The 72,089-nt window shown below is 33.6% G+C and overlaps 4 protein-coding genes and 1 pseudogene across 4 annotated transcripts in view; 3 read left to right on the top strand and 2 right to left on the bottom strand.

Moving 5' to 3' along the window:
• LOC123894810 (ER membrane protein complex subunit 6-like) overlaps positions 1–4,028 on the bottom strand; it is a 5,654-nt gene extending 1,626 nt beyond the window's left edge. Inside the window, exons 1-3 of the mRNA XM_045944885.1 lie at positions 3,785–4,028; positions 955–1,099; positions 493–688 (exon numbers count right to left, since the gene is read on the bottom strand). Coding sequence (XP_045800841.1) covers positions 493–688; positions 955–1,070 — 312 coding nt within the window. The 5' untranslated portion in view covers positions 1,071–1,099; positions 3,785–4,028. The remainder of the gene's footprint in view (positions 1–492; positions 689–954; positions 1,100–3,784) is intronic.
• Positions 4,029–23,808: 19,780 nt separating this feature from the next.
• Positions 23,809–25,874, bottom strand: LOC123895801 (annotated as a pseudogene).
• A 15,656-nt stretch (positions 25,875–41,530) lies between these two features.
• Positions 41,531–44,791, top strand: LOC123894809 (eukaryotic translation initiation factor 2 subunit alpha homolog). The gene is made up of 6 exons (XM_045944884.1): positions 41,531–42,044; positions 42,138–42,194; positions 42,555–42,788; positions 42,882–42,986; positions 44,072–44,170; positions 44,336–44,791. The coding sequence occupies exons 1-6, from the start codon at positions 41,670–41,672 to the stop codon at positions 44,486–44,488; spliced, it is 1,023 nt and encodes a 340-aa protein (XP_045800840.1). The 5' UTR covers positions 41,531–41,669; the 3' UTR covers positions 44,489–44,791.
• An 817-nt stretch (positions 44,792–45,608) lies between these two features.
• LOC123894808 (probable methyltransferase PMT23) lies at positions 45,609–49,410 on the top strand. The gene is made up of 8 exons (XM_045944883.1): positions 45,609–46,341; positions 46,817–46,966; positions 47,047–47,317; positions 47,589–47,699; positions 47,848–48,019; positions 48,152–48,394; positions 48,494–48,688; positions 49,032–49,410. Exons 1-8 carry the CDS (start codon positions 45,790–45,792, stop codon positions 49,219–49,221), a joined length of 1,884 nt encoding a protein of 627 aa, XP_045800839.1. The 5' UTR covers positions 45,609–45,789; the 3' UTR covers positions 49,222–49,410.
• Positions 49,411–63,809: 14,399 nt separating this feature from the next.
• Positions 63,810–64,647, top strand: LOC123894807 (uncharacterized protein At5g39865-like). The gene has a single exon (XM_045944882.1). The coding sequence runs from the start codon at positions 63,829–63,831 to the stop codon at positions 64,564–64,566; it is 738 nt and encodes a 245-aa protein (XP_045800838.1). The 5' UTR covers positions 63,810–63,828; the 3' UTR covers positions 64,567–64,647.
• Positions 64,648–72,089: the final 7,442 nt, after the last annotated feature.

Below are 72,089 nucleotides of genomic sequence, written 5' to 3'. Positions count from 1 at the left end.
GGGAATCTTTTAATCCTCTTAAGTAATCATTACCGGGTTAGATACTTGGATTCTAGGTAAGTCTTAGGTTGGGGCCCAGAAGGAATTTAATATTTATGGAGGCTTTTCCTTTATCATTTTGCCTTTCTCCCAACATCAGTCTCTCATGATCTCATCTTAAATTGTGTCAAAAAAAATGATCTCATCTTAAATTTTCATAATACTAGATGTTAAATATTATAACTTTAATTTCTCTAGAGAATATTTTCAATTGGATTTTCTTCTATATTTGCTTGACTCTGTTCATTTGTCATGTAACCTAGAAAAAATGATTTGGAATCTTGGTTATTTTAATATACTTATTTATAAATTGTTCTTTGGCTTAACCATTTTCCAAGTCCAAACAGAGAATATTCTCTGCCAGAGAAGGCCACTGATAACTTTCAAAAGTATAGAAGTTTTTCATACATAAACCATGACAAAAGAAAGATGAAGTAAACATAAACAACCTACCATTAGACCACCGAGAAAGCCATCAATTAGCACACGGTTCCAGGAATCAAAGTATGTGTGGATTGAAAACTTTGCTTTGGCTATGAGCCCAAGTGAAGTAAATGCCATGAGAAGCGAGTAAAAGACAAATCCTTTCAAGCCTGTAAATCCCAAAATACCAGCAACAACTCCGCCAATTATAGATAAAAATGTTCGGCTGCAAAAGAGACAGAAAATTCAATTGCAAACCTTAAACAACAATAAACAGCTGTTTCTTTTCATTGGCCCAACCAAATCACACATCCCTGTTTCCCCTTTCTGTATGAGTGTTATATATTCACACATCAAGCACTTGTGTGACTGTTTCATATACATGGAAACAGAATCATACAATTCCATACATACTAAAACTACTACCCCAGACAGCTTCGCCTCTCATTCTGTTCCATAATCTAGTAATTAGAATGTGCGGTCAAACCAAACCTGTAATAGATGATTTTCATGTTGCTTTGCATATTCTCAGCATTAAAAGTCAGCAACTCATTCTCTCCATTGCTTGATTTCTTCTCTGATGAAGCTGGCCCAGATTGTACAGCCATAATATCCTGTCTAATTTGATGATATATTCCTGCAAACAGAAAGATAATTGAATGGTTTTTGCTGAAAGAAACTAAATCACAATGTTGAATTCTAAAAAAAAATTATAGGCAAATGTTAGTAGTTATTTTGTTAGGGGGAGGGGAAAATGTTAGTAGCAGGGATTAATCCCCGGACTTCCTGCATATAGCATTATAACTCCTAGCGGAAAGACAAACACTAAAGTGCCTGTCTGCTTGTGCTTTGTTGTGTATTTTATTGTTGTTACAAAGCAATTTACTTTTAGAGTTCCCTTTATATTAGTGTTACAAAGAAATTTCAAATTGCACAGTGGTTAACAAACAGGTAATTCTAAAGAACACATCATACCATAAATCAGGAACTCATCAGGTAAAGAGTCATTAACAAGTACCATATTTGACACACCCACATGCAAAAACAGTGAATAGTAAACGTAGATTAACCTAGTGCAACACAAATCCGTTCAAAATTTTCCCAAATTTAATTTAATAGCCTCAAGTTCTGCATACAATTGATGTTGCCTGTGTAGCTGTCAATCTAACCCACTCCTCTCCCTGAAACCTAACCCATATGGTCAAAAATGCTCACTCATAGAAAAGCACAAAGGGGCATGAAACCCACAAAGCCCTGTGGGGCTAGGCCCAAACTAGGGGCTTTATAGTTTATATTTTTAAGAAAACATACTCATATGAAATACGTTGTCCTAGCCCATTGAATGGAGAAGCCCACTCCAAAAGCAACAAAACACACAAAAAGTTGATCCAAACTTTTGAAAAGTTGTAGTTCAAGAAACTATAAGAATTTAGTTTGAAACAGCACTCATGAAAATTCATGAAAGAATGCACACAACATAAGCATTATATGCCAACAGTTACCAGTATCACGCTCTAAACTACAAGCAGAATCAACAAGCATTATATGATGTTGCTTTCAACATCTCAAAAGCAAGCTAGACACGCTATTCAAGAAAAATCAATATAATGTAGCAATTAATCCTGGTAAAACTCAACAAGCAGATGCTGAAGCTACTTTTGAAGTGCTAAGAAATATGGTATCATCTACATAGCAAGCAAGACTATGTTGAGTCAAGGACAAGTACATACATACATACTATTGGTCCCCTCGAGCCTTCTTCGTTCTATTATTTTGTTCAAATAAAAATGGAGTGAGGTGATAAATGAGTCATACCTAAAGTTCAAATTCTAAAAATGCTCTGCCACCATGTGAAGTATCATAGGGTGTGACGGGCCGTAGATGTCATACTCAATTGCAAGGAAGTGAGCATAAATATAGAGAGTAACACATGGATGAAAAAACGTAAATAAGAAGACAATAAATATAGTGAGCATATTTATAGGAAAACCAACAAAGGGCATGTTTGGACTGGTTAAAAGATGTAAATGAAGGATGCAAGAGCAGTATTTATAGGAAAACAAACAAAAGGCATGTTTGAATTAACTTATTTGAGCTTATCTACTGACATAAACACTTGTGAGACTGTTTGCGAGAACATATGAAAACAACTTATGACATGTCCATAACTTGTTTTTTCAGCTTATAAAAACTGTTTACAGCTTATATGAAAATATTTCGACTTTATTTTATCTTTTGTTATATATATAGATAAGGGCCTGTTTGGATATGAAAACTTATTTGCAGCTTATAGCATAAGCACTTATTGGGCCGGTTTGGATTGGTTTGTTTTTCATGCTTATGCAAATAAATAAATTTTTTGTGTAAGCTAATCAAAGTAGTTTATGAAAATACAACTTCTGAAGATACAATTTTCGTTAGTGAGAACTTATGAATTAATATAAAAAATTGTTGATTTGCATAAGCCAATCCATACGGATCCGATCATGTATAAGCTTACATACGCTATTTTTATAGCAGAAGATAAAATTAAGATAAATTGTTTTTATATATGCTACTGGCTATTTTCAGAAGCCATATTGGAGAACTTATGAAAATAAGCATAAATTTATTTTTTTTTGAAAATTGACAAGCTATTTTCATAAGTTTTCCCAGACAGTCTCAGAAAACTTATGCGAGTATATAAGCTCAAATAAGCCAATCCAAACATGCCCTATATGCAGGAGCAGATCTAGATATTTTATAATGGTGTGGCTAAACCTCAAAAGAAACTTAGTAGCTATAAGGGATGTGTTTACACGAACACAATATTCGGCATTCATTTGCCTACTTTGATTAACAAGGGCATCCTTAATACTTGGTTTGGGTTCATGAAAGCATAATCCATACACACACAATCAATTGAATTCCAGTCACAAAAACCGCCTCCCACAAAGTGATCCCCGTATTTAGAAACATTTTTAAACAAATAAATTTGACAATACATGGACGATATAAATTGAATTGAAATACATTATATTTTGAACACATTGGATTAAACTGACATGACATTATATTGACAATATCTCTTTCTCCTGTATGACATGACAGTGGACACAATCTAGCCACCTCTTTCATATTAAACTCTCAAACTTGTACCACTTTTAAGTTTTACACCACCACTACCATCATCACACAAGTTCCAAAACTTACAATCACAAATCACTGGCAAACTCAAACCCTAAACTAATTGGGGAAAATTTAATTTAAAGAAGAAAAGAATTGACAAACATAAGTTAGTTAATCACAAAGAAAAGAAAGGGAAAGGGTTCTGAATCCGAACCAGGGAAGAAGGAGTGGAGGGGCGGTGACGAAGGAGGAAGAAATGAAGCTTGCGTGATGGAACGGACGGCGTACGGCGGACGACAGTTTCTTGATCTTCAAACGGGAAGGTGTGTCACAGTAGTATAGAAAGATTCGTCGTTTCTTTATTTCTGGTTCTCAAAATTGTTTCTATTTTTTATTTTTTCTTTTAGTGCCGTCTCGGTGGATATATAAAATAAATATTCTTTATTTCTCAGTGAATAAATTGGGTTTTATTGATAATGTATGAAAAATGAGAGGAAGAAAATGAAGAAATGAAAAAGAAAAAGAAAAAGAAAAAAAAAATTTAATCATTTTAGTCCATGGTCACCTCATCAATCGATTTGTCTCATAAATATGTCAATTTTGTCTCTGCACGCCACGTGTCCAAACAAAGTGACACATCAGTTTTTTTTAAAGTTAACTGTCAAAATGATTGTATATTAAACAATATTCATTTCTATGATGTGTCGACGATATTCATTTTGTATTTTACCAAATTAATACAAAATTAATATGAATCTTACCAAAAGTATAAATTCAGGCTAGAAGAGTTGGAATTAGTGGGTTTTCAAATATTTTGTATTTTTTCTTGAGTCAAAAGATCTGAATGACGGCGAAAATGTAATTTTTTCTTAATATATGTATATGGGTATAAATTAAGGTAGAGGCATAGGCGATTATGCCGCCAGGTATGCCTGGCACATGCCTGGGCTGCCCTTTTTTTTTTTGTTTTTGTAATAATAAGAAATAGGAAAAATAAAATAAAAGAAAGAAACGCATCTTGTAAATATACCGTACGAGACATATTTAGTCTCTTACGTTTATTTTAGGTTTTAATTTAGTCTCTTATCTTTTAAAAGTTTCAAGTTGGTTCCTTATGTTATTGATCTCAACATAAGTTTGTCGTTTTCGTTAAATTTTGAGTTAATTTTTTCTAACTTTTTGTTAATTTTTGAGTTAATTTTTCTAAAACATTCACATTGTACTCTCCTAAGTAGTCTACGTACACACATTCATTAGAAAAGTCGACGATTTAAACTAAAATTTGAGAAAAAGGACCAACTTGAAACTTTTAAAAGATAAGGGACCAAATTGAAACCTAAAATAAACATAAGAGACCAAATATGCAATTAATTCTAATTTTTAACAACCTAAAACCTTCTCAATCTAGAATCTTTGTTTGATGACTTGTTGTTTTGAATTTTAAAATTTGTTAAGCTGTTTTGATTGTTAAGTGATTATATAAATAAACTGTTTTGATTGTATAAATAAGTAGTTTAATATAATTATATACGTCGATGTGGATTCAGTTTTCATTGTAGCCTCTTATTTAGTTGAGCCTTAATTATATTGAAAACATGGCTATACTTTTTTTTTTTTATAATGAACATGGCTATACTCTTGCTTGTTGTTTCTTGTTTAAAAATTCCTTCCAAAATTAAATATTGAAAAAACAGAGTTTAAATATTTCTATATTCGAAATTTGGGTTGATAAAATTCCCTTCAAAAATTTGCCCAGACTCCCTAACAATCCTGGAGTCGCCATCGGGTAGAGGTATGTACCCGATATCGTGCGGGTACGTGCCACTCTCAAATAGAATACCCATGCATCATAGGGCATAAGCAATACTTTCTTCAGGCAGAGAACCAATTTTACATCGATTTCGCGCTGCTAATATAAGAATATCTTTGGTATCTCAAGCTTTGTGCTTGAGCCGTCCTCATATGTAGCTTATAACACGATGGAAAGTATAGTTCTAAATATCATTTTCGTTGTTTCCTTAACAATCCTCACAGTTCTCAACTAATTCCACAGATGATGTAGGTTGGTGACACATTTGCCATTTCATTTGTGGATCCAAATTTTTTGTGTGTTGAAATGATTATGCGACAACTTTGGACAAATGATGATATTATGATCTAAGTAAAAAGATTACTGCCATGTTAAGAAGAATCAAACATGCATTACAGTATCACTAACTATGCAAAGCAAGGATAATCCAACGTTTGAACACTACTGGTTTTGTAAGCAAACCAACAATAAAAGTTTGAATGTCATGTTTGGATCTAAAAACACCACTGGACAAATGTCATTTTTTAGCCTGAATTTATGCTTTTGGTAAGATGCATATCTATGATGTGTGTCATTTATAAAATTGGAAAATGTTAAGAAGCAAAAGTAGAAATATTATATTGAAATATGTGCATTTAACTTCTTAAACATAAATTTTTTTCAAATATTAAATGCAATTTTCTATATTTAGAACTTTAACATATGTCTTTGGTGTATTGGTATTGGCTTGGGACCTGGGAGTGTGCTCCTCTTGAGTTCTGAGGTTCGATTCTCTCTGGCGCCAATTTGGGTGGGCTAATTTAGCTTCTTCAAAAAAAACATATGTCTTTGGTGCACATGTTAACATGACCCTATAAAATTAAGCAATATTCTTTGAAAACCAACTAATTCCAACTCTTCTATTTTTTGATAGCAAACATCTGATTCATTTCATAACAGGATTCAGTACAAATGATAGATGCCATGAGCAGCCATGTGTTACTTCTTTTGACAGCAATTACATTAACATTAAACAAGTTAGTAGAAGAGTTGTATCCTATGAAGCAGGGACACTCCTTAGATTTGATGTGTCCCGTGTCGGACACCGACACTTATGATTACACTTAACTATGTCATTTTATTAAATTATTATCGGTGTCGACATGTCAATGTCCGTATTGTGTCCGTTGTTTCATAGGTTGTATCAGCAGGGAACTGTTAAATTGACAGCAGCACCTCTTACATTGTTTCAAACTATCAATAACCAAATTCCTAATCACTCGGATATAGTATGAAACAGAGTTCCTTATATATACTGGCAGTATTAATTCATGGGAAAACTAACATCTCAATCCTTAAAAAAGTTTAGCAGCATCACTTTACTACAAAAACAGGAACAATAGCAGCAGATTGGTTATTTCATTGTCTTCAAATGCACAAATTACCATAGCCTCAACATTTCTTTCTTGTATGCATCACCCTCCTTCAGACACATACATACACTAGTAGAGCAAACTTTTTTCCTCCAATTGAAGTGCAAACAAAGCATAGCCAATCATGTTCTTATTTCCATCAAAACAAATTCTCATTACAGCATTACAACATTATGAATCGTTAGATCTTTTGCAAAAAAAAAAATTTAAATCTTCACACATAGATAACATGTTATGTAATAGGAAGAAATACACTTTAAGGTACCTAACAATTTGTATTTGTTTACCATGAATTGATCACAGGAAGAAAAAAAATGGAGAAAGGTGCATTGAGTGCATCCCTTGCTATCCCATTTTCTTCAAAATTTATTGTTTAAAATGGGAGGATACAAAAAAGAATAAGTACCAACCAAATTTCTTTTATAACATTTCAAGTGCCACATCATCATCATCATCATCATCATCATCATCATCATCATCATCATCATCATCATCATGTGCCAAACAACATTGGTGAAATTAAGCATTTTACTTAGTTAAATGATGATATTATCATCTAATAAGAAAGTTAACTACCAAATTATTGTATCAGTAACATAAGCAAATTGAATATAACCTTTTTAAGACCACAATAGATATGAATTCCAGATTACAAACTAAAAACAAAAAAGAAAAACTAAAACTTTCTAACAATTGAACTTGTGAAAACACAAAGAAATAAAATAATGCCATATGCAAAGCCTCCACAAATTCGGATGGATTTGAAATTGATATTTCTCTTCAGTTTTTCGATTTTTCTTCTAAATTTTCTTCCACTCACGTGGCATGCTTCCGACGCCAGAGAATCGAGGAAATGGAGGAGATAGAAGCTCCAAGTCAAAAACCTCTTCCAAATTTCCTATTGGAATATGTTTAACTAGTGCCATGAAGGCACAGTTTAGTATTCTACTTATCAAAGAGTATTTTCAATACAATGAAGTAATCAAAGAATATTTCCAATATAATGAATACACATTTTTAAAGTTCACACAAAATTAAAATAAATAAATATGCCAGCTAAATAAATGGAAATAGATAAATAGATGGAAATAAGTTGTTATTGCATCCACACTTTTGCCATTTTTTTTTAACGGCGAGTCAAAATTGATATTCCCTTATCTCGGATCGGAGATGCTGGGGCAGGAATCAAAGCGTGGACTTATCTACATGCTCCCCACCCACCCGGTACTATATAAGGTATCAATATATTGTTGGAAAATATTTAGTTTCCTAGTTTGTTATTTCTAGGAGATTCTAAGTTTATCTATTATTTCCTTTTATGTTTGTACTCTTCCTATTTAAACCAGCCTTGAGCTGAGGAATAACATATAACAGTATTCACTTAATATTTTCTACATGGTATCGAGAGCTCCCGATTTTGGGGGTCTCGCTTCCGCAAAACCCTAGCCGCCGTCGTGTGTACAATCTGACCACGACAACTGATTTTGTGTGCGGCACTGTTCATTCACTGGCACTGTGCATACGAACTGTTCATTCAGTGGTACTGTTCATACGTACTGTTCACCCGTGGTACTGTTCATGAACATTGTTCATTCGTTGGTACTGTTCACACGTACTGTTCACGTGGTTACTGTTCACGAGTACTGTTCGCCGGTTTTACTTTTCCTTTGCTGCTTCCGGTACTACTTGGCTAAGATTATTAATTATGACGTTTTTTTATTCTCGACGACGATCATCCACTTTCAAATATCGTCGTGAATGCAAATATTGTCATCGTTTGGGACATACTATTTTTCAATGTTGGAAATTACAAGGTCTTCCGCGACCTTCAAATCAGAAGAACAAAGGTGGAGGTGAGGGTCATACATTCCAAGCCAGTAATTCTGATCAAGAGCATCAGTCTTCTTCAATTCAGCTTTCATTCACGATGGAACAACTAGACAGACTGTACAAAATTCTTGAATCTAACACTCTTTCTGGCTCTGTTGCTCCCAAAGGTACTTCTGCCCTTTTTAGTGTCAGTCCCAGTCGTGCTTGGATAGTAGATTTGGGTGCAAGTGATCACATGACAGGTGATTCTACTCTGTTTTCTTCTTATAGTCCATGTGCAGGTAACCATAAAATAAAAATTGCGGATGGATCCTTTTCAGCCATTGCGGGTAAAGGTTCGGTTGTGTTGTCTCCAAGTCTAACCCTTAAAGATGTTCTTCATGTCCCAAATCTATCTTGTAGTCTCATGTCTGTCAGTAAATTAGCCCAAGATAGAAATTGTCAAACTAATTTTTTTCGTACTCATTGTGTTTTTCAGGATTTGAACTCGGGGAAGATGATTGGTAGTGCTAAGGAGAGTGGAGGACTCTACTACTTCGACATTGAACCTGAATCACAACTACCTTCCAAACCAATAAGTTCATGCTTTGAATCTTTTTTAGTTCTGAATAATAATAATAATGATGATGTTATGTTATGGCATTCACGATTAGGTCATCCTAGTTTTCCTTATTTAAAACACTTATTTCCCGAGTTATTTCGTAATAAGGATTTATCTTTGTTTAAATGTGAAGCATGTGAATTTGCAAAACATCATCGTTCTCATTTTCCATTACAGCCCTACAAACCATCAAAACCTTTTTCTGTTATTCACAGTGATGTTTGGGGCCCTAACCGAACGAGTACACTTTCTCATAAAAAATGGTTTATCACATTTATAGATGATCACTCAAGAGTTTGTTGGGTGTACTTGTTAAAGGGGAAATCCGACGTTTGTCAGGCCGTAAAAGATTTTGTTAAAATGGTGCAAAATCAATTTCAAACAAATATTCAAGTATTTAGAAGTGATAACGGCAAAGAATATTTTAACACAATGTTGAGTGATTTTTTTTGTGAAAATGGAATTGTGCATCAAAGTTCATGTCCTAACACTCCCCAACAAAATGGGGTTGCAGAAAGAAAAAATAGGCACTTGTTGGAGGTGGCTAGAGCTTTACTTTTCGCAAGTAAAGTACCAAATTATTTGTGGGGTGAAGCAGTTTTAACTGATGCATACTTAATTAACAGAGTGCCCTCCAAAGTTCTTAATTTTAAAACTCCAATTCATATTTTCAAAGAATGTTTTCCTAATGATCGTGTTTCAAACGATTTGACCTTAAAAATCTTTGGTTGCACTGCATTTGTTCATGAACATAAGAATATTAGCAAACTTGAACCGCGTGCTATAAAATGTGTTTTTGTTGGGTATTCTCCAACCCAGAAGGGATATAAATGTTTTGATCCAAAAAATCAGAAAATGTTTGTCACCATGGATGTTACATTCTTTGAAAACAAACCTTTTTTTGACACGCATCTTCAGGGGGGAAATTTAAATGAAGATTCGTCTCAAACTGAGGACATGAGTTTTTTTAACTCGTTTCAAACTGAGGACATGAGTTTTTTTAATAATTTATCTTTGCCGGTATCACAAAGTTCTAAGACTTATACTTCTGCACCAACGAAAAATGGCCATGATTCTTTATCTAATCCTACTCCTGTTATGAGTAGTGAGCTTGGTGAATCCGAGCCTACATTTTCTCATGAAGAAAACAATGAGAATCTTGAAAACAATGATAATGATGATCTAATTGAAATGCCACAAAATAATGAGTCATATAAAGATAATAGGTTTGAAGCAGGAAACAAGACTTGGAAAGGAAAGGCTTTTGTGAGAAAGAATCACAAAGAAAGTGATGAGTCCACATCTCAACACTGTCATGAATCTGAACCAGGGGATGATCAACTTCCTAAAAAAAGAAAAGGTAAGTCTATCTCTGTTTCTGAGAGTCGTATTTTGTATCCCGATATCGATGATCCTGTGGCTGTTAGAAAACCTATTAGATCTTGCACTAAATACCCATTGTCCAATTTTATATCATATTCAAATTTGTCTTCGTCTTTTTCTGCCTTTACCTCAAAATTGTCTAGTGTAGAGATTCCAAAAAATGTACAGGTTGCTCTAGAAGTTCCAAAGTGGAGGGAAGTTGTACTTGAGGAGATGAAAGCTCTTGAAAAGAACAAAACTTGGAGTGTTATGACACTACCGGATGGCAAGAAGACGGTTGGATGCAAATGGGTGTTTACTGTGAAGTATAATTCAGATGGGTCAATCGAAAGGTACAAGGCTCGATTGGTGGCTAAGGGTTTTACTCAAACTTATGGTATAGACTACTCAGAGACTTTTGCTCCTGTTGCAAAATTGAACACTGTCAGAATTCTCCTGTCTCTTGCTGCTAACTTAGATTGGCCCCTACATCAGTTGGATGTTAAGAATGCTTTTCTCAATGGTGATTTAGAAGAAGAAGTATATATGGACATTCCTCCTGGCTTTGAAGACAAGTTTGGATCAAATGTATGCAAACTAAATAAGTCTTTGTATGGATTAAAGCAGTCTCCTAGAGCTTGGTTTGAAAAGTTCACTTATTCCATGAAGAAACAAGGGTACATTCAAGGACAAGCTGACCACACCTTGTTCACAAAGTTCTCCCAAGATGGAAAAATTGCTGTCCTAATTGTTTATGTTGATGATATCGTCCTTACTGGAGATGATATAGTTGAAATGGCAAGAGTAAAAGAGAAATTAGCATTAGACTTTGAAATCAAGGACTTGGGATCCATGAGATATTTTCTTGGTATGGAGGTTGCTCGATCAAAAGATGGTATTCTAGTTTCCCAGCAAAAATACATTCTAGATTTATTGAAAGAAACAGGAATGAGTGGATGTCGACCAGCAGATACTCCCATGGATCCTAATGCAAAACTTTGGGAAGAAGGTAGTGTTCCTGTTGATACTGGAAGGTACCCGAGATTGGTTGGGAAACTGATTTATTTGTCACACACTAGACCTGACATTGCTTTCTCGGTTAGTGTAGTAAGTCAGTTTATGCATTCTCCTTTTGAGGAACATCTTGAGGCAGTCTATAGGATACTGCGATATTTGAAAGCAAATCCTGGAAAGGGATTATTTTTTAAGAAGACTAATGAAAGAAATGTGTCTATCTTTATCGATGCTGATTGGGCAGGTTCAGTCACTGACAGAAGATCAACCTCCGGATATTGTACCTATGTTTGGGGTAATTTTGTGACATGGAGGAGCAAGAAACAAGGAGTTGTAGCAAGAAGTGGTGCAGAAGCTGAGTTTAGAGCTATGGCTCAAGGTATTTGTGAAGGATTATGGATCCACAGAGTCCTAGAAGAGCTTAAGATGAAAATTGAGCTTCCGTTGAAATTATACTCTGACAGTAAAGCCGCTATTAGCATAGCTCATAACCCAGTTCAACATGACAGAACCAAGCATATTGAGATCGATCGACATTTCATAAAAGAGAAGTTAGATGCCGGAATCATATGTCTACCTTTTGTAACTTCGAGTCAGCAAACTGCAGATATCTTGACCAAAAGCTTAGCAAGACCCACCTTTGAGCATTTGATCGGCAAGTTGGGCATGATAGATATCTATGCACCAACTTGAGGGGGGGTGTTGGAAAATATTTAGTTTCCTAGTTTGTTATTTCTAGGAGATTCTAAGCTTATCTATTATTTCCTTTTATGTTTGTACTCTTCCTATTTAAACCAGTCTTGAGCTGAGGAATAACACATAACAGTATTCACTTATTATTTTCTACATATATATTGTTCCCTTATGGGTTCTCCGAATCGAATGGATGGAGTAGGTGGAAAGAGAATATTTATTTACCAATTCCGCCCATGCCCAGTACATGCTTGAAAGACACTTCACCTCCTGGTTGAAGCTGTGTGTTCTCCACCTTGTCAAGAGTCTCTGATAGGATCCAATTTAGTAATCTAACCAAAATCAGTAAGGAAACAATAGAAATAGGGAAATTAACTGAATATTATTTATGTAAAACCAATTAGAGTTCAAATGGGATCTAATTGTGAAGTACAATGGAATAGTAAGAAAAATAACAATGAATGAAAAACATAAACTGAGTAATTCGAGCTACTCAGGGTCTCCACATGCATATAAGCATCTAAAATTCAGACATGATTAACTACAATGATGAGTCCATTATAAATAGTGCTCAGATCTCCATTCTCTCTCTGCCATCTGTATCATTAATAGTATTAATAGTAGTCAACTATGTTTTCTCTCTCTGCCATCTGCATCATTATTAGTGAGAAATCAACTCTATTTTCTCTCTCTGCTATTTGTCCTCCTCATCCCTTATTCACCGCAACAGAATTATTCTCCTACATTATTCTTGCCACGTCTCCTAGTAAAAACTCTATCGAAACTATCAATTCCTCCCCCTTCAAAACTCTCCTTGACCTCAAGGAGAAATCCTGGATACTCTTTCCTCAACTTATCTGCTAATTCCCAAGAATTTTCAAAGTCTGGTAGACCCTTCCACTTCACCAACACTTCTACTTCTCTTGCTTCATTCCTTCAGGTATCCATAGCGTCTTCAGGTTCTGGTGCTAACTGCCAGTCCTCGTTCATACAGCTAGGCAGGGGTTGAGGTTCAACATTTGGAGCTACAACTTTCTTTAGTAATGAAACATGGAAAACTGGGTGGACTTTACTATCTTCTGGTAGCTTTAACTTATAAGCTACTGCCCCTATCTTCTGCAGAATCTCGTAAGGACCATAATATATAGGACTTAGTTTCTGATTAAACCTCTTAGCCAATTTCTGCAACTTGTAAGGTTGAATTTTTAGATACACCATATCACCAATTTGAAATTCAACCTCTCTTCTATGCTTATTGGCTTGGCTTCTCATCATATCTTGAGCCTTAAGCAACTGCTCCTGCATCTCTTTCAAAGCTACATTCCTCTCAGCAGTTAACCTGTTAACCTCCTCTACTGCAGATAGTTGCACATCACCTTTCACCAACATTGGTGGACTTCTGCCATAAAGAGCCTCAAAAGGAGTGGATTTAAGTGAAGCATGATAATTGGTGTTATACCAATATTCGGGCCACGATAACCACTTAGGCCATTGTTTTGGTTGTCTACCAGTTAAGCATCTCAAATATGTCTCTACACATCTATTTACCACCTCAGTTTGGCCATCTGACTATGGATGGTAAGCACTGCTGTACTTCAATTTTGTACCAGCCTGTTTAAATAGTTCTGCCCAGAATGTGCTCAAAAAAAATCTGTCTCTATCTGACACTATGGATTTTGGGAATCCATGCAATTTCACTACTTCTTTAATAAAGATCTCAGCTATGTCCTTAGCAGTATAAGGATGACTCACTGGGATGAAGTGAGCATATTTAGTCAATCTGTCTACCACTACCATTATTGTATCAATGCCATGTACCTTAGGTAGTCCTCCAATGAAGTCCATGGAGATATCAGACCAAACCTGTGTAGGAATTGGCAATGGTTGTAACAGACCTCCTGGGCTCAAAGTTTGATACTTGTTCCTTTGACAGGTCTCACAAGCTTGTACATACTCTTGAATTCTTCTTCTCATCCCTTCCCAATAAACAATACTAGCCAATTCCTTATAAGTCCTCAGATATCCAGAATGTCCACTAGGGGATGTATCATGAAATTCATGTAGTAACCAAGGAATTCTAGGAGACTGCTTTGGAATAACCACCCTTCCTTCATGATATAATCTACCACCCTTCAACTGGTAACCAGGATGACTAAGGGGATCTCCCACCAAAGCTTGAATCAGTCCCCTAAGTTTCTCATCTTGCTGCACTTCTTCTTCTAAACCATCCCAAGCCTCACACTGCACAGTTGTGATAGTGTTGTACTGCATCTGCCTGGACAATGCATCAGCCACTTGTTAACCTCCTCTACTGCAGATAGTTGCACATCACCTTTCACCAACATTGGTGGACTTCTGCCATAAAGAGCCTCAAAAGGAGTGGATTTAAGTGAAGCATGATAATTGGTGTTATACCAATATTCGGGCCACGATAACCACTTAGGCCATTGTTTTGGTTGTCTACCAGTTAAGCATCTCAAATATGTCTCTACACATCTATTTACCACCTCAGTTTGGCCATCTGACTGTGGATGGTAAGCACTGCTGTACTTCAATTTTGTACCAGCCTGTTTAAATAGTTCTGCCCAGAATGTGCTCAAAAAAAATCTGTCTCTATCTGACACTATGGATTTTGGGAATCCATGCAATTTCACTACTTCTTTAATAAAGATCTCAGCTATGTCCTTAGCAGTATAAGGATGACTCACTGGGATGAAGTGAGCATATTTAGTCAATCTGTCTACCACTACCATTATTGTATCAATGCCATGTACCTTAGGTAGTCCTCCAATGAAGTCCATGGAGATATCAGACCAAACCTGTGTAGGAATTGGCAATGGTTGTAACAGACCTCCTGGGCTCAAAGTTTGATACTTGTTCCTTTGACAGGTCTCACAAGCTTGTACATACTCTTGAATTCTTCTTCTCATCCCTTCCCAATAAACAATACTAGCCAATTCCTTATAAGTCCTCAGATATCCAGAATGTCCACTAGGGGATGTATCATGAAATTCATGTAGTAACCAAGGAATTCTAGGAGACTGCTTTGGAATAACCACCCTTCCTTCATGATATAATCTACCACCCTTCAACTGGTAACCAGGATGACTAAGGGGATCTCCCACCAAAGCTTGAATCAGTCCCCTAAGTTTCTCATCTTGCTGCACTTCTTCTTCTAAACCATCCCAAGCCTCACACTGCACAGTTGTGATAGTGTTGTACTGCATCTGCCTGGACAATGCATCAGCCACCTGTTAACCTCCTCTACTGCAGATAGTTGCACATCACCTTTCACCAACATTGGTGGACTTCTGCCATAAAGAGCCTCAAAAGGAGTGGATTTAAGTGAAGCATGATAATTGGTGTTATACCAATATTCGGGCCACGATAACCACTTAGGCCATTGTTTTGGTTGTCTACCAGTTAAGCATCTCAAATATGTCTCTACACATCTATTTACCACCTCAGTTTGGCCATCTGATTGTGGATGGTAAGCACTGTTGTACTTCAATTTTGTACCAGCCTGTTTAAATAGTTCTGCCCAGAATGTGCTCAAAAAAACTCTGTCTCTATTTGACACTATGGATTTTGGGAATCCATGCAATTTCACTACTTCTTTAATAAAGATCTCAGCTATGTCCTTAGCAGTATAAGGATGACTCACTGGGATGAAGTGAGCATATTTAGTCAATCTGTCTACCACTACCATTATTGTATCAATGCCATGTACCTTAGGTAGTCCTCCAATGAAGTCCATGGAGATATCAGATCAAACCTGTGTAGGAATTGGCAATGGTTGTAACAGACCTCCTGGGCTCAAAGTTTGATACTTGTTCCTTTGACAGGTCTCACAAGCTTGTACATACTCTTGAATTCTTCTTCTCATCCCTTCCCAATAAACAATACTAGCCAATTCCTTATAAGTCCTCAGATATCCAGAATGTCCACTAGGGGATGTATCATGAAATTCATGTAGTAACCAAGGAATTCTAGGAGACTGCTTTGGAATAACCACCCTTCCTTTATGATATAATCTACCACCCTTCAACTGGTAACCAGGATGACTAAGGGGATCTCTCACCAAGGCATGAATCAGTCCCCTAAGTTTCTCATCTTGCTGCACTTCTTCTTCTAAACCATCCCAAGCCTCACACTGCACAGTTGTGATAGTGTTGTACTGCATCTGCCTGGACAATGCATCAGCCACATTGTTCTCTTTTCCTGGTTTATATTTAATGTCAAAATCAAAGCCTAATAGCTTTGCAATCCACTTCTGTTGGTCTTCCCCCATGCTCTTTTGTTCAGTAATGTATTTCAGACTCTTCTGATCAGTGTGAATTTGAAAATGTCTCCCCAACAGATAGGGCCTCCACTTCTGCATTGCCGCCACTATAGCTATCAGCTCCCTCTCATAGACTGACTTCTGTTGTGCTTTGTCAGATAAAGTCTGACTCATATAAGCTATTGGCCTTCCTTCTTGCATCAACACTGCCCCAATACCTTTACCCGATGCATCTGTCTCTACGATAAATTCTTTGTTGAAATCTGGCATTGCTAATACTGGTATAGTAGTCATTGCCTGCTTGAGTTGATCAAATGCTAATTGAGCTTCTTCATTCCATTTAAAATTATCTTTCTTCAATAACTGGGTCAAGGGCCAGGCTATCTTGCTGTAACTCTTCACAAATTTTCTATAATAACCAGTCAAACCTAAGAATCCCCTCAAACTCTTAAGTTCCTTGGGAATAGGCCATTTCAACATATCTTCAATTTTTTTAGGGTCAGCAGACACCCCTCTGCCTGAGATTAAGTGACCTAAGTACTCGATCTCGTCTTGGCCAAATGAACATTTCTTCTTATTAGCAAATAACTTGTGGGTTTTTAGAACTTGCAGAATTTCTTTTAAATGCTTCACATGCTCATTCTGATTGGTACTATAGATCAAAATATCATCAAAAAACACCAAAACAAATTTTCTCAAATAAGGCCTCAACACTTCATTCATCAAAGCTTGGAAGGTTGAAGGAGCATTGGTAAGGCCAAAAGGCATAACCAAATACTCATAATGACCTTCATGAGTCCTAAAAGCTGTTTTGGCAATGTCATCCTCCCTCATCCTAATTTGATGGTACCCAAACTTGAGGTCTAACTTGGAAAATATAACTGCACCACCTAATTCATCCAAGAGTTCATCTATAACTGGAATTGGAAATTTATTTGGGACAATTACCTTGTTTAGGGCTCTGTAATTGGTACAAAATCTCCACCCTCCATCTTTCTTTTTCACCAGTAAAATTGGGCTTGAAAATGGACTTGTACTATGCCTTATGATCCCAGCTTGCATCATCTCCTTCACAATCTTTTCTATCTCATTCTTCTGGTAGTATGGGTACCTATATGGCCTCAAATTAGGAATATTAGCATCTGGTTTGAGCAGAATAACATGGTCATGCTCCCTTATTGGTGGTAAACCAGAGGGCATATTAAACACTTCAACAAATTCCTCAATTATCTTCTCTCATTCATACACATCTTCGTTTGCTGAGGGTACTGTTTTGACCTCCATTAAAGTATGGATATAGAATCCTATACCCTCATTTGACAGAGCCTTAATCATTGCCTTCCAAGTAGCTTGGCTGTTACACATAGCTGGATCCCCTTGAATGGTGTACTTCTGCCCATCTACTTCACATTTCAAGCGCAAGTCTCCAAAATTAGCTTATATGTTTCCCAAACTAGCCACCCAATCCATTCCCAGTACCATTTCTGAACCACTTAGCTCCATTAGGAAAAAAATGTTGTTTGAAATTTACCCCTTGAATCTGGAATTGCAGCTCTTCACACACACCTTGATTCTTCACCTTCTCACCATTGCCTACTTCAACAACATAAATAGGTGTGTTCTTCAGATTCAGTCCTAACTCCTCCACCAATCTGGTTGCTATGAAGTTGCTAGTAGCACCAGAATCAATCAATGTGAGGACCCTTCTGTTACCAATCATCACCCAGACTTTGAAAGACTTGTTTGAAGTAAGTCCTTCCTTGCTATGTAATGATAGCTTCAGAGTCTTTAATTCCACCTCTACTTCATTATGCTTCTCTTCCTCCTCTACCGCAGGTACTTCTTCATCACTACTCCAATCACACAACCTCAAATTCATATGTTTGAATTTGCACATGTGATCTCTACCCCATTTCTCACCACATTTGAAACACAACCCTCTCTTGTGTTTGTCTTCAAGCTCAGCCGAACTCAAGCTCTTTCCTTTCCATTTATAACCACTACTAGTTCCACTCCTCTCCACCTCCTTCATAGTTCCACCAAAATCCCCAGGATCTCTAAACCTGGTGGTGTTGCTTCTATCCTTCCCTTCAGCCTTTTCTCTACCTCCAATACCTCTCTTCAACAATGCTTCATTCTTTTCCTCCAATAATAAAGCACGATCCATGAGTTCAGCTATGTCCTGACACTCAAATAGTTTCAATTCAGCTTGTATCTCTTCCTTCAATCCATTCAGAAAAATGCTATCCAACATCACCCTTTCTTCCCTTCTAATGGGTGCAACCAACATCTCAAATTTTTCTCTATATTCCATAACTGTCCCTCTCTGTTTCAGATTCAACAAGGGTCCTAACGGATTTTGCAAAATCCCTGGTTGAAATCGTCGTATCAGGGCTATTTTGAACTCATCCCACGCTCGCGATGGAGTTTGCTCCTCCCACGATTGAAACCAGTTAAGAGCTTTCTCCTCCAAGGCAATCACTGCAGCATCTAATTTCTCGTGCACCCTTACTCCATTCAGACGAAAATACCTCTCAATACGTACTAGCCACCCATACGCATCATCACCTTTGAAAATTGGAATCTCCAACTTCCTCCGATTACCCTGATACCGATGCGTGTGGCTAACACCACCTCGCGACGCCGTACTCCGGTCGCTATCATCGTCCTCTGTCCGTGGTGACCCCCGACGTTGAGGTCATCCTCGCCGGTGTCGTGGACGTGTTTGTTGATCCACCAACATCGCACGAATATGTTCCATGGTCGCTTCCAACGATCCAAGTCTCTGCTCGACTGAATCTGATCTAACGCCTTCCATTTCGCAAATGGATCAACCAGCTCTTGATACCAAATTGATAGGATCCAATTTAGTAATCTAACCAAAATCAGTAAGGAAACAATAGAAATAGGGAAATTGACTGAATACTATTTCTGTAAAACCAATTAGAGTTCAAATGGGATCTAATTGTGAAGTACAATGGAATAGTAAGAAAAATAACAATGAATGAAAAACATAAACTGAGTAATTCGAGCTACTCAGGGTCTCCACATGCATATAAGCATCTAAAATTCAGACATGATTAACTACAATGATGAGTCCATTATAAATAGTGCTCAGATCTTCATTCTCTCTCTGCCATCTGTATCATTAATAGTATTAATAGTAGTCAACTATGTTTTCTCTCTCTGCCATCTGCATCATTATTAGTGAGAAATCAACTCTATTTTCTCTCTCTGCTATCTGTCCCCCACATCCCTTATTCACTGCAACAGAATTATTCTCCTACATTATTCTTGCCACGTCTCCTAGTAAAAACTCTATCGAAACTATCAGTCTCTCCATACTTAGGGTGTTGTTTGGCTCTTACTACGCGTGAGAGGGAACCAGAGACAGGGACAGCTGCGCTGGATCTGCAATGGAGAGGTGGCCTGCGGTGGTTGTTGGTCGGACTTGTGATGTGACCGGCTACCGGGGCTAGTGGCAGTACCGGCACTGTTGCTTTCCTCTCGTTCTTCACTCATCAGATCTTCCTTTTTTTATTTTTTATGATTTGTTGAAGATGAGTCTACATTTTTTTCTCTCCTCTCTGTTTTCAGTTTTGCCTTCCCATGGTCTCTTTACTCTCATTTGTTACTCTTATTTATAATAAAAAATTAGGGTTAAGGTGGTGTGAGATTATGACATAGGAACCGTCCGATCAATATTAGACGGTTCAGATTTTAATTCAGTTATAATATTTTAAAATATAATTTTTTTTACCTTAAATTAAGAAACTATAGTATTCGATTTTATTCGGACTCTTATGATTCCCACTGACTTAATGCAACCATGGGAAATTTGTTTAAATAATAATAGTATGCAAGGGTCATTAAAGCACAACAAATATCCATTGGCATGAATTATTATGCATAAGGAATAAACTTATGCATGGTGCATAAACAAATCTCCACCATCAAATTAAATCTAACAAATCTCCAAACGCACTATTTCCCACCCCCAAATCAACAACAACAACCCATGAACGTCATCAGATTGCTTCGTAGTTAGTTTTAAACTAAAATCATGCCAAAACCATTTTTGTTGTGGAATGGTTTCACATTAGATGTACTTAATCATGCCAAAACCATTTTTACTGTGAAATGGTTTCAGAGGGTTGTAATCCAAAACCATTTTAGTATGGAATGGTTTTGTGTGTTATTTATGCATGGTGCATAAGGAATTCGTTTATGCACCATAATCACTCTCATATCCATTCATGCATTATGAATAAAGATTCATATATATATTTTTTGACAAAAAAGAGGAAACTGAAAGAGACAATTGCTTGAGTGGCAATTAAGGCAACAACTAGCTTTCACATTTAGTGAATAGGATCATTATGTTCATCCAACGTTCTACTCTATGGTTATTGAGGCATTTATGATCCATCATTTACAAAATTTATAAAACAACATATATTCTTTGATTCCAACCGTCAAATTTGGGGCTACTATTACTTGGGAAATATACTCCACCCTTTTTTCAGATAATGGAAAAAGATTCCATATTATACACAATCTTATAGGTTTTAATACCCTTTAAATTTTGATTTACTAAATTGAAGGTTCACTTTTTTTTTTCTAGTGTTCTTGAATAATCAAGAATGAGAATAATGGGTAAGGTTCTACTGTTTTTCAAGCAGAAAGTTTAATGTACTTGAATAATTATAAATAAAAAATGGGTATCCGAACAAGTATGAATGCAAATATATTGAAATGAAAGTTCCAAAATTACCGCATAGCAAATAAAAAAGTTAATCTTTCAAAACATTGGTATCGAACAAGATCTTGGGACAGAACACCGTTTTCTCAACTAAGGTTTTTTTTTTTTTCGGAAGCAGAAGATTGAATGTTTTTGAATAATCAAGAATGAGAATGGGTAGGGCTATACGTTTTTTCTCAAGTAGAAGATTGAATGTTCTTGGCTAAATAAAAAATTTAAAAAAATGAGTATCTCAACATGTACTACCAATGCAAATATATTGCAATCAAAGTTCCAGAATTACCTAGGCAAACAAAAAGAGTAAAGTTAATCTTTAAACAAATCGGTAGCAAACAGGGGTCTTGGTTGCTTAATTATTAAGTTTCTTTTATTTTAATAAAGATGAAGATTAGATATTTTCAATAATCAAGGATGAGAAAGTTCCAAAAATTACCATAGCAAACGAAAGAGTTAGTTCAGACTCCAAAGAGTTAGTTTCTTTGTCCTTTCCTTTAGTAGATTCTTATCTTCCTTAGAGAATTCTTTGAAACCCTTATCAATAGGCTAATCCAACACAAGCATGCACTCCATTTTGCATTTGCAAAATCACTTCATATTGTAGTTGCAAAATTACATTTATGGACCAGGTCATCAAAGCACAAATGCCCTTATACATCATCTTAGTGACAGTTTCACGATTAGGGTCAGTAAGTTCATAACATCAAATCACTTCTAGTTGCAGTTGCAAATTGAATTTAGGGACTAAGGGTCATCAAATCAAAATAGATATCTATTTATGCATTATGAATAAAGTTCATAATTTATTTTTGACAGAAAAGAGGTCATCGATAGAGACAATTGCTTGAGTCCCAATTAAGTAATTTATCCAGCATTGTTTGGGAATCAAGAAATCATATCCCTTACAAAATTTTAAGGTTCACTTTTTATCGGAGAAGTAGGTTAAAGGTTATTGAATAATCAAGAATGATAAAATCGGCAGCCCATCATCGTTCCCAACATGTATCGATTATAAACCAGAAGGGGCAAATATGATGGAATGAAATTTCCAATAAGCAGAAGATTGAAGATTCTAGGGACAGAACATGTTTCCTCAATTAAGGTTTCTTGTTTTCAAGCAGAAGATTTGAATGTTCTTGAATTATCTAGATTTAAGAAATCGGTATCACAAGAGGTATCAATCATAAACCAATATGTTGAAATGAAAATCCCATAATTACCATAGCAAACAAAAAAAGTTAACTTCCAAAATATTCTTGGGACAAAGCGCATTTGCTCAATTAAAGTTTGATTGAATGTTCTTGAATAATCAAGAATGAGAAAAATAGGTTCTACCTTTATTCAAGCAGAAGATTAAATTTTCTTGACTAATTAAAAATGAAAAAGTTGGGTATCCCAACAAGTATCAATGCAAATGTATTGGAATGGAAGTTCCAAAATTATATTATAGCAAACGAAAAAGTTAATCTTTCAAAATATTGGTACCAAGGCTCAATTAACAAGGTTCTTTTATTTTTTCTCCAGCAGAAGATTGAATTTCTTGAATAATCAAGAATGAGAAAAATGGGCAAGGCTGTACCTTTTTTCAAGCAAAAGATTGCATTTTTTTGACTAAATCAAAAATGGGTATAACAACATCTATCAATGCAAATATATTGGCTTGAAAGTTCCAAAATTACCGTAGCAAGCAAAAAAGTTCTACCTTTAAAAATATTGGTACCAAATAGGGTCTTAGGACAGAACACCTTTTGCTCAATTAGTATCGTTATTTACTTTTTATCAAGCAGAAGATTGAATGTTGTTGAATAATCAAGAATGAGAAAGTGAGTATCTGAATATGCATCAATGCAAATATGTGGAATGAAAATAAAAAATTACCATAGCAAAGCAAACAAATTTTATCTTTCAGCCTGAGGGTCTCAGCACATAGCATATCAGTTTTTCTTGAAAAAAATGTTCATTAATTTTACAAAGGCAGTTCTGATTCAGTATCAAGAAACTGATTCGGTAGAGCTACCGAATCAAGAACAAAGTTTGAATGTGAAATCAAGAAAAGTATCAAGAAATCAGAACATCCATGGTCGGAAAAACGAGCCCACGGAAGAGAACACTAATAAAGAAGGAGGCGGCAAGTTTGCTGGTGGAGGGAAAGAGTCAGTGGTTGAGAAGAAAAAAAGAATTTCTTGCATGTTTACTATAACCAGTGACCTTTTCTAAGACTCTTCTATATAAAATCTATTACAGGATTCATTTCTACTGCTGAAACTGCCAGACATGGGTGTTGTTGTCTGTGGCACAAAGACGACAAAGAGATTCCCCACATTCACCAATCTGCAGGGGAAGGCCAACAAATGTCACTGCAATAATTTCAAAATGTTTGGTGATTTGTCCCCTCATCCGTGGGACCCAGGGAGTTAAATTGGGCTGCAAGATTGAGAAAACACGTTGGTTTTTATGACAACTAGTGGGGGAGCATTCTTTTGGATATGGACTTGTAATTGTTTTTTTATTTTATTTTAATCACCTTGAGGACAAAGTGATAGTTTAGGGGGGAGTATTGTTAGATATGGGCCTTAATTAAGATATCAATAATAATGGGCCTTGTTAGTAATTATTAGTAAGTAGTTTTAATCATTAGTTAGCAGTTTTTATAGAAAATAACTGTCATAAACAGTAATTAGATAAGAATAGACAGTTTTTATAGAAAATAACTGTCACATAAGTGTTGCATATAAATAGAAGGGATGATTGGGAAAGAGGCCATTTTGGCATTGGGAGGTGCAGACCCTCGAAGTTCTGCGATATCATTCTTGTAATCTAATTGATTTTCCTTATTTCTTTCTTATATATCAGTTGGTTTCTATCATAAATGAAGAGAAGATGAAAGAAAATTTGGGAATTGAAATAGTAAATGAAGTATTAGATCACTTAAAGGGTTAGAAAGGACAACTATACCTTTTAAAAAAAAGACAACGTTTTAAAAATAAGGTTTGAAACTTGGCCCTGAAAACTTAATAGCAGACACAATATGCAACTGTGCAAGGCACCTCACAGGCCGAAGGCGTCACAGTGGCCACCGGCTCCGCTATGTGCTTCCGCCATGGCACGCTATAGACAACGTAGATGGTGAAATAAATTTATTATTGCTTTTATCATTAACTTAACAGAGGGAAAATAAAGGTTTTTGAAAAGAACAGGTCTACTCTACCGATTCAACATTAGACAAAATATAGAGAAAATAATACATGCTCATCTAGTATCTAGGCTGGGACATTTTTCACCAACAATCCAGCTTATCCTTACTTCAACTTTAATTTGTTCCTAGCCAAATTAAAAACACACACACACACACACAAACGCAATAGCAGCCAAGTGAGTCAGTCACAAATTTGTAAGCTTGCCCCTGTGTTGTGTTTGTCATATTCAACAGATAATAGAGAAAAAAAACCTCAACAATGGCAATCTCAAAGAGGCTTATGCTATAAAAAAACCTATGTCCAAGATCCTAGTTTGATCAGGAAATTGCGTATAATATATAATATGTATCTCTACAGTAATTGCAACTAAATATGAGGGGAGAATTTCCATTTTCTGGTTTGCAACACCAAGCAACCCAACTAATCAGAAATGTCGTGCGAAAAAATTATCCATGCAAGAAAACAACAAAAATACTAATTGACATACCTTGGCACATTTTTAAGAACTTCGAATTCTTCTTCAGTTGGTAGAGCAGGGCCAAAAACATCTTTTGGCCTTGGTTTTTTCTTCTCTCCATGTGGCGGCCTAGGAATTAAGTAATTCACAAACACATTCAATGACACGAGAAATGAAAGAAAAAAAAAATCACAGAGAAACTATAGATTGCATGGGGAAAGAAAACAAGGCAAAGTGAGGAAGAAGTACAATGAAGAGGAAGGTCCATCGTGATTGGTTTGTGTAGGCTCCTTATTCACCATATCTTCTTTTTTCTTCTCGTCATTCATCTCTGCAGCCTTAGCACTTTTAGGATCGTACCAGGTGGACGAACATACATAAAGCTAACAGCTTGCATAAGCTCCACCTAAACACACACAAAACACAAATATGAAAAACCATATTGCAGCCAACAAAAGAGAAACAAAGTAACAAGAAAAAGTGTAGGGTGCAAAATAAAACCATTTCCTTATGCTTCTTGGAGATAAGAGCTGTCTGGCGATAAAACTCTTGCTCCTGAGCATACTGCAAAACACAATAAGAGGGTTATGTAATATTGTAATTGACATCAGAATTGAATTGAGCGAAATGGAAAGGGAATAATAAGCAGGAAAGCTACTTGCCCCACCAGCAACCTCTTCAGTTTTCCGTTCGTGCTGAGCATGAGTTTGTTCAGCAATCCACTTACGCCGTTGATTAGGATACGACAAAGGATGCCACCGTTTTTGGTTAAGAAGATTATGGCTCCAAGTGGTACCCGATTTAGTCTTATAATCAACCTCTCCTCCACATTTGTCATCGTTGAATCTCTTGCTCAACCTCACACAACCTCCTTCTTCACCCTCCATCTTCTCTTCCTCCACACCACAATTTCAAACAAACACAAACACACTTCTCAACCATTAACCTTCAAATTAAACCCATCAAGAGATTCCTTATATTTACATTGGTGCATTGGAAATTAACCATCAAACTTCCCTTCATCCACCAGCATACTTTCAACTTCAGTTACAGTCCTCCACTAATAGTTCCGTGAGATTTCAGTTTCGAAATCACCGTTGAACCTTGGAAATTAACCACCTTATTAGCATGTTGAACCTGAACATCACTATGTTCGCCAATAAAAGGTTTCATATTTATCAACCAGAAGATTGAATCGTATTGAATGATAAAAATGGGTAAGGTTATACCTTTTTTCAGTTACTAAATCCAAAACTTACATGTATGATTATCAACACAAATATAGTGCTACTAGCTGATTCTTATACCAACACCCACCAAATTTTATCCGATCTCACAATAGGTCGCAGTAAAAAAGACCAAGACTAACAAACACAACCTTATTATGGATTCCTCCATTTATCACAATGCAAGCATCCTTATATGGCATAGGTTGTCTGCATAATGCCATATATACCAAATAGATATTATAAGAAATAGTTTAGACTAATCAAACACAAGGAAGCACTTATTAGTAGGCTAATCAAACACAAGGAAGCACTTCCTTTGGCATTTGCAAAATCACTTCATATGGTAGTTGCAAAATTACATTTAGGGACTAGGGCATCAAAGCACAATATGATCCATGTCTTTTATATTACAACTGCATTTGAGGCAACAACTAGCTTTCACATTAAGGCATCATCCAACATTTTTGGGCAACCAAGACAATCCCCTCATGGAACAGAGTATATCCATCTCATTGTCGAATTTGGAGTTAGTGAGCTCATAAATTACCAACTAGTCACAGTTTCACAATTAGGGTCTAAAAAGAATATAGACACCACCATCCACATTTTGAAAAAAAATTCATATTAAAATTGCTTTGCTTTGAAAGCCACCATCCAATTTTTCCATTATGAATAAAGAATTCATAATGCATTTTCCTCGGCGGTCATTGGGGCATCCATCCCTTATAAAACTTATGAAACATTAAGGACAAGGGTCATTAAGTTCATAATGCAAAATCACATCAAATTGCAGTTGCAAAATTGAATATAGGGACTAAGGGTCATCGAAGCAGAATATATATATCCATTCATGCCTTATTTATTATGAATAAAAATTCATAATATTTTTTAATAGAAAAGAGGACACCAATAGAGAGAGAATTGCTTGAGTAGCAATTAAGGCAACAACTAGATTTCACATTCAGGGACTAGGGTCATTAAGCCACCATCCAATTTTTCCATTATGAATAAAGAATTCATAATGTATTTTCCTCAGGGGTCATTGAGGCATCCATTCCTTATAAACTTATGAAACATTAGGGACAAGGGTCATTAAATGCAAAATCACATCTAATTGCAGTTCAAAACTTGAATTTCCGGACTAAGGGTCATCGAAGCAGAATATATATATCTATTCATGCATTATTTATTATGAATAAAAATTCATAATTTTTTTAATAGAAAAGAAGAGGACACCGATGGAGAGAATTGCTTGAGTAGCAATTAAGGCAACAACTAGAATTCACATTCAGGGACTAGGGTCATTAAGCCACCATCCAATTTTTCAATTATGAATAAAGAATTCATAATGCATTTTCCTCACGGGTCATTGTGGCATCCATCCCTTATAAAACTTATGAAGGCATCCGTCCCTTATAAAACTTATGAAACATTAGGGACAAGGGTCACTACGTTCATAATGCAAAATCACATCTAATTGCAGTTCAAAAATTGAATTTAGGGACTAAGGGTCATCGAAGCAGAATATATATCTATTCATGCATTATTTATTATGAATAAAAATTCATAATTTTTTTTTTAATAGAAAAGAGGACACCGATAGAGAGAATATTGCTTGAATAGCATTAGGCAACAACTAGATTTCATATTGAGGGACTAGGGTCATTAAGTAATTTATCCAACATTTTTTGGGCATCAAGACATCCAATCCCTTACAAAAAATTGAAAATTGAATGTTCATTTTTTTCTGAAGCAGAAAATTGAAAGTTCTTGAATACTCAAGAATGAAAAAATCAACATTTCCTCAATTATAAACCAATATGTTGGAATGAAATTTCCAATAAGCAGAAGATTGAAATTTCTTGGGACAGAACATGATTTCCTCAATTAAAGTTTTGTGTTTTCCAGCAAAAGATTGAATGTTCTTGAATTATGAGGAATTAAAAAATTGGTATCAATCTCAAACCATCATAGGGAAAATATGTTGGAATGAAAATTCCAAAAACATGTGAAATTCCATTATCATAGCGTCAAAAAAAACTGTCTTTTAAAATATTGGTACCAAACATGATCTTGGGACAGAACACTTTTTGGACAATTAAGGTTCTTTTGTTTTTCTCAAGCAGAAGATTGAATGTTCTTGAATGATCAAGAATGAGAAAAATGGGTAAGGTTATACCTATTTTCATTTCAAGCAGAAGATTGAATATTGTTAATTTAGGGTTTTGATTTAGGGTTTATACCCTCATTTTCAAAAAGGATTTTGATTTTATGAAGCAGAAGATTGAATGTTAATAATGAAGAATGAGAAAAAATTACCGTAGCGAACGATCCAGCATAATACGAGTTTCTTTGATACTTAGCGACCCACCGAACACCGTAAATTCAACAATGTGTTCTTGTGCGTATTTCAGTATTGTTTCTCGTTTGTTGAAGAAGAAAATTAAAAAATGAGTTTCTTTGATCCTTTGACCCACTGACCCAACACCGTAAATTCAACAATGTGTTCTGTGCGTGTTTCATTGAGAAGAAAATAAAGAATGTGTTGAGAAAATCAAATATTTAAGTATCCTTCAAGGACTAATATAATGATATAAATTACTAATGTAGTTATAATACTATAAATATATATTATACTAATGAAGAGAATGGAGAAGTTTTATGAGATTACTTGTTGCTCTCAAGGGTGTCTTTTACATGATCCAAAGGGTGGTATTTATACTACTAAAATTATGAATACATTAACTTAGATTTACTATTGCAAGTTGACATTTACATTGATAATTTTACATTACTATTTTAAGTTGACATTATAGGTAGATATTTCAACATTAATAATAACCAATGTCTTTCAAGATAATTTTGTTGATTTTCCAATTTATTATAACACTCCCCCTTTGAAATATCTATCATGGTGCTTTATTGAAGCTTGGTCGAGGAGATTATGATGGGAACATGTGCTGCCTCGTTAAAAACCTTATTAGGAAAAACCCATTGGGATAAAAACCTCAATAAGGGAAAAAGAGTACAACATTATGCTCCCCCTTAACCAAGTCTAGGTAATTCTTCTTCAAAGGTCTCGAAGGTGACGCATTCCAATACTTCGTACGTGTTTCTTGAAGACTGATGTAGAAAGTGCCTTTGTAAAGAGATCGGCCACATTTTCACTCGAACGAATGTATTGAATATCAACCTCTTTGTTTCTTTCTAGCTCTTGTGTGAATGAGAAGAATTTTGGAGGGATGTGTTTGGTTCTATCACTTTTGACGTAACCTTCTTTCATCTGAGTAACACATGCAGCATTGTCTTCATACAAAATTGTTGGATTCTTATCAGTTGGTAAACCAGACGTTCCTTGGATATGTTGAGTTACTGATCTCAACCATCTACATTCTTTGCTAGCTTCATGGAGGGCAATTACTTCAGCATGATTTGAAGAAGTTGCTACAAGTGTTTGCTTTTGAGATCTCCATGATATTGCGGTGTCACCATATGTAAACACATATCCAGTCTGTGATTTAGCATTATGTGGATCTGACAAATATCCTGCATCTGCATAACCAAGTAAAACTGGTCTTGTATTGTTAGAATAAAACAAACCAAAATCAGAAGTACCTCGGAGATATCGAAAAATATGTTTTATTCCTTTCCAATGTCTCTTTGTAGGACATGAACTGAATCTTGCTAGTAAATTCACTGCAAAGGCTATATCAGGCCTTGTACAGTTGGCAAGGTACATGAGTGCCCCAATGGCACTGAGGTATGGTACTTCAGAGCCAAGATCTGTTTCATTTTCTTCCTTAGGTCTAAACGGATCCTTTTCAACATTTAATGTTCTGCCCATCATTGGGGTACTCAAAGGGTTGGCTTTGTCCATGTTGAATCTTTTCAATACCCTTTCTGTATAGTTTGATTGATGTACCAATATACCATTTTTAGTATATTCAATTTGCAAACCAAGGCAGAATTTGGTTTTCCCCAAATCTTTCATTTCAAATTCTTTCTTTAAGTAATCTCTTGCTTCTTTAATTTCTTTATTGGTACCAATGATATTTAAATCATCAACATAGACAGCGATTATTACAAAACCAGATATTGTTTTTCTTATAAAAACACAAGGGCAAATAGGATTATTTACATAGCCTTCTTTAAATAAATATTCACTCAGTCTGTTATACCACATGCGTCCTGACTGCTTTAACCCGTATAATGACCTCTGCAACTTTATTGCATACGTCTCTCTGGGTTTTGAGTTTTCAGGCATCTTAAATCCTTCCGGGATTTTCATATATATGTTACTATCAAGTGATCCATACAAGTAAGCAGTAACAACATCCATGAGATACATGTCCAATTTGTTAAACACTGATAAACCAATTAAATAACGAAAAGTAGTGGCATCCATAACAGGAGAATATGTTACCTCATAATCAATTCCTGGTCTTTGGGAAAAACCTTGTGCAACAAGACGAGCCTTGTATCTTACAATCTCATTTTTCTCATTTCGTTTTCTTATAAAGACCCACTTATACCCAACAGGTTTCACACCTTCAGGTATATCCACAATGGGTCCAAATACTTTTCGATTTTTAAGAGAGTTTAACTCAGTATTTATCGCATCTTTCCAATTTTTCCAATCATGTCTATTTTGACATTCATTCACAGTTTTGGGTTCAGGATCATCATTTTCGTTTATGATTTCACATGCAATTGAGAACGAAAATATTTCATCAATGTTCATACCTTTTCGGCTCCACAGATTTCCTGTATTAACATAATTTATTGAAATCTCGAGATCATTCTTGTTATCAGCTTCATTATTAATGATCTCATTGTCATCATTTTGTGCTTCTTCGAGAGCACAATTTTCAATCATGGATTTGTTGTTATCTAGTGTCTTTTCAGGATCACTTTCAATCATATTCACCTTTTCTGTTTCTTTTCTTTTTCGGGGATTTTTGTCTTTGGATCCCATAGGTCGGCCACGCTTCAAGCGTGCCTTGGATGTACTTGCTACATCATTTGTTTTTGAAATATCAATTCTAGCTGGGACATTTATAGCTGGTACATGTGACTTTGTCACTCTTTTCAAATCAGTGAATGAATCTGGCAGTTGGTTTGCTAAATCTTGTAAGTGTACTATTTTCTTTACATTTTCTTCCCATGATTTATTATATGGGTCCAAATGTAATAAAGATGGTACATACCATGTTATTTCATTTTCTATGTGTTTATTTTCTCCCCCTAGTGTTGGAAATTTTGTTTCATCAAAATGACAATCAGCAAATCTTGCCTGAAAAACATCACCTGTTAAAGGTTCAAGATATCTAATAATAGACGGTGATTCATACCCTACATATATTCCCAATCTCCTTTGAGGTCCCATTTTTGTTCTTTGTGGTGGAGCTATTGGGACATATACTGCACAACCAAAAATTTTTAAATGGGAAATATTTGGTTCCTTACCAATTGCAAGCTGATAAGGGGTGTGTTTATGATCAGCACTCGGCCTTAGACGGATGAGTGCTGCAGCATGTAAAATTGCATGACCCCAAACAGTAACTGGTAGCTTAGTTCTCATTATTAATGGTCTAGCTATATATTGAAGACGTTTTATTAACGACTCAGCTAAGCCATTTTGTGTATGCACATGAGGAACAGGGTGTTCAACAGTGATTCCAACCGACATGCAATAATTATTGAATGATTCTGATGTAAATTCACCAGCATTGTCAAGTCTAATTTTCTTTATAGTATAATCAGGAAATTGTGCTCTTAATTTAATTATTTGTGCAAGAAATTTTGCAAATGCCATATCACGACTTGACAATAAACAAACATACGACCATCTACTAGATGCATCAATTAATACCATAAAATATCTGAATGGTCCAGACGGTGGATGGATAGGTCCACATATATCACCTTGAATCCTTTCAAGAAATGCAGGTGATTCTGTATGAATTTTGCCTGGTGAATGTTTTGTTATTAGTTTTCCAAGAGAACAGACTTCACATGGTTTATCCTCTTTTGTAAACTTTAAACCTTTCAAAGGATGACCATGAGTACTTTCAATTATTTTTCGCATCATTGTTGAGCCAGGGTGACCTAAACGGTCATGCCATAAAATCATAGTTTTGGGGTCTTCTTTTACTACCAAATTACATTCAATTTTATGTATATATGTATAATGTAATCCCGAAGGCAATTTTGGTAGCTTTTCTAAGGTTTTCTTCTTTCCAGAAACATTAGTAGTAATATTAATATATTTCATATTGCCTTCAGTTACAGTTTCAGTGTCAAACCCTTGACGATATATGTCATTAAAACTCAACAAATTTCTCTTTGATTTAGGAGAATATAAAGCATCATTAATGACAAATTTTGTTCCATTTGGTAACATGAACATAGCATTACCTGTCCCTTCTATTAAATCAGCAGGTCCTGAGATAGTATTTATCACACCTTTAGTAGAATTTAAATCATTGAAATATTTCTTACTTTTGAGGATCGTGTGGGTAGTTCCACTGTCCGGGATGCAAATGTCTTTGACATGTTCCATGTCTGACCTTCTTAAAATAAAATCAAGATTAAAGATAGGAAAACAATAAATCAATATAATACATTCAACATTATTATTCAATAACCAAATATTACACAATGCCCACCACATAAGTCATACATATTATTAAGTAATTCAAGCACACCACACATAGAGGTGGGAATAGGCTAGGCCGAGCTAGGCTTTGCCAAGCCTGGGCCTGGCCTGTCAAAAAATCTAAGGCCTGAGCCTGGCCTGTGGCCTATCATAGGCCTAATTTTTAGGCCTGAGCCTGGTCTTTTGAAAGCCTGATGTGGCCCGTTGGCCTGTTTAAAAGCCTATTTCATATGAACATATTTAAATAAATAATTATATTTTTTTTAAATATACTTATGAACGAATAAACCAATGTTCCTTTTGATATTTAACATGATATTTTAGAAATTTTGACTATATATGTCATCATATTTTAATTCTAGTTTATAATAATACATTTATATATGTTAAAAACGAATGTAGATTAATAAATTTAAACTACTTAAAAAGTTAATAGATTTATAATTTAACCAAAGTACAAATTTTAATATATAAATTATAATCTTAGTAAAAATATCATTCATATTAAGTTAAATAGGTCGGCCTAATAGGCCTCAAAGGCTTTTTTAATGGCCTGCGGCCTGGCCTTTTTAGCTAAATAGGCTTATAAAAAAGCCTTGGTCTGCTCTATTTAAAGAAATAGGCTGGCCTGGCCTGAGCCTGTGTAGGCTGGGCCTTAAGGCCCGGTAGGCCGGCCTGGCCTGTTCCCACCTCTAACCACACAAGTCACACATATTATTAAGTAATACAAGCACACCACACAAGTCACACATATTATTAAGTAATACAAGCACACCACACAAGTCACACATATTATTAAGTAATACAAGCACACCACACATTATTCAAATACTTATTTAATTAGTTACTTAATTCATATTCATTTCATTTTCTTCTTCAACAAAATCAGCAGCCTCAAGGTAGGTAGTATCATTATTGGGTTCAACTTCATTAAAATTTACTTCCTTTCCCTTTTCTTCAACAGATGCCCTGTATTTTTTACACAGGTGTTCTGGTGTCCTACACGTCTTAGACCAATGTCCATTTTTTCCGCATCTAAAACAGATATCATCACGGTTCCTTGAGGGACCTTCTTGGATATATTTACCTTTACCTTGATGATTCTTATTATTTTGGTCATATTTAGGAGGCCTATAATTATTCACATATCCTCGTCCACGACCTCTACCACGAAAGTGGTTTCGACCGTGATTTCTGCCTCGACTATCAAAATGAGCTTTACCCCCTCGTCCTTTATGACGATTATGGCCACCACGCCCACGATTAAATGTTGTTGCATATATTTCGGGGTATGCTATTGTTCCATGTTATGTAATTATCTCCGGTTATGTTTAGAATTTTGAAATGATGCTTAACGTTTGACATGTTTATATCTAAACTACAAAAGAACAGAATCAATTTTTAATGTATAAACAATGACAAAAAAAATAAATTATTTTATTCAATAGCTACGATTACAAAAACCATGATTCTATCAGCTAATAAACCAGGCTAATACTAGTAATGGTAAAACAACAAATATTGTTACTATTATAAAAGGTTCTCCTAATTCTTCATATTTGGTGATCCAGAAGATGAAAAACATAAAGACAAGTAGAGTGATAAGCATAAGAAAAAATTTAAACATTTTGGAAATATGAGTAAAAGTTTGAGAATGGTATGAAAACTTATGAGTGAAGGTGAAGTATTTATAGGTGAATTTTATGAAGTGTCCGTTACGTTACCGTTGGGTTTGTGGCCGTTGGGAGATAGTGGAAAAATGTAAGCTTTTACTGTTCATGGCCGTTATGTGGCCGTTAGGGGATATGGGAAAAGTGTTAAATTTTATTGTTTGTTACCGTTGGGAATGAGTAAAAATATTCTAAGTGTGTTAAAAATCATCTAGCTCTTAAGATGCACAAATGGAGAGAACAACATGTAAAGTTATATGATAATAACTTTAAATAATATCAAATTTCAAAATCTTAATTATGAGTCTCTCGTGAAATAATATTATTGACTGGGATTTTAGTCTTCCATTAAGAATTAAAGTTAGCAATATTATAGATGTGGGTTTTAGTCTTCCATTTAATATGAAGATTAGCATTATAGATGGGGTTTTTGGACACCTCCATTAAGTATAAAAGTTAGTCATACATATGTGGTTTTAATCCTCCATTAAGTATGAAAGTTAGTAATATAGATGGGGTTTTGAATACCTCCATTAAGTATAAAAGTTAGTCATACATATGGGGTTTTAATCCTCCATTAAGTATGAAAGTTAGTAATATAGATGGGGTTTTGAATACCTCCATTAAGTATAAAAGTTAGTCATACATATGGGGTTTTAATCCTCCATTAAGTATGAAAGTTAGTAATATAGATGGGGTTTTGAATACCTCCATTAAGTATAAAAGTTAGTAATATATAGATGGGGTTTTGAACACCTCCATGGAAATTAGTATTATTAATCAAAAATTATCTTTTGTGATATTATGGGGATTTTAGACCTCCACACAAAACTTAAATAATATTCACACTTATTATAAAGTTCTTGACAAGTTGTGAGTTTTCTATAATAAGTGGGTAAAGTAGTAGTAATAATAATAATAATAATAATAGCCACTCTAGTTATAAATCACTTGACAAATTGCCAGTTCTCTATAACGGGGCGAATAATAATTATAATTATCATAAGATTAGTAAATCACTTCCGATAGAAACGATCGTGCTGATAACGTGTTGAGAAAATCAAATATTTAAGTATCCTTTAAGGACTAATATAATGATATAAATTACTAATGTAGTTATAATACTATAAATATATATTATACTAATGAAGAGAATGGACAGAATGGAGAAGTTTTATGAGATTACTTGTTGCTCTCAAGGGTGTCTTTTACATGATCCAAAGGGTGGTATTTATACTACTAAAATTATGAATACATTAACTTAGATTTACTATTGCAAGTTGACATTTACATTGATAATTTTACATTACTATTTTAAGTTGACATTATAGGTAGATATTTCAACATTAATAGTAACCAATGTCTTTCAAGATAATTTTGTTGATTTTCCAATTTATTATAACAGAATGGGTTTTTATTTTCTTTTCACAAATGCACCACAGCGTAAGATTCAAGTACACACTGTACTCCCTTTGCTTAATGGGCAGTTTTTGTTTGATTCAGGGCAATTTGGATTTAATTTATTTTTGAGATAAAAAAAAAAAATTAGCAGATCAGGGAAGTGCCTTCTGCGCCTACCTGTATCTAATTTATGTAAAAAAAAAATATGTTTTATGTTATGGTGATTTTTTTGTTAAAAAATAATTTTGATGTAAAAAACAAAAATGTATCTTATGTTATGGTGATTTTGTTAATAAAAGATTTTTGTTGCTACTAAAAGAATTAAGGGTATTGTTGGTATTATCAAAAGTTCACACAAACACTCATGTATTCTCTTTATATATAGTATAGATAATTTATGTAAATAAACAATTTTTTGTGTTAATTTATAAATTTTTATTAATAAAAATTGTATTTTGGGATATGTGAGTAAATGAAAGGGGCTTAAAGAACAATTTTCAATTGTGGTTAAAATTAATGGATTTGGATTCCCTTCAATTTTCTTTCATTTTGCTTAATTCAATGGTTAGTTTTTATTCTTTATAATTTACCAACTCTTAGATTAAGAAAAAGAAAAAAAAAATCCAAAATTAGAGAGGATGTAAATCCAAACAATGTACTCCCTCCGGCTTTATATATAAGCAAAAATCACTTTTTTAGATTCATTCATAAAGATATGTATTTTGTCTATAATTTGGACTATATACATTGTTTTTCTAATGAATCTAAAAATGTAACTTTTGCTTATATATGAGGTCGAAGGGAGTATTCTAACTAGGAGTACATAAATTCAAACCAATCGCAAAAAAATTGAATAATTTTGGATGTATTTGAATGTCCTTGTGTGAAAACCGTTGGATCGAATCGAATTTTGGATTGATTTTTCAAAACTGGTTCAAATCCAACCAAACCGCATAGATATATCTTAATACTATTTATATTTCTTTTTTTTGTCATGTAGTCTAGTGGCTAGAAATTTCACCCATAAGATGGATAAGTGAGATGATCATGGTTTGAACTCTGGCCCCATGCATATATAATTCAATGTCTTGTCAATTGAGCTAAGCTCACAAGACATACTTATTTATCTTTTTTTTTGTATACAAGGGGGGCAGAGCCCCCAAGAAGGAAAAAAGAAAATTACAAAGTTAAAGGCACACTCTAAGGCATGCAAGCGTCTGATATGTCATCAAAAAGAAGTCTTTGAAGATCTTTATGAGGAGCCTCCAAAACATGCAAATCAAAAGAGTTTAAAGATAGGCTAAAGTTAGCTAGTCAATCAGCCGATTTGTTGCTTTTTAATTTTTTTAATACTTCTTATTAGTTTAATTTAATCTATAATTTTTTTACTATTTCATATGTTTCAAATATAATCGATAATTGTCATTCCAAAATATTAATTTTCATTGTATTATATATTATATATTATATTTTAAATTAAGTCTATTATTTATTTCGTCAAATAAAAATGAAACTTTTATTTGATAGTGTTTTTATAATATTAATATTTTATACACAAAATTAAAATTTGTAATTTAGATATCCATAAATCGATCAAAATTAAATCGGATAAAATTATACTGGATCGGATTTTTTTAATTTTTCATATTCAAAATCGAACTGAACCGATGAGCTCAAGAGTGAGCCCTCACGATAAGGGAAAGCAAGCGGGAGTGAGGGGCTCTCTGGAGAGGGTCCCGAATGGAAGCGATGGATTGTGTAGCAACCACGAGTAAATTAATTTTTAAATTTGATGAATTTTTGTCTTAAAACTAATCCAAACCAAACCGTAAGCAACTTAATTATGACGCATGATAAGATGATGCCCAAATTCCTTGGATAAAGCCTCATCATCCAACTTCATTAGACTCTCAAGAAATTAATTAGGTTAGCAGCGCAACTCGTTATTCGTCTATCGAGTAGTTATCTTAAATATATTCACTATATTCACCGTCACTTTTTTTTTTTTTTGATAAATAAAAGAAAAACTAAGGCATGACTATAGAGGAACATGTTCTCCCCTTAAGTCTTTATCAAGAAGAGTACTAATATAAGCAGGAATTGAATCTAGCATAACATGCGTGAAACCAACATCGTGGCCTTTAATGTGCGAAGTTAGGGAATATTGAGCAATTATTTATATACTAATTAAAAAATATATATTTAATTAAAAACGGAACTACGCTGATCAGAAGAAATTGACACAAAAAGTTATACTTCAAATTATTATATTTTATTTTCTTAACATGTGTGATTTTTTTCCTTATAATATAGGTTGGAGAGAGTATATTAAAAGATATATTAGATTATTTAAATGTTTTTATATGAAATAGCTTTTTAACTACTCTAATAGATCATATCAGATTTTCAAAAAATCAAATTCATGTATAAAAATAATATACTCTTTTCGTTCTTATTTATAAGCAAAAGTCAATACGAAAAGTTGTTCATAAATATAAGCAAAAATTATCAAATTCAACTTTATTTAATATCATCTTTCCGATGAGTGTCTTTTCAATTTTTATGCATTTAATGTGGTTTAATAACTAAGGTTACTTTTGTTCAACTAACTTATTTTTCACATTTTCACATAAAACTAGGATTCGTTAGTATACGTGAAAATAAGAATATTTGCTTATAAATCAAAATGGAGAGAGTATCTATATATATATATATAAGGGGTTTTCTAACTTAGACCCTAGTTAGGTCTAAGTTATCAAGGTGCACCTTTTCAATTGGACCAAAATACCCATTCTTTTAATTTTTGAAAGAATAGAGCAACATGGGCATTTCTGTAATTTTCTGCAATTTTGCCAACCATATACACGCGCCCCACCTTCTTAAACCATTAATAGACGCGGATCCAGTGTCGCGCGCGTACCGAAGGACCATGGTTACATACCGTTGATTTCCATCAGACAGCCAAGATCTGATCTCATCAAGACTGTCTGATCAATCAGACAGCCCAGATCATCCTGATCCATCAGATTCAAGCGCCTGCGTCACACTGGATTACAACCTGGAGAGAGAAAAAATTGCTTTTTAAAAGTAGGACACGTGTCACACAATGGTTGGCTGGGCGTGATTTTTGTTCATTTTTTACTTTGAACTCAACTATTTCGTTATAAATTAATTTTTTATTTTTTTATTTTTATACCAAAATTCATAATTTTTTTTTCTACAAATAGAGACTTGGTTCGTTTGATTTGGATACCGAAAAAAAAACACAATTTTTCACTACCTTAATCTCATTTATTGTTTACTAAATACGTTACTTGTGTGTTGTAATTTAACACGCACCACTCAACCAACTCACTGAAACCATTATACCAGGAAAATAGTAGATAATATTCTGGAACTTTTGGTATATTTTATGAAATTTTTGGAGACCTGAAACTATTTTTAGTTAATTAAATGAGATAAAACGGTAATAAAAAACTAATGTTTGCTTCTGAAACCATTTTACTGGTAGAATGGTTGCACATAGTTGTATTCTGAAACCATTTTACTGGTAGAATGGTTTCAATGAGTAATTTATTAATTGTGTTTGCTTCTGAAACCATTTATCTGGTACAATGGTTTCAGAGAGTTGTAATCTGAAACCATTTTGCTGGTAGAATGGTTTCAGTAAGTTGATTATTAGTTATTTGCTTCTGAAACCATTTAGCTTGTAGAATGGTTGCACATAGTTGCATTCTGAAACCATTTTACTGGTAGAATGGTTTCAGTGAGTAATTTATTAATTGTGTTTGCTTCTGAAACCATTTATCTGGTACAATGGTTTCAGAGAGTTGTAATCTGAAACCATTTTGCTGGTAGAATGGTTTCAGTAAGTTGATTATTAGTTATTTGCTTCTGAAACCATTTAGCTTGTAGAATGGTTTCGGAGATTTGCACTCTGAAACCATTTTCCTGGTAGAATGGTTTCAGTGAGTTGATTTAAGGTAGTGAAAAATGAGATTAAGGTAGTGAAAAATTGGGTTTTTTTTTCTGTGTCCAAATCAAACGAACCAAGTCTCTATTTGTAGAGAAAAAAAAATTATGAATTTTGGTATAAAAAATAAAAAATAAAAAATAAATTTACGACGAAATAATCGAGTTTAAAGTATTAAATGGAAAAAAATTAACGTAGCCAATCATATGCTGACACGTGGCCTGCCTTTTCAAAAACTTTCTCTCTCCGCGTCATCCTTCCACCAAACGCGCGCCTGTCGGCGGGTGTGATGCACGCACGCTGATTGTGTCCAATAACACGCTGCCACGTGTCCTGGGGGGGAAAAAGAAGTGGGGGGCGCGTGTATTGTTGGGTAAAATTACAGAAATGCCCCTGTTGCTCTATTCTTTCAAAAATTAAAAAAATGGGTATTTTTGTCCAACTCAAAAGGTGCACCTTGCTAACTTAGACCCAACTGGGTCTAAGTTAGCAGCCCCCTATATATAAATCCCAAATAGTTGTCCAATTGACTATCTAAATCCTAATCCACATCACCCACTTAAACCAATGAAAACATTTCATTTAGCCATATCACCTACTTACATTCATTTAATGTGTGGTACTAAATGTTATTTTATTATTATTATTATTATTATTATTATTATTATTATTATTCTTTTGGGTTACTATTCATTTTAATTTTTTTTCTTCATTTTATTATTTTGTGTATTTTATTATTTTTGGTTCATAATAGGTAATGTTTTTGCTAATAATCTTTTGTTCAATCTTTGTGTATATAATTAGTTGGTCGATTGTCAAGACTATTTACGGATGATTTTGGTACGCAAATTCATCGTCACATTCTTTTGGTTGATCCAAATAAAAATCAATTTGAAGTGTTAATAAAAAGAATAGATAAAATTTTACCAAAAAAAAAAAGAATAGATAAAATAAAACTTAGTGATTGTTTGTATGTTGTTCATGATTTTTATCATATTCAATTTTGAGGATGCGGTTAAGTTGGTTTATCTTTGCCTCAATATGCTTCAAATAAATATAAATGACTGATTTGATAATGAAGTAGTTTATCCAACTCAGAATTCTCCAATGAAATTTATAATAAAAAAAACTTATTATGTTCCAACATCAATTTTTTTTCAATGGTGAATTATATGTTGGTATTTCTAGAGTTATTTTAAAGAATGAATTAAAAATACTGCTAACCAATGTTAATGAAGAATATACGAAGGTGACTTCAAATATAGTGTATAAATAATTTTTTTAAAATGTATAAACACATATTTAATATCTATATCACATTTAGATAACTTCTATTGTTACTATTATTTTGAAAATACTTATTTTTCGATTTTAGATTTACTATCTATACAAATAAATTTTTAATGTTATAGTATAAAACAATCGCACGGGTAGTCATCTAGTAACATTTAAATGCATAAAACTTAAACATGAATTTTCTCATTTGTAGCGGAAGAATATTTTTAAAATGCATAAAAAAAAAATCTGAAAATAGATTCCACTTTACCAATTGGGAGCTCTACCATAACGTTGGGCCTAAAATATCATATTAGAGCCCAAACAACATTAAACCAAAACCATAACCATTTTGTATCAGATATCACTGTATCCTCTTTCGCCACTCTCACAAAACCCTCATTCACAAAACTTCAATCTTCATCCCCAAAACACAGAGAGAGAAACAAATTCAAAACCCATCATCATCATTATCAATGGCTCCGAATTTGGAATGTCGCATGTACGAAGCAAGGTACCCAGAGGTAGACATGGCGGTAATGATACAAGTCAAGAACATCGCCGACATGGGTGCTTACGTTTCACTTCTCGAATACAACAACATCGAGGGTATGATTTTGTTCTCTGAACTCTCTCGTCGTCGTATTCGTAGTGTTAGCAGTCTAATCAAGGTGGGTCGAATTGAACCGGTTATGGTTCTTCGTGTTGATAAGGAAAAGGGTTACATCGATCTCAGTAAACGTAGGGTTTCTGAAGAAGATATTCAAGCTTGTGAAGAAAGGTATAATAAGAGTAAACTTGTTCACTCTATTATGCGTCATGTTGCTGAAACTTTGGACCTTGATTTAGAGGTAACCCTAATAAAACCCTAATTTTTTTTTGTTGATAGTGTTTTGGTTCTGTTTATTGAATTTGAATTGATTGTGTTTTGTTTTTTTTTGTAGGATCTTTATGTGCACATTGGTTGGCCTTTGTATCGCAAATATGGTCATGCTTTCGAGGTAACACTTTCTATTTTCTAGATTCATTGATGGTTCTTGATTTTTTTTATAATAATTAGGCCCTTTTGTATAAACAGCTTAATTAAGAGCTTATTGCATATATCGTATAAGTGCTTATGTATATGTGGTTTCTATGACAAAAGATGAAATGAAGTTAATTTTTTTATATAAGTTATTTTTATAAGCTATTGTTGAGATCTTATGCAAATAAGCTAGAAACTACTTATGGATATGTCATAAGCTTTTTATGTGAATTCTCCTGAATGGTATCACAAGTGCTTATAAGTTATATATACTGGTAGATAAACTTAAATGAGTTGATTGAAAAGAACCTTATATCATGAAGATTATTGTATGCAGGCATTCAAACTAGTTGTGAATGATCCTGATACAATTTTGGGCGCACTCATGCGTGAAACCAAAGAAGTTGGTCCTGATGGGAAAGAGGTGACCAAGGTGGTACCTGCTGTTACTGAAGAAGTGAAGGAAGCTCTAGTGATGAATATTAAAAGACGAATGACCCCTCAGCCATTGAAAATCAGGGCGGATATTGAAATGAAATGTTTTCAATTTGATGGAGTTATCCACATTAAGGTCTCGATCTTTTCTGCTTTTGTTTTTTCTGATATATTTCAGTTTATTTGTTATGTGGGTTTTATCATGTTTTACAATCATTTGGTATTGCAGGAGGCAATGCGGAAGGCTGAAGCTGCTGGAAATGATGACTGCCCTGTGAAAATTAAACTTGTTGCTCCTCCACTTTATGTGCTTACCACTCAGACCCTTGACAAGGTAGGTGCAATATCCACATAAAGATTGATTTGATAATTTGCTTTTGTTCTGAATTGATTGCCTATTTGGCCTTGAGGCTATGAAGATTATATGATTTTAGATGTATGAATTTGCTAGTAAGGTGTGTTATTGGATTGGATTGTGGGGTCATTTTCATTGTACAACTAGGGCAGAAATTTTTTTTACGCATTATACTTGCCACAAAGGCAATTCTACTACTGGCAACCTAAAAAACTAGGCATGGATGAAAGTTCAATTCAGAAAGAAAAATAAACCGCAACCAAGCCGAAGTTCAGCAAAATTGAATCAAACTGGTTCTTAGGTTTAGTGCAACTGGCACAAAAAAACATAACCATTCGGTTTCAATCACTGGCTAGCAGTGATATTTAAATCTGGTGGCCAGCCTTGAATAACAAGCTTTCATGACCAGCTTTCATAACTTGTTATTAAATACCATTTTAAGGTTTATATTAGGGATAGATTAAAAAAGCTAGTGAGAACCGAATTGCATTGAGTTCAAGAACCGAATTGCATTGAGCAAGTGAGGGCAGTGTCAAGCATCCATTCTTGGCTTCTCTAGACAGATAGTGAGATTGAGCGAGCGAACAGATCAAGTTCGAGGTGTTAACTGAACTGTAGTCATTAGCATTTCAGTTTAGTGAACTGTGCAACATAAATCCAGTCTGGTTAGTGAGCTGTTTCAGAAGTCCAGTTTTTAAAGATAGGATCTGTTCAGTGCAGTTATAAATAGAGTTTTTTTTATCAGTCCCAAAAAAACTAGCTCCTAAACATGTTTTTTAAAATTCTTTTTTATATGTTGCTTTTCTTGGTCTAATCAATTCATGCCCATATCATTCTATAATCTTTGCTGATATTTTTATTACAGTTATTAGCAAGTATTACTGGGAGATTTCTCCTTTAGACAAGTCAATAAACTGATCTTATAGATATTACTATTGTTGGACAGCATGACATCTATATATATACACACTATAAATGGGAGGTTATAGATTTGCGTTCAAAGTCCAACAGGCAACCCTTCTTTTGTTGAAAGTATTTTGTGTATTTTGTTACAATCTTGACAGGAGAAAGGAATATTAGTTCTCAACAATGCCATTGCTAGTTGCACCGAATCAATAGAACAACACAAGGGTAAACTTCTGGTGAAGGAGGAAGCCAGAGTGGTGAGTGTCGCCATCCTCTCTATATCTTTTCTCTTCTACATTTGTGTCTGTTCAAACTTTGTCCATCTGCTTTTGGATTTTCTTCTATCTTTTTATGTCAATATATGAGTAGAATTACAAGTCTTTATTGGGGGGAAAGTGGTTTGACAGTGCATTTTGATTCAGGTGAGTGAACGTGATGATAAACTGCTGCAAATTCATATGTCTAAGCTCAACCAAGATAATCAAGATGTTGATGGTGATGAAGACAGTGAAGAGGAAGAAGATACTGGAATGGGTGATGTTGACTTGGACAATGGTAATGCGATAACGGAGTGAGAAATATCTTGTGCTTATAGTAAGGCATAGATAGTATACAGCGCAGGCTTTGCTAATTTTGTGCTATCAGATTCTTTTTGATCTATTTGATTGTGGTTGTATTATACAAACTCGGAATTTCCAAGAGGGTGTTCGATCCAAACTTAGGAGTTTATGTGGTTAAATCACCCACCATATCTCCCTCTCTTGTTGCTTGCAATTTATGATGAGATCTTAGTTGAACACAATACACTCAAATAACATCTTTAATTCTTATGGTTTTACTTTTCCAAACATAATTGTTTAACTTTCATATTTAATTTACTCAATTGTCCATTTACACTAATGGTATCTACAGAGGATGCATCTGTTTTTTAAGAATTGTGATGGCTAGCTTTTGAGAGCAAACCCATCATATGAAGACCATTTCCATGTGTTGTGGTTGGTAACTAACATGGAAAATGTAAGTTGAGATTTGGACGCAATTGCCAAGTAATCATCATTAGCCTGGTTCTTTTTCTTATCTTCAAAGATTCTATAGCAATTTTCTTGTTTTCTACCATCTCATTGTTTCTGTAAATAATGGATGATTGTCACCATTTTATATTGTGACGGGGCAAGAAAAAACATTTTCAAGCATTTGTCTTGTACACATTTTTTTTTTTGAGTGATTCGTATGAAATGTATTTGAAGTGCACCTAAAAATTAAACAAAGTACACAAGAAAAAAATAAACCAAATTATGTTCGCGATGTTATTGTGAAATTAGTTATATTCTAGTATTTGCTATTATAATGAGAATGTTGTCATATTCATTTTGTTAACTGAATGTAACTTTTTTTTTTTTGACAAAGTTAACTGAATGTAACCTAAAATGTTAATACATGTTGACCATTACACCATTAAAAATTAACACACAATTGCAAGATGTTCAGGTTAATAATATCGGTATTTATTAGTTGAATTATGTCTTATGTACATGGATGTTTTTAATGGAGTGAAATTATGGATATTACTATATTAATTTTTGTGTATTATTGTTTTATACACGACAACAAACTTTTAATGGTTGATCCAAATTTGTTCAAGCATATTATTAGACTTATCTACTATAGCGGCAGTCTTGCTGAATAGTTTATTGAAAACGGTCATATCAAATGTTAGTTGAACGAGTCTCATTAGCATGTTTTCCTGCTTTAATAACTAACACAAACATATACATGTTGAAAAATATGAGATCAGTGTGATCCCAACAAAATTTCAATTCAAGAAAGATACAAAACAATCTTTTTGATCTGTTAACCTCTTCCTTGTAAATCAAGAATGACAAATTTATTCGAATCCCTCTTCAAAGACAGAAAGTCTCCTGTCATTTTCACCCTCTTTACATTGCTTATTTGTGTCATGACACTGTTTGTCGCCAACACCTCTACATTCACGACCTCTGATCCGATTTCCTTCTACCCTGATGATATAAAAGCGCAGCTACCGCTTGAACACGATGCCCTTCCAGTACTCCCAGATTCAAAAGATCAACAAGAACACCGTGCCCCTCCAGTACTCCCAGATTCAAAAGATCAACAAGAACCGCCAAAAGATCATCAAGAACTGCCACATGAAGGATTGCTTCATTGGGAAAAGGCTTTTGATAATAATGTTTCTGTTGATCTGAATATGAATTGGAAGCTTTGTAAAGGTGCTGTGATGGTAGATTATATGCCATGTTTGGATAATCTTAAGGCCATTAAGGCTTTAAAGTCAAGGAGGCACATGGAGCACAGGGAAAGACATTGTCCTAAATCTGTTCCTCGTTGTTTGTTACCCCTTCCTAAAGGATATAAAGTCAAGGTTGCATGGCCTAAGAGCAGGGACATGGTGAGATTGATAGTTTGGTAAGATAATTTCAAAGTTCTATATATGTTTTGTTGTTCCATCATGGTTGCACGAATTTGGTCTTTAGGAATTAAATACATGTTTGAGGCGTTGATCACTTAATTGTATCCATGTTATTGTTAAGGCGGTTGTTTCAGTTCATTGATATATGAAGCACTGACAGAGACAACGGGCACGACACTAACATGACATGAGCATGTTAATAATAATGCGAGAAAATGAAATAATTTAATGCAATCACATGTAGTAGTGTTTTGTCGGTGTTAAACACTACCATGTGTCGGACAACAATATACTTTTAATTTGAAGTGTCGGTGTTATATAGCTCTTTATCATATCAACTGTTAACAATAAACTTTGATTTGCTTGTTATTTCTGGCACATCCCTTAGCACATTCATTTCACATTTTTGCATTGCCCTTCACGAAATATAATTATGCTTCTCGATTGTTTCTAGATTTGGTATGATAATGTACCTCATCCAAAGCTTGTTGAATACAAGAAGGAACAAAATTGGGTGGTGAAGACAGGTGAATATCTTGTATTTCCAGGAGGTGGTACCCAATTCAAAGAAGGAGTTAACCATTATATTAATTTCATAGAGAAGGTATATATCTTCATCCGGCTTCTCAGAATTTTTGTGTAGTATGTTCTATGAATTTCTGAATGTGTCTTGTTCTATGCTAGACTCTACCAGCAATCCAATGGGGAAAGAATATAAGGGTTGTGCTCGATGCTGGTTGTGGAGTTGCTAGCTTTGGCGGCTATCTTCTAGACAAGAATGTTATTACCATGTCATTTGCACCAAAGGATGAGCATGAAGCTCAGATACAATTTGCTTTGGAAAGAGGAATTCCAGCAACTCTTTCTGTCATTGGAACACAAAAGTTGACATTTCCCGATAATGGATTCGATTTGATCCATTGCGCAAGATGCAGGGTGCACTGGGATGCCGATGGTACTTACTTCTTGTTTACTAAAATATCATATAGTAACCAATTTAGAGAACCAAAATATCAAATCAATCATTAAATCGGTCGCATTAGCTACTAGTAGTTTAGCAACATTTTTGTAAATCAGTTCTAAATCGGTCATAGACTCATTTAGCGACCGATTACAAAAATCAGCCGCTAACCACATATATGATTATTGCCTTGCATATTATATTCTGTTTAATTAGATGATCTTTAAAAGAAATGTTTGTTCGCAAATTTTGTTTATTACTTCAGGCGGAAAGCCATTATATGAACTCAATAGGATTCTTAGGCCTGGTGGTTACTTTGCATGGTCAGCTACACCAGTTTATCGCAACGATGAAAGAGATCAGAAAGTATGGAATGGTTTGTCTCTCATTCTAAACCTTCATAAGCATAAATAAGCCTTTATTAACTTGTCATTTTGATTGTCTCCTATTCTCTCTAGCATGAAAAGTGATTAATTTGTCTCTCTTTCTAATAATGGATGTTGTTTTCTTGGTATATTTTGCAGCCATGGTGACTGTAACAACAAATATGTGTTGGACTGTTGTGGCTAAGACTTTTGATTCATCTGGAATTGGACTTGTTATATACCAAAAGCCAATCTCATCTTCCTGCTACGAAAAACGCAAAAAGAACAATCCTCCTATATGTAAAAATAATGAAAGGAACCAAATCTCATGGTATAATCCAGTATTTTAGTTGCATTTAAGTTACTTGTATTTTTCCACCAGATTTTAATTTCTGAGTTAATTTAATATTTAGCTATCTGTACTGAATTGAATTGTTTGTTTGTATGATTATATTTATATAAGGTATACCAGACTGAGTAGTTGCCTTATTCCTCTACCCGTGGATGATGCAGCGAGATGGCCCGTGTCTTGGCCTAATAGGCTTACTAGTATACCTCCTAGCTTATCTTCTCAAGTAGATGCCGGCAACATGTTCGACAAGGATACTAAACATTGGTCTAGAATAGTTTCAGACATTTATATGGAAGCTCCTATAAATTGGTCTACTGTTCGAAACGTAATGGACATGAATGCCGGTTATGGAGGGTAAAGTATATATCAATTCTACTAACATCAACACAATTGCTCTCTGTTTGAACTTAATAGATTAAATATATTCTTTTCTTTTTTATTTTTTATTTTCAGATTTGCTGCAGCTCTTATTGATCGACCAGTTTGGGTGATGAATGTAGTGCCAATCGATATGCCAGATACTCTTACTGTCATATTTGACAGAGGCTTAATAGGAACCTATCATGATTGGTGTGAATCCTTGAGTACCTATCCTCGCACATATGATCTTATTCATTCAAGCTTCCTCTTCAAAAACCTCGACAAAAGGTACTTAACCGTTGATACACAACATTGATGTATGTCTAATATAATTCTGTGATTTATTGTTTAACGTAGTTTATACTTAAAAACTTAACACAACAAATTAGAAAGTTGGGTTCAATATAAATACTATTATAATATGATATATTTTTGTTTTATAAGCTAGATATCCATTTAAGAAATTACACTAGGTTTCAATCCCTATATTCTCGATTACAGTCCTTCTCTGTCGCTGCATCACTCCAAGGGCCAACAATACGCATATCAGGATATGTATGAAGTTTGCATGTAACATGAATGTGTGTTGAGTAATTATATGTTTCTGACAGTTTGCAATAATGTTTGTCAGATGTGACATTGTAGATGTGGTTGTGGAGATAGATCGCATATTGAGACCAGATGGATATCTTTTGGTTCAGGATTCAATGGAAGGAATTAGAAAGTTGGGTTCAATATTGAATACACTTCATTGGTCTGTTACATCTTATCAAAATCAGTTTCTTGTTGGTAGGAAGAGCTTCTGGCGTCCAAAACCATAGAAAGTAGAAACTGAATGATGAATAGGATTCATTGTTTGTCATATTCTTTGCTAAAAAATGTGAGGTTTCTCATTTTGGAAAATTATTTTGTAAGGTGGATACTAAATAGGTAATCATTCGTATCATCGCGCGGTGAAATGAGAACTAGATGATATAATTAGAAAAATCCAATCTTACGTCCTTCAAATTATTGCATTTTCTACTGGAGGCCGAACCTCGCCTTTTTTTTTTTTCCCTTCCACCTCAACAATTTCATTAAAGTCGCCTCCAATGAGCCATTGTTGGTGCGTACCAAAGTAATTGAATTTGGATCCTGTCATGACCCTCTCTAAAATCATGATTGGCGCATAGACGCGCATGGGCTAACCGCCATTAAAAAAAATAAATACGTTTGTCACGTCTAATATAAAATACACGTATATATTCACAAGTCTAGAGTCTACAATTGATCAAGAACGGTCTATCTTGCAACTCGTGAATCTGAAAAAAATGAAAGAAAATAGGGGTGAGTCACAGACTCGGTGAAAGCATAAAATAACAAGTGAACAGGAAGGGAACAATGGTCCTTCGATCCGTGGCCGTTGAACCATTTGGTGGTCGTTTATTGCCACGTGTAGTTCTTATATGATTTTGCCTTGGATCTTCAAGTATATTGAACTTTAATAATACCATAAGCATTTGTATAAGCAGTTTATTCAAATAGGGCGGTCAAAAGATGTCATTTTGGAGTTTTTTTTTCTCAATAATTTGCTTATGTAGGAGGATCCGTTTTGATTGTCTTATTTTTCAGCTTATGCAAAACAGCTTAAAAGTTTATTTATTCGCATAAGGAAAATGCTTGATATAGCGACAAAGAAATTCACGAATTATCACGAACATGTAGCTCGTCTTGTTTTCCTTTTTTTTCTTCTTTCCCTTCGTCTCTCCAAGCGCTCTCACTCATGTTATCTTTCTCATTATCTTCCCCAACAACTTCTTCTGATACAAAATTCCATCCACTTCAATTCATAACTTCATAAGTGTTTCCTTTCAATGTTCTCTATTCTAAAACTTGTATGTTCCAACTTTTCTCAACTTGTATAATGCATGTGGAAAAAATTATTGACAGAAAACATAAAAGATGATTGGCTTAAATGCAGTTTTGCCCCCCCTGTTTTGATTAAATCGGACTTTTACCCCCCCTGTTTTATAATTTTTTGGATTTTGCCCCCCTAAAATTCTGCTTTCAAGTAACAACTTCAAAGCTTCACACACAACCCAATTTGGATCAATAATTCACCAAACGGATATCGAAATTACCGTAATCGAGTTATCTTTCCACAGAATCAAACCCCACTAAATTTGGAGTTACAATGAGAGATTAATTACCGTTTTAGTGAAGGTATGTCCCCCAAAATTCTGCACAAAATCTGTTTTCGAGTCACAACTTCAAAGCTTCGCACACAACTCAATTTGGATCAATAATTCACCAAATGGATACCGAAATGACCATAATCGAGTTATATTTCCACAGGATTAAACCCCACTAAATTTGGAGTTACAAAGAGAGATTAATTACAGTTTTAGTGAATGTCTGTCCAATTACTAATTTTGCAGAAATCTACTTATGACCTTTAAATTCAACATCGTCTACCAAACACATCGTAACTCCAAATTTGACGAAATTTAAATGAAAACAAGGGTAATTTCGTTAGCTTTCCGGAAATGTAAATACTATTGAAAAATGAGCTACAGGGTGAGAGACATGACAAAAATACCAGTAGTAGTTCCATACATTAATTGATTTGGACAGACCTTCACTAAAATGATAATTAATCTCTCTCTGTAACTCCAAATTTTGTGGAGTTTGATTCTGTGGAAAACAAACTCGATTTCGGTCACTTAGGTACCAGTTTGGTGAATTATGGATCCAAATGGAATTCTGTGCGAAGTTTTAAAGTTGTGACTCGAAAGCAGATTTTGTGCAGAATATTTGGGTGACATACCTTCACTAAAACGGTAATTAATCTCTCTTTGTAACTCCAAATTTAGTGGGGTTTGATTCTGTGGAAAGATAACTCGATTACGGTCATTTTGATATCCGTTTTGTGAATTATTGATTCAAATTGAGTTGTGTGCGAAGCTTTGAAGTTGTGACTCGAAAGCAGATTTTGTGCAGAATTTTGGGGGACATACCTTCACTAAAACAGTAATTAATCTCTCTTTGTAACTCCAAATTTAGTGGGGTTTGATTCTGTGGAAAGATAACTCGATTACGGTCATTTCGATATCTGTTTGGTGAATTATTGATTCAAATTGAGTTGTGTGCGAAGTTTTGAAGTTGTGACTTGAAAGCAGAAATTTAGGGGGGGCAAAATCCAAAAAATTATAAAATAGGGGGGTAAAAGTCCGCGTTTTAAAACAGAGGGGGTAAAATTCTGATTTAATCAAAATAGGAGGGGCAAAACTGCATTTAAGCCAAGATGATTTGAACAAATATGAATTACGGATGAAAGTATAGAAAAATTGTGCAAATAAATTAAATAGAATTTACAGGATAATTTATGTTGGTGTTTATAAGTTTTATTTTATCGTTACTATGGTGTTAAAGTGTTAAACTGGGAGTAGACACACTGATGAGGTGCAAGCGGTGGGGGCGGTGCAATCGTTTTTTTGTTTGACCAATATATATATAATCATTTGCTTACCATATACCTTTGTTTTCCTTTTGATTAAAAATTACATAGTATACATACTATATGGTAAAACTGGCATTCGTGATAATTCGTGGAAATTCTTTCGCGATATATAGCATTGCTCTTCGCATAAACTATTTTTCATAAACTCAAAAATAAACTTCTTCAAAATGATTAATTTCAACCAGGTGCACCAACATTATATAGGTAAGTCACCATATACATCAATAAATTTTTTAATATTAACCGTATGATGTTGTTATAAAAAAGATAACCATTAAAATTTTGCATTTCCGCCAAATTTAACGGTACACCATACACCATCATCAACTTCTTCGTAAATTCATCAATCAAACCCAAATTTTGTAACAACTTCAAACAAACTCTTAATCCAACCACACACTTGATTCTTTCCCTTCTTAAACCGCGGCGCGAACACAGCACCCACATTGACATTGAATGAATCCTTAATCCATCCATTCATTCATTCTACACAATATGTTGTCGTTTTCAACCAAAATGGTGGATGAAGCCTTAAATCTCTTCAAATATAGAATTGTAGAAACATTATTCCTAATGTGGTAACTTACACTTCCCTTATTGATGGTTTGCGCAAATCAGGGAGAATTTCACATGCTTTGAAGCTTGTCGATGAGATGCATGATAGAGGTCTACCACAAGATATAGTTACATACAATTCTATATTTGATGCTTTATGCGAAAACCATCATGTTGAAAAGGCAATTGCATTAATAACAAAAGTTAAGTACGAGGGTATTCAACCAAATATGCACACATATACTATTCTTATCGACGGATTGTGTAAAGTTGGAAGAGTAGAGGACGCGGGAAATGTTTTTGAAGAGCTTTCGGTCAAAGGCTACAATCTAGATGTTCGTACATATACTGTTATGATCCAAGGGTTTTGCGACAAGGGCTTATTTGATGAAGCGTTCGTCTTGGTATAAAAAATGAAAGACAATAGCTGCATTCCAGACGCTGCAACTTATGAAATTATTATCCGTTCTCTGTTTAATAAAGGTGAAAATGATAAGGCAGAGAAACTTTGATAGCTTTTATATCAGGAATTAATAATGAGTTTTGGCTATTCTGGGAAGTGAATTGGGACAGTGGAGGTTTAAGTGAAACTTTGACTTTGTGATTTCTCAAGTAAGTTATCAATATTTTTTGCCACCTGCTTTCTGTTTTCGACGTTTTGCATGGTTACTGTATTGATCACTTGTCCTTCGTATGAATTAGTTTACTGACCCAAAGTTATATGGTGTTTTGGTTAACTGTGCGAATTAAAATCTTTGCATTATGTAGTTTTTATCGGTGTCAATTGAATTTACAGCTAGATAATGTCTGAACTTAAAATCCAATCTATGTGGACTGGAATTCGGTATCTGTTACAAAATGTTCTTAATGTTTGTTGAATCTGAATCTCAATATTTGTTGAATCCATGTGTCGCTAACTTTCTTTGTAATACTTGTACTTCTGCATTATAATAATTTTATTCTTACAAAACTTAACTGTTTTAGAATAATAAACTTAAGATTTAATTGCCAAGACTTGAATTGTACACAACAGGTACAAGCTTGGCGCTTAAGTGAAGTAAGCTGATAATTACTTAAATTGTTCTTGTGGCTACATTAAATTATTGTGTAATGTGTATTTTAGAACCTTAAAGAGAAGTATTGAAAACTGGAATTGTCTTCAAATTGTTTGGTTACTAGGAACAAGGCTTAGAGTTTAGAACTTGAATGCTGTGTAGATAGCAAGCATGATTCTATTTTCTATATAATTACTGATTTGCAGTTTTGGATGAGTATTTATCTTTAATTTTGGTTTATATTATTTATCTAACATGTATAAACTTAGATGTATTTGTGATATTTTGGTAATTGAAATATATTAGTAAGGTGGGCTTGTATGCTTTATTTCTTTTTGCTTCTGTTAGGTTCTAAAACTAGTAGAGTAATTGAAAGATATACATGATAAAAATCAATCCAAAACATTGATTAGGTAATGAAAGATCGAATAGTAATTGAAGTGAATAAAAATTAAAGGTTTGAAGTTGTTGATATTATGAGTTTGTTATTCCTGATGTGATTTTGTGATCGGAGTTTGATGTTTTGAAAAGACAATATGAAACTATCAAGTTTGATAATACAGAAATTTGTACTGCAGTTTTTGTGAAAGCTGAAGGCAAGATGGAATGAGCTATTACTTGCCTTACAAACCCAACTTCCATAACTGTTTGGTCTCTAAGTTTGTTAGAATTAGTTTCATTTTGTAACTGCATTATTAGTTAGTTGATAGTGATCCTCATTGTGTATATATATGGGATCAATCAAGTGTAAGAACTAGTTTTGTGAATAATGGCAACAACTTGTGCCTAAATTCTGTGCCCAGTTTCTATGTTTTGCGCCTATTGTTCTCTTGTCTGCGCCTATGCTCAAGCTCAATGGTATTTGATCTTAAGATTTCACAGTTTTTCTTCTTAGTTATGATACAATTGGGTGCTGCTAAAAAATATTTGTTTTCTTTATATGATTGGGATATGTATGAAGTCTGCATGTAACATGTATGTGTGTTGAGTTATTATATGATTCTGACAGTTTACGATAATGTTTGTCAGATGTGACATTGTAGACGTGGTTGTGGAGATAGATCGCATATTGAGACCAGATGGATATCTCTCTTGGTTCAGGATTCAATGGAAGCAATTAGAAAATTGGGTTCAATATTGAATACACTTCATTGGCTTGTAACATCGTAGAAACTGAATGATCAATAAGATTCATTGCTTGTCATATTCTTTGCTAAAAAAATGTGAGGGTTCTCATTTTGGAAAATTATTTTGTAAGCTGAATAGGTCTCTTCCAACAGCCAAGGACACTATCAAATAAAAAAGACTTGCATATTCTATCATTTGTATCGTCGCACGGTGAAATGAGAACTAGATGATTAGAAAAATCCAATTTTATAAGCATTAGGGAACACTGAGAGAGGATTCTCTCCGTTGAAATTTCCTCAAATTTTCTACTCGATGCCGGAACCCCACCTTTTTGTTTCACACACTTCAACAATTTCATTAAAGTCGCCTCCAATGAGCCATTGTTGGTGCGTACTAAAGCAATTCTTTAAATTTCCAGTCACAAGATTCATCTATCAATTTCACCCGGACTAAGCATAAATTGGTGTAAAATACTGCCTCCTCCCTTACGTGAAGTAAACTTTCAAATGAATGAATTGAATATCTTTTTGCATCACCATGAATTCAACAAGACTTAACTGAATAATCTTGATGGTATGAAATAAATATCACAAGACTTTTGTTTATATTTTATCGGGATAAATATGTTTTTAGTTCTTAAAAATTATGAGATTTTAAGTTTTAGTCTCAAGAATTTATTCATTTTTAGTCCCTATTTATATTTTATGGGGTTTATTTTAAGGATTAAAGGCATATGTTCTTACTAAGGTTATTTATATGAATGTCTAGTTAGCAGAGATATTAAACTAGAGTATAGTATAGTAGGTATACAGAACGTACTTGACCTAATAATCATACACACACGTCCTTCACCTAATGGAGATGGCGAGCATATCTCCATAATAGGAGGAGCGGTTGAGCCCACTTCCCTCCATATTCGGTCCGTGTGGCCTATATTCTAGGACATATCTCCTAGGTTGTGACTTGGTCCGTTCATATCTCTTACGAGCATTGTATTTTGCCACCTAGATATTATTCTCAAGCCTTACTGGGCGTTTCGTCCTATGGCATGGGCCATTGCTGTCATAGCGTTAGCGATTGCTTGATCGTTTCTTTCGTCCATTTCTTTCTGCACATCCAAAGTTTGAGTGTTAGATGAAAACAATCGTCGACAATGTTCACACACTTGTCGCTTAAAAGGGATTAATAGATTTATAACTTGGTCTGATTGGATTGACATGTTCTGATACCAACTATGTAACACTCTAAACCCTGACTGATATGTTAAATAAAAATGTTATAATTAAATATGTGCCACTTAGGGTGTCACACATCTTGCCTAAAAACATCAATTAATTAAAAACATACAGCGAAATTAACTAAAAATCTCAAATATCATTTCCATCGTCACAAAGTTGCCAATTTAAAGAAAACAACTAAATCAAAACAATTAGTTCGCCCCAGTGTTACACTATTAGAGCGGCTCGAATTTAAGAACCAAATTGTAAATGGACGAAGACAGTCATCTAATGTCATCTTCCGCAAACAGCAGCATAAGCTAATCGTCACTTAACCTCGTCATTTAAAACAACTTCACTTGACACGACAACCTACATACAGTAACTGATCACAGAGTAATTAACAACTCAACGATAACCTATCTATAACATGTTGGATATTTTGTTATAAATAATTTATTTTAAAGTTATTTTAATAGTTTTGAAAGAATTAAAATTATTATTAATAATAAGTTGTTAAGTAACGTTTTGCTTAGTCAATAAACACGTTCTTCCATTATTAATAATTTGTTGATATCCACTTACTCCTATAGTTAATATAGCCATGATGATGGTTATAATGAAGAAAAGGTTTTATCTTTGTAACAATGAATATATACGGATGTGGTAGAACAAAGAAAAGGTGAGCTTATACATATTGAGCTTTTGGGTACATATAATTTTCAACAAAAATTCAATATTATCTTTCCATATAAAAAAATTGAGGTGTTATCTTCCTGGATTACATCACCGGTATCTATTATTTCTTGCTAGTTCTGTCACCTCAGATATGATTCATATTCGGGAAGGACCTGTTGAATCCTGAGGGATTTGCGCTTAATGAGGCGGATAAATCCTTAAGGACAGTGCGATCAGCACGCCTCGGGTATTGTTCCATGGTTCACTATTATGCAGGTCATTAATGGTTTTGAAAGTTCATGGTTGCTTATGTTGCTGCGGTTGGCGAAATCAAAGATAAGTTTCTATAATATCTATTCTTATTTTTATGTTATTCGTTATTTGATTACTTATATAATATGTGGTTTATATTATTGTGATTAGGTCCAATTTTTACAACATAACGAACCTTGACAACTAGTTCTAATTGGGTTGGTTTATATTTTAGAAAATACTTATTAGAGTATAAACCTCTATACAGACCTTAACGGTTCAATTTAAGTCAAAACAGAAACCTAGAAACCTAAGAAACAGATCCCAACATTTGATTCGAAGTAGAAATGCAAACCACAGTTCTATCAGGCTTAGCGAAGATAAGCGAGCCCCAGCCTCACTAAGCGAGGACTCAAGCTCCCATAACTCAGACTTGATGAACATCAGGCTCGCTAGGCGAGCCTTCAACCTCGCTAAGCGAGTGTTCATCCCCAAAAACCTAGAAAAGAAGAACAAAAGAAAAACATAGGATCAAGACATGAAGGCTCGCTAAGCGAGCATCAATTCTCGCTAGGCGAGGATTAAAACCAAGAACCCAAAACAAGAACAACAACCTAGAACAACACATAAAGGCTCTCTAGGCGAGCCTCACTGCTCCCTAGGCGAGCGAACCTTGAAAACAGAACGTAGAAAGGACTAATCGTCACTTAACCTCGTCATTTTAAACTGCTCCCTCGACCTACACTGCCTTTGAAGTTAAGACATGATCTTAATAGACTTAACTACACATTTAGTCTCTTACATTTATTTTAAATTTGAATTTGGTTCTTTACGTTTAAAAAGTATCAAATTGGTCACTTACGTTTTTACTGTTTGCATTAGTTAGTCTTTTACGCCAATTTTGTCATATGTGGCAGCTAGTTTGCATATGTGGATAGACACGTGGACATTTTGACACGTGTATAGTTCAAACGGTGTTAGTGACAAAACTAACGAAAATGACTAAATTAAAACCTAATGGAAACGTAAGTGACCAAATTAATACTTTTTAAACGTAAGGAACCAAATTAAAACCTAAAGTAAACGCAAGTGACCAAATATTTAATTAAACCCTCTTAATATGAACTCACTTACCCCATTACGTCGATTAAGTTGAAAAACAATGAAGGCTTGACAATGAATCCTAGTTTCCTTGATTTCTTTGTGTTTCTTTTCTCCTTGTTTTTATGATTGTTAACTAATCCTAATTTTTAGATTTTTAACACTTATTTATGAGCATCTATTAGATATTTTACTTGCTCTCAACGTCCTAAAACAAACCTATCTTTTATTTCTATTAATTTCTACTATTTTACTAACTTACACCCCTTTACTCCAACAGACTCACTTTTCACACCTCTATCTTTTACTTTCTAATTTCCCTATTCAAACCACACCCCGCATTTTACTAACACCACTGTTTCTCACTTAATTCTATTTTTCTCTTATTTCTTCCACTAACTAGTTTCCAACTAACTAATATCTTACCATAAATACTAATTTTCTAATCATTATTTCTCACTAATAATTCCCTACCTCTAACCCATCAAATGATTTAATTAATACATGGACACATAAAATTAAATATATTTTGATAAAATAATTATTTCTAAATTCGGGGTGTTACAGAGGTTATGAGGAGTAGCTTATAGTGTAGGATTGTAATCCTTTTCCTATGTATTGATGTTGATTGTGATTACCAGCAAGTATATCATAGAGGGAAATTTATATGTAATTTATATAAAACATATAGAGAAGTGGTGATGATGATTATGGTGATTAGAAGAATGATGATGCTTTGGATTTTTAGTGATCAAAGCAAGCAACTTATAACAGATTTTTTTGTTCTTATAATTTAAAGATCTTAAGATCATGGATTTCACCTATAACACAAATTTCTAACCCTTTGCCATGTGAAAACCTCCTTTTACAAAGCAAGTTATAAGTTGTGAAAGTCTCTCCTCCACAGCTACCTTTCTCACGGCGGTTGTCAACTGCTCTAGATAACCACAAACTCAACCATCCGCACACTCCTAAACGCACAGTTTGTGCAATACGCCAGTCATAGATGATAGAGGATCAAGGTAGCGACTTCACCTATCGATTCTTCATTAACACCTTGAAATATTCAACATAAACATCTACCCACTATGAGTAAAATGGCAAATGATTTCATGGTGATGACTCTTTTGCAAGTGTACAAAATCGTTCAACTAATAAATAGTAAGATCGTCTCCACAGGGATTGCGTGTGCAACAATTCAACTATCGCTAAATTAGGATTAAAGTAGTAGATTTGGGGGGTTTTTCAAGTTGTTGGAATTAAAAGCATAAAAGAAATACTACAAGATAAGAAGGATAGTTAGGTTGTTTCGAATCCCTTCCCTTTCCCTACTTGGTAACCTATTATTATATTTCACAATTCAAATTAAGTCTCGTTCATCACGACGAATTAACCCTTAAGTAGTAATACTCACTCCCGTGTCTTATTACCCTATTCACTAATAACACACTCCCTAATCCCTTAGGTGAGATGAGAAATTATGAAAGCATTAAAGAACGTTAATTCAAAAGTCACAACCACAAAACTACGTATCCCTACAATAGCCCACAAGTTACGTATCCCTACACTAACTTTGTTGAATAATTATCATCAATTCGAATATCAAAAGAATCTCCCGAAAACAATCGATATCTAGATCAATTTCACTAATACGTATACTAATGAAAAGCATTAAACATAGATGATAATTAAATAATTAATAAAGACAGAATTGCAATAATATAATAACCAATTACATGAAAGTAGTTCTAGTGAAGTCCATCTACTCAACCTAACCTAAGGAAATTAGTTACTCATAACCATAATTATAACAAAAGAGTTAGAAAATTACACATACGAGATAACCTCATTGAAGCGCGAGGAAAACTACTCCCGGTGATGGGAGATTGCCTTCCTAGAGAGCTTTTGGCTCTCCTTCCTTCTCCTCCTTTGCTCCTAAGAGACTTGTAGTTCTTTCAACTTTTGAATGAATAATTGTGAAGGAGGAGAGCTCTATTTATAGCTTTTTTGGACTTGGGGGCTCCAAGTTACATTGTGGTACGATGTAATCCATCGTAGCACGATGATGATGTCAGATTTGGATTTTCGGTTCAACATGAAAGTCGTAGCTCTTTGTCTTAGCTTTCCAACGTATGGTCACGAGCCTAGATCCGATACTTGTAGCTCCAGTTATGACATTTTTGCTACGATGTGGTATATTTAGCGTATTTCTTCCTTTTTTGCCCTTTTTTATGCAATTTCTTCAACTCTTGCTTCTTGGTTAAGTAACTTCCTTCCTTAGGTATTTTCCATGCCTTGGCTATCAAAAGACTACTAAAATAACTAAAAACTAACCTAGAATACTACTAAACAATCATATAATTTACTGTCATCACATGGTTATTTTTAAATTTTATATACTATTTAAAATAATATAAATGTCTCACAAAAATAAATGTTCGCCTAGAATTTATCATGATAAAAGTATTTCATATAATATGTGTGTGCATGTTTTTTTAAATATATTGAGCGGATCACTACAAGAAAACATGACATTCTTGATCAAAATTATTGAGGGCTAAAAGCCCCCAGTAATGTATTTGTGGGTTGTTGAAGGCTCCCAGCCGTCAGTAATGTATTTGTGCCTTCTTGAACAACGAAAAAAATAAAATAATAGACGAAAAGCTGGCGAGCGGTCAGATTGGCCATTATTGGCGGCTAGGGGCCGCCAGTAATGCACAAAAACTGGCAAAATTTATGAAGGCTACAGGCCGCCAGTAATGCATATATCCGTTATGCGTTATTGGCGAGGCAGGGCCGCCAGTAATGCTTCTTGATTCGAATTTTGAAAAGAACAGTTACTTTAACTGATATATTTAATTCACTTCTCCTATATATAGCTCCTCAATATATTCATTCTACTTCACTTCATTTTTACACTTCCATTCTCTCTCTAAATTTTCTCTAACTTCTCTCTTAAATTTCATACTTTTAACTTTCATATCTCCATCCAAAAAGTGGTAAGTGTTTGTATTTTAATTTAAAAAGTTAAAATTTTTGCTTTCTTTTATTTTTTATTTTTTTTTGGTACATTTCTTATTTAAATGTATATGTTCTAATATTTTTTGTTTACCATTTTTATTTAGCAAGTGTTATTCGCGTGGTCATCGGAGTTCGTGGGTTAGGAGCGCGTCAAGTCAGAATCTACTCGGCACACAAGTAAGTAATGTAATTTTAATTTATAATACTTAGTAATAATTTTTTTTGACCGTATACTTAGTAATAGTTATGTACTTTGTAATTTGTTACTAACAGTTTATTATGACTATGTATAAAAGTTATTATTTTTGTAAAAAAAATAAAAAAAAGTACATTTAAATTTGATAATTTCGAAAACAGTACATATTTTTTTTTTTTTAAAAAAAGTTTTTTTTTAAAAAACAGCATGTTTAAATTCTGTTTTTTTTAAAACAATTTTTTTTTAAAAATTTGATAATTTCGAAAAACAGTATTTTTTAAAAAGAAAAATCTTAACAGTTTGTATATTTTTGTTAAAAAATAAACAAAAGTTAGTATTTTGTGAATTAATAAAGAAAAATTAGGTTTTTTGTGAAATAATAAACAATAAAGCAAAAAACAATATATTTAAAAAAGAAAAATGTTAAAAATACAAAAAAAAAAATAGTATTTTGTGAAATAATAATGCATAAAAGAAAATTATTATATTTAAAAAAAGAGAATATGTTAAAAGTCAATAGTTTTGTCAACAAAAAAAACTTAGTATTTTTTAGAAATAATAAACCATAAACTTATTATTTGATTTTTAAATAATTAAATTATTAATTTTTTTTTTTAATTTCGAGAAGCATTATTGGCCGCTGTAGGCCGCTAATGGCGTTGTCATGTGTGCCTTCTCTTGTGCATTATTGGCGGCTGCAGACCGTCAGTAACGTTATTGACGTTCCTGGACCGCCAATAAACATTTCTGGCGAGCATTTTCCAGAGGGCCATTGGCCGCAAATATTACCAGCATTTGTGGTGAATTTTGTGCATTATTGAGGGTTTTTGGCCCTCAATAATCACTTGTTTTCTTGTAGTGGATATGGCGGAGGGACAAAATTTTTTCACCCATTATCTTACTAAAAATCGAAAGAAGAACATAAGATTGACAAACCTGAATCAGTGAATCTAGAGTGATATATACTATCGTGTAATTTATATAATTTGTTTGGATAGAAACAAAATTTAGTTAAATAATAATAATATAAAAAGTGAGTAATATTATATGTTTTTTTGACAAAATTTTATTTTTTATAACTAATAAAATAAAATAATTAAACTACTTAGATACCATTTAAATTTTTTAACTGATATATATTGTTGACATAAAAGTTTTACATGTTTATTCCTTATTATATATATTTTTTGTGAAGCAGTCTATTGACTAAAATTTCACCGTGAGTAAGTGAAGTGTTCGGAGCTAAAACTTTGGCCTCTCTGCACATAAAATATGATGTCTCTACCATAACTAAATTGTAAAAAATAGTTTCACTTGTGCAAATTGTATCATATTATATCGTATAAATATTTGTAAATAATTTTTATAAGCTAATATAATAAACAAGCATAATATATAGTAAGAAATACATTTATATACACCGACGATTATCCTTTTTGTTTTTTTGGTCAAGCGACGAATATATTTAATCACAATATATAATTAATTAGTGCATAATAGTAAGAAATAAATTTATATATACTGACGACTATCTTTAATGATAATGTATAATTAAGAAATAAATTTATATATACCGACGACTATCTTTGAAGATAATATATATTTAATTAGAGCATAATAGTAAGAAATAAATTTATATACACCGACGACTGTATTTAATGATAATATAACTTAAATTAGATTTAGTCAAAAAATAATTAATGAGATCTATGTATAATTTTTTTTACACTAATTATGTCAAAAAATGATCTAATCACGAGTTGCAATTTGCATCCGAACACATCTATATTTCTACAATGACAAGCTGAGCTATCTTAAAAATGTGTTATTTTTCTCATTACCTCATTTGACAAAAAGAAATGAGCAGATTCATTGGATAAAGGGAAAAAATGTTTTTTATTTTATTTTTACAATAAATTGAAATTATTTATGAAAGGCTAAAGCATTATTATAATATTATTTAAAAAATAAATAAAGGGAAAACCATTTAATTTGTAGAGAACATATATGTTATATTAGATTTTCGACAGGATACATCGACGACTACATTTATATATTTTGGTCAAAAATAAATTTATATACATCGACGACTACATTTAATGATAAAATGACTTAATTAGATTTAGTCAAAAAAATAATTAATTAGATCTTTGTATTATTTATTTTTACACTAATTACGTCAAAAAATGAGATATAATTATACTTATTAGAAAAATGATCTAATCACGAGTTGAAACTTGCATCCAAACACATCTATATTTCTACAATAACGAGCTGAATTATCTTAAAAATGTGCAGATTCATTGGATAAAAATAAAAAAGAACAGATTCATTGGATAAAGGGAAAAAAGTTTTTTTTTTTTACAATAAGGTGAAATTATATATGAAAGGATAAAGCCTTACTCTTAAAAAATAAATAAAAGGAAATTTTTTTAATTAGTACCCAAAATATATATAAATAAAGACATTTAACTCAAAAGAATACACAAACATGATAAGGATAACAATTTTTTTGATTAATTTATAGAAATGGTACCGTTTCAAAAATTTATAAAAATGGTAATAAAAAAAATGGTAATTATTAAGATAATTACCTACTACCCCATTAATAACTAAACAATCAGAAACACTCCTTTAAATCTCTTCACTGTACCCTCTCATTTCAGTACTTAAGTAACAAAAACCTTCCCACAACAAAATAATTTTCTCTCATAATCTCTTCACTAATGGGATTCTCATCATGGTTTAGTTTATCACGTGGTGACCGAACTTCCCGAACCACCACACCAACATTGAGTTTAGTTACTCCAAACCGTACCTTCGGTTCATTCCGTTCCTTCAAAGATATCCGAACCATTCTCCAAACCGAAAACGAACCCGAACCCGGTTCACCTAAATCTCCCACACTTTTTCGCCGCCTCAGCAGTATCACTCCCTCCCTCCTCCGATCAATCAGCAACCGCGCCATTGCCTCCTCCATCACCGTCCCTTCCAACTTCGACCACGGCAGCATCGTCGTCTACTACACCAGCCTCCGGATCATTCGCCGCACATTCAACGACTGCAGAACCGTTCGATCTATCCTCAAAAGATTCTCCGTCGCAGTTGATGAACGTGACGTGTGCATTGACGAACGGTTTCGTGAGGAATTGGAGGAGCTTCTAGGTCGTCGGAGTGTGCCGCTGCCGTGTGTGTTCATCGGAGGTGAGTACATTGGTGGTGTTGATGAATTTAGGAAGATTTATGATAGTGGTGAGTTGCAGGAAATGATGGAACGGTTACCGAAATCGATTCCGAATGTTTGTGATTTTTGTGGAGGAATGAGATTTGTGGTTTGTGATGAGTGTGATGGAAGCCATAGATTGTTCGTTGAGAATGGGTGCAGAACTTGTCCATCTTGCAATACCAATGGTTTGATTAGGTGTCCTGCATGTTTCTACGTGATGCCTCGCCATACCAAATAGTAATTTCTGTGTAATATACTGCATCATTTTTCAATGGATTGAACAAATTATTTTGCTTAAATAATTATTTTGATCCTCAAATGTGTGAGACCTAGATTATACCGTAATGTAATTCAAGAGTGGCATATATAATTGCTAGTCATTTGGATTCTAAGGTTTGTTTTAGATAGTCAAATTAGTTGTTTGCTTAATTTCAAAGCGCTAGGGATATATTTCAATTTCAATATATTTAAAGATTTTAATAATAACCGTTCTTATATATTTACTTGTCAGTCAACTTAACTCACACATTATCCTGTAATTCCACTTATCAATTTTAAGGATGAAATTCATAATCACTAATGTACTTGACAAAAAATAATAAGTCTTTGATTATGAATTAAATTAAATTCTAAATTAAATAAGAAAAAAATGTATATGCATATACACTGTAAACTAATTTTACACTGTCAATCAATATCAATCGTATATTCCGTCAAATTATTCCACTATACCCCACTATAATTATATGACATGGAGAAATATTTGATTCTTATTAAATGCCGGTGTAAAATTAATTTACACTAACATAACATATCCATTAAAATCATTAAATAATTGATCCACACCCGTGCGATGCACAAGTGTTATGTTGTATTTTATGTTATAACGTTGAAAAATTATTCGTATAAATTGTAACAATAAATATTATAAAATGAAAATAATAATAATAATAATAATATAAAAGTGATGTACTTATCACTTCCTCCAACCAATATATATATACCTATATGTATAGAGAATGAGTACGGACCATCAAAATTGAATGAAATATGATAATGATAATGATTATATATTTTAATCCCATAACCTAACTTTTTTGCATAACCTTCACTCTTCTCTACAATTATAATGTAATTAAGTCAATAATGTATACACTCTTCCTATTTTTTTTTGTGACTAAATTATAAACTCTTTGTTGTTTCTATGAAAACGGTTGACATTTAAATGGGATAAATGTTGAAAGAGAATCCAACTATGCTGATCTTCATTGTCACCAAGGAATGTTATAATAATGTAGAAAAGTGTAACATCTTGTGACATCAATTTTTGGATAATTGGAGAGGTATAATTCAATAATAATGTAGAAAATTGTAACATCTTGTGACATCAATTTTTGGATAATTGGAGAAACATAATTCTTTATTATTTATTATGAGATTGATATAATATAAAAAAAAAATAAAGATGAGAATGATATAATATAAGGAAGTGACGTGGAAACAAAAAAAATAGAGATGAGAATGATATAATATAAAGAAGTGATGTGACATTATTGTGTGATTTAATTGGATGTAAGTGGGTGATGCGGATTAGGGTTAAGATGAATAGTAAGAGAACTATCTAGGAATTATATATATAGATTATGTAGTCATATTTTGAAAAATGTCTCCGTCAAAAAAAAATATATTTTGAAAAATGTCGTCTTTTATATAGTTTACCGGGGATAATTCGTTAGTGAGTTTGATAAAAACAATAGAGTTGTACTTGTAATTTATTAGTTATTAGTTTATTTGACATAAGTCTTATATACTAATTATTATAAGGGGATTTAACTGTTATATTTTACCGGTAGTTTGATTGAGCTTTAAAAAAATGATTTTTTCTGAAAAAATTTAGAGATTTTGAATAAAATTTAAATCTATTTTCCGTTTGTTTATAATCATAAAAATCTATTTTTTTAAAAAATAATTTTGAAAAAAAAATAGATTTTGAAGAAATCTATTGAAAATAGCTTTTTTTTTTTTTTCACCCTCTGATTCCTAGGGGAAGGGAGCCCTAGTAATTCAGAGTTCGGGGCGAGTTCTGAAATGCAGTTGAAAAAAATGATTTTTTACTAAAATGGTTTTAGAAGAAATCTGAAACAAACACAAATAAAATAAAAAAAGTGATTTTTTTTTTTAAAAAATAGATTTTTTTTCTGAAAAATATGAAATAAACAGGACCATCATTTTGTGATTATTCCATTTGACAAAGCGAGAGGAGTGTTAAGTATATAGAGAATAATATAAGTATATATTTTTTTGGCAAAAATAATAAGTGCGTTTGATTCGTAAAACAGCAAGAACTGGACATAACAAGACAGAACAGAACAAGATAACACAGGACAGGACAAAACTGTACCGAAGAGATATAAGGTGATAATATTTTTATATTCGGAAATTAAATGAGTATTTTCGTATTTTTTATAGTTGTACTGTGGACAAAAAGTTGTCCCGTGGTTTAGTAAAGGACAAAAAATCTTGTTTTTGTCCTGTCCCTTGCTACCTAATTTGTCCAGTCCCATAATCAGTTTCAAATCAAACAGAGTACAATAAAAGTTGTTCAGTCCAATTCCCTATTTTTTAGCAGATGAAACACAATTATTTATTTATTTATTTTTTGACAGGGAGTCTTTTATTCAAATAAGCTGGAAAGTATGTATTTTTTTTCTTATAAATTTATAATTGATCCACACATGGAGTTGGTAGAAAAGATTTGATGCACAAGTGAGATTTGTGCAGAACGTGTGGTTATGTGGCAATTAGCTAGACTAATATTTGGCCAAGTCCCCGTATAACTTTAAGGGCTCGTTTGGTGCGCAGAATAACATAGTGACAGGATAAGATATAAAACAGGATAAGGATAGGATAAGATAGCAGCAGGATAACAGTTATACTCAGTTATCATATCCTGTGTTTGGTGTACACAGGATAACAAACATGATAACTATTATATTTTGTTTTTAATACATATTTGCTCATAATAATATGATAAGATATATAACTATTATATTTTGTTTTTAATACATATTTGCCAAATAAATATATGATATATCTCTCATACATAAATAATAAAACTACTATTACAAAAGAATTATATTTAATTTTTTATAAAATTTAAATTAATATCTCTATCTGTCAATTTTTTAATAATCATTTTACTTTAAAATATTGTAATTTTAGTAAAATTTTGATGTTTTTAGAATATATAAATTATAAAATTACCCCTGTGAGAAAATCACATATATATTTAAAAATTAATTATTTTATTATTTATATTTTATTAATTTTATGTATTTTAAAATACATTTTATAAAATAAATCAGTATTTTTTTTTTCTTATCCTATCCTGCTGGTAACCCAGCTCAAATTCAGGATAAGAATTATAAGTAGAGAGACAGGATATGATAAGTTTCAGGATTAACTTATCATATCCTTCTGTATCACCAAACACTGGATTGCGGTAGGATATGATATAGTTATCCTATCCTGTCTCTTATCCTGTGCACCAAACGGGCCCTAAAATCTTATAGAATGCATGTCGTAAAACTTACTACATTTCAACACATCATGACCACAGTATCGACAGGAATAGAAAATCCAAGTGATTGTAGACAGTTCCGGTTCACGATTCAAGTGCTGCAAGTTGCATACCAGAGGACATTAAATCGGTAATAGTTTCAGAGAATACTAGAAAGAGAAGTTTCAGTTCGAATATTACTAATTTTCAGTCGATGACATATGAATCTTGTTGGATCAAAAATATATAGCAGTATCCTCTAATAGTTCTCTCGATATTTTGCTGTAGAGCTGTCCAATTATATTTTTTTTTTCCTTTGCTTATCTTTTAGTGTATCCTTCCTTTTAAAAGACATACTGTATTATCCTCTGCTAATGAATGATCCAAATAACCACCCAATTAGTACAATTGGACAACATTGTATTGTTAAATATCTTGTAAGAATTTCTACTAATTCATAAACGAAATTCAACCTTAAACAGCGGAAACAAAATTGAATTTAAATAGCCGAAATACCTCCCGCCATTGCTATAGCTTGTTCTTGTTGAGGATTGATCTTGTTTGAGGTTGTTGAGGCTCTTCTAAACCTTCTACAATCTCCCTTAGATGGTGTAAGTCACTGAATAGAGATATGAGGCTTAGGGAACCAAAACAAGGGTTGCACTCTATTTATAATTTTTGTCCATCACAAAAATATCTTAAGTGCAATCATAACTGCCACACTATCTTTATGGGCGGTTACTATATTTTAGGGAAAGAATAAAGACCACAATTTAGGCTTAATGGATAATTACCACAATGTGCACTTAGCAGTAATTATCCCTTATTCAAATTAATAAATAAATAAAAGGAGATAAATCCAACATTCTCCCACTTGGTCGACATATTCTTTCACTTACAATAATAAGAAACAAGACACATGGATCATAGCGATAGGTCCTCTATAATATCGAGTATTATCTTCTATGTATCACAATGTAACGAGTCTCTAACCAAATATAACTTAATGAATAAACTCACAACATTTATGTTTATTCAGGTTCCAAACTTAAGCGATATTTCTCAAAATCAAATGTGTACGTACACTTTAGAACTTAAAACATGAGAATATATCATATATAGAGTTTCATAAAACAAAAATCGTTATTATAACGAAAATCAGATATAGGAACCAAGTCTCGTTCTTTCTACATGATCCTTAAATTTTTTTTTTACGATGGCATGCCTTTAGTCAAAGGATCGACAATCATCAATTCAGTACTAATATGATTGATTAATAACAATTATTTGATCCTTAATGCGCTCTCTTACGGTTAAATACTTTATGTCGATATATTTAATTCGACTTCTACGGCTAAGTACTTAATGTCGATATACTTAATTCGACTTTCACTTTTGGTATTCTTAGCCATAAAACCGCAACTGAATTGTCACAATACATCTTTGGCGGTCAAAAGATTGAATCTACAATTTTCAACCCACAATTGAAACTCTTCATTCATACACCATGTGATGTAGTCTCAAACAAAATACGAACTCAGCTTCCATTGTGGAAGTGACGGTCAAGGTCTGCTTTGCGTCTTTTCAAGAAACAACTCCACCGACTAACATGAAAATGTAATCGGATGTTTATTTTCTTAAGTCAACGCAGCCTGCAAACTCTTAAGTAGAGTAACCTTTGACCTCTAAAATTTTAGTTCGTATATACATAAGCATGTAGTCTTTAGTTCCTTGAAAGGACCTAATTACTTTATTTGCAGTTTTCCAGTGTTCCATATCTGGATTCTCTAATATTTGTTTAATATTCCAATTGCAAATGCAATGTCAGACCGTGTGCGAACCTGAGCATACATTAGGCTTCCACCGATGGAAGCATATAGAATATTAAGCATTTGTTCCCTCTCAAATCGTTATTCAGCATAGGTCCAAATAGAACCTATCACCCTTCACAATGGATGCTATACGTGGTGAACAACATTTCATCTAAAACATCTCTAAGACTTTATTGATATGAGCCTATTATGACAAATCTAGAATTCTACGAACTCTATCTCTTTGAATCTCAATGCCCAATGACATAAGAAGTGTCACTCATATCTATATATCATAACTCTTAGAGAGAATTTGTTTCACCTTATATAGCAACTTTTATCATTAGTAGCAAGTAAAATATCATCCACGAACAAAATAAGGAAATAAATTCTACTCCCACTGACCTTCTGGTATATACATTGATCCACAATGTTCTCTACAAATCCAAATGAAGAGATGACACCATGAAAATTTCAAATACCACCGAAGGGAAGCTTGTTTGAGTCCATATATGGATTTTTTAAGCTTGCATACCAAAAGCTCATCACCACCAGAAGAAATTCCTTCGGGTTATTTCATGTAAACCTTTTCTTCTAGATTTCCATTCAGAATGCAGTTTTCACATCCAAGTGAGAACGTTTCAGAATCATTTTTAGCACCAATATTATAGTCCGACATTTGTAAATATACCACATAATCACTAGCTATAGTTGACTTTATTTCTCTAGTAATCTTTCATAATGTTGGTTCAACATTTTGTTCAATAATTTCAAAAAATTCTTGAACATCTTCATTTACTAGATTATTATAAGCCGCTTGTGTAACTTTAATAACTGACTGTCTAATACCCATTTGAGCTTGAGGGGCAATACAAATGACAATCAATTGATCACTTGAAGTAGAGGGTTCAACATCAATATTACTTTTATCAGAACAAATGTCCTGGAATTGATTGCTCCCACTAATCAAGTCATCTTCAAGAAACTTTGCATTTCTTGATTCCACAATTTTAGTGCTATGAGATGGACAATATAACTTAATACCCTTTTAGATTTTTCGGCATATCTAATGAAATACCCACCTATAATCATAGGGTCTAGTTTCTTTTCTTGTGAGTTGTAAACTCTTACTTCAGACGGGCATTCCCAAATGCGTATATGACACAAACTCGGTATCCAACCTTTAAATAACTCAAAAGGTGTCTTTGGGACAACCTTAGTTGGAAGACGGTTCAATATATACACTACCGTTTTAAGAGTTTCGCTCCACAATGACGTTGAAAGTCTGAAGTTGCTACGCATACTCCTAACTATGTCCATTATCAGTATATCTATAATAATATTTTTCACCTCTATAATCTCTCACGATCTTAATTTGCTTTTCGCATTATTTTCTACTTCAGCCTTAAAACTTTATAGGCTTCCAATGCTTCATAATTATTATGAAGAAAGTAGACATACATATATCGTGAGTAATCATCAATGAAGGAGATGAAATATTTCGGACCTTGTATGTCCATGTCTGGACGTACAACATATATCTGAATGTATGATTTCTAATATTTTAGTTTTCCTCTTAGCACTTTCTTATGTGTGTTAGTCTGCTTTCTCTGAATGCAGTTTACACAAGTCTAAAAAAATTAGTGAAATTTAAAGTACTAAATTCACTAGTCTTTTAATTTTCTGAATGGAGATATATCTTAATCTCCGGTGCCACAGAATAGAGGATTTCTTATTTATAACACATCATTTAGTTTCAACTTGAACATGCATAACATTATTAGTGGCATCAATTTGAAAATTAATTGAGAAAAGAGACCATTGGATAATACATCATTTCCAAGAAATTTAGATTTATTAAACAAACTGAAAGACGTTTTATAAAAAATAATGGAATATCCCAATGGTTCAAGCCTTGAAATAGAAATTAAATTTCTAGAAAAACTTGGAATATAAATAAAAGTATTTTTCAAATTTAAAACAAAGCCACTACTGAAAAAATTAAATTGCATGTTTCAACAGCCTCTATATGTGAACGCATCTTGACTTCCTAAATAGATGCCTTGCTCACTTGGAAGCGTTTTTCTTAAGCTGATTATACATTGTAAGGTATTCGATAATCATGGATTGTAGAACCAAAATCAATCCACCATGTGTTATAAATAACATCAATCATATTAGACTCAAAGCAGACAAATGAAATTCATTTACCTTTCAGGGTCTTGCTCTTTTCCATATTTGTCATTATAACATCTTTATCCATTTCCATCATCAATCTTTCTTTCTTCTTGAACACGCATGTGTGTTACATGGAATTATGAACGGCTGATTTGAGGATGGAAGGGTGCTAAAAATATAACGCACAAGGAAAGATTCTGAAATGTTAATCTC

The sequence above is a fragment of the Trifolium pratense genome, linkage group LG7 (genome assembly GCF_020283565.1).
Source record: "Trifolium pratense cultivar HEN17-A07 linkage group LG7, ARS_RC_1.1, whole genome shotgun sequence".
Taxonomy (NCBI): domain Eukaryota; kingdom Viridiplantae; phylum Streptophyta; class Magnoliopsida; order Fabales; family Fabaceae; genus Trifolium; species Trifolium pratense.
The sequence above is the reverse complement of the archived record's forward strand: the minus strand, read 5'-3'. Positions and strand labels throughout refer to the sequence as shown.

Excerpts from the sequence above, each read along its gene's own strand:
- LOC123894807 (XM_045944882.1), top strand. The coding sequence starts at position 63,829 with ATGGGATTCTCATCATGGTTTAGTTTATCACGTGGTGACCGAACTTCC.
- LOC123894809 (XM_045944884.1), top strand. The coding sequence starts at position 41,670 with ATGGCTCCGAATTTGGAATGTCGCATGTACGAAGCAAGGTACCCAGAG. Across the intron at positions 42,045-42,137 it reads CTTTGGACCTTGATTTAGAG|GATCTTTATGTGCACATTGG; the intron begins GTAACCCTAATA and ends TTTTTTTTGTAG. Across the intron at positions 42,789-42,881 it reads ATGGAGTTATCCACATTAAG|GAGGCAATGCGGAAGGCTGA; the intron begins GTCTCGATCTTT and ends TTGGTATTGCAG.
- LOC123894808 (XM_045944883.1), top strand. The coding sequence starts at position 45,790 with ATGACAAATTTATTCGAATCCCTCTTCAAAGACAGAAAGTCTCCTGTC. Across the intron at positions 47,318-47,588 it reads GGTGCACTGGGATGCCGATG|GCGGAAAGCCATTATATGAA; the intron begins GTACTTACTTCT and ends TTATTACTTCAG. Across the intron at positions 48,689-49,031 it reads TTCAAAAACCTCGACAAAAG|ATGTGACATTGTAGATGTGG; the intron begins GTACTTAACCGT and ends AATGTTTGTCAG.